Source organism: Bufo gargarizans, chromosome 2 (genome assembly GCF_014858855.1).
Source record: "Bufo gargarizans isolate SCDJY-AF-19 chromosome 2, ASM1485885v1, whole genome shotgun sequence".
Lineage (NCBI taxonomy): Eukaryota > Metazoa > Chordata > Amphibia > Anura > Bufonidae > Bufo > Bufo gargarizans.
The window spans coordinates 134216408-134288496 of NC_058081.1; the positions used below are offsets into that span (position 1 = coordinate 134216408).

Here is a 72089-nt window from a genome sequence, read left to right on the forward strand (position 1 = left end):
ACCATCTTGGTTTAGTCTTTGCATAACACTGGTCTTTTCTATATTCTATCTATATATGAAAGACAGAATCTGTCAACATAAATCCACCATTAGATGCCAAAACCTACTCTTACCGATCCCTTCTCATTTTTATGAAGCCAAACATTCCATAGCCCAACTGAAATTCCAGATCATTGAACAAGTTCTAAGAATAGGAGGTAACAGAATGAAAGCACTCAAACTTAGGGAGGCGTATTGGATACATACATTACAAACCCTTACCCCCTAAAGGCATGAGGTACAAAGTCTTCTTTAATTGTCAATTTGTACATGTTCTGATACATATATTGATACATACATTGGTTAGGGCTAGCGGTCCTTTATTACATTTATTGGCTTTGTTTTACAATCTTTATGGTTTGGACTGTTGTGATATTTGTACATTACTGACATATATCTCTTTTGATTCTGGGCCCCCTGGTCTCCTTTTGGGATGACGTGCCGCACAAGGGTAGTCTTTTATATTGATCTGCCACATCTTTTATCCTCCTTTCTCCCCTTTTAGTTTCCCCTATATTCTTCTCTGCTTCCTCCTTTTTTTCTGTTTTCCCCTTCACAGTTCTCCTACTTCATTTAATCTTATTATTGTCCTTTTTGTGTCACATTTCCTTTTACTACTGTCCCTTCTTAGGTTTCCCTTTACTCCACTGTCCTCTCTGATATCCAGCCTGCTAGGCCCGTTGCTCAGTTACAGCTTGCGCTCCACGGCCAGACTTATTTCCGGCCTGTGGAACGAAACTTCCGATCCCGATGCGTTCCACCGCCCGGCCGACTTCCGGCGCGTGGAACGCATGGCGTCCAGCATGCGCTCGAGGTTAGTGCCGCCCCTGGAAACTGCTCTTTTCAAATTTTTCTATATATAGCATGTACTGGGCGGGTGGAAGCACACACCCCCTTACCACTGGTGCAATTAAGCACCTCTTCCTTCGGTGTGCTACTACTTTTCTCCCCTGATACCTACTGCGGCACAGGTTAGTCCAACATAGGAGATTATGGCCTCTACATCCTATTGTATATTGAAGATAGTGTTCATTCGTCCATAGAGAGGATCTACTGATCTACTATATTAGGCAATTTTGTCTAACCTGGTTCATTGTATCCATTATCTTCTCCTGCGCACCTATGATAACTTTGTACCTTTTTCCTCATGGACCAGGACACTATTTATTATATCCAGATTCATCTTTGACCATGTTATTTTGTCTGTAATTTTACTTTAATTCATTATCAGATGCACCGGGAAATGTAACCAGTGTCCGGGTCCTTTTGTTATAGTTTTACCATCATTTTCCATTGATCACTACCAAGACAATTTGTATTCAGCATAATACTTGTGGTAACCATGATGATATTATTAGGACAATTGTATTCAGCATTATGACACTACTAGGACAATTTGTATTCAGCATAACACTTGTGGTAATTAGGAGCATAGTCTTTTCTGGTATTCACAGCCTTCTTTTGTGTTATGTCAGTCATTATATTGTCATTTTTCTTTGTTTGTTGTATGATTGTATTTGTTTCACTGCACTTTCAGTGTCTGATGAAGGCCTGCGTGCCGAAAAAGTTAATACACGTACTGCCGCATGATTCCTATGTACTCAGCATTAAAAGCATCTTTGGTTCAAGATAAATTGCTGTGATCTGTTCTTATCTGTAACTGGGGTAGAAACCCTAAACACAGCAAACATTAAGCAGTGTGCAACGAACCTATATGTATTTTCTATCATTATATTTTCTCTACTTTGCACCCTCTTCCTTCAGCAAGTAGTACAGACAGAAGGCCAGAGGCATAGCTGGGGTAGGGGGGTCAACAAGCCAAGGCCACTGTATTTAAATACCCCTTTACAAAGGCCAAGGAGCCTAAAGATAATCGCTAACGATTATCTGGCAATGTAAATGTACCGCTGATTACCTGATGAACGAGCAAAAAATAATTTGCTGGCAGCAAATCATGCTGTGTAAACACAATCTGCTGCCGGCAAACAACGAGTCAGTATGGTGGCGAGCAATGGAGTTAGCGATCACTGTACCCTATACTGTAGAGGACATTGCTGCATGTAAACTGAATCCTTGCACCAGTTCAAAAAAAGTCACTCGATGACTCACTATTGGGAAGAATGCATTATACTGGTACCCGAAGGTTACCACCTTGTGTCCATAGGTCACTCTCCTGCACCATCCATTGTGAGCTCCACTGGGGACAGCAAGTGATAATAATGTTTGTAAAGTGCTGCAGAATATGTCAGCACTAAATAAGTGAGTAAAATAAATAAATCCACATTATATTTAAAAGGGATGTCTAGTATTTTCAATTTGATGGCCTATTCTTAGGCACCTCCAAAGTAGCCCTGATGCTGGAGCTACAAAGCTCTGTCCATTGTGTAGTGAATGGAGCTGGTTACTGCAGTACTGCTCCCATTCACTTCAATGGGAGCGATGCTGCAGTAAACAACTCTGTCCACCACACAATGGATGATGCTATGCCATTCCAGCATCGGAGCTAAACCAGAACAGCTGATCACAGGGGTGAAAACTGTCAGACCCCTGCTGATCAGATAGCCCATCAATATAAAGGTACTCAACAACCTTTTTAATAAGGTGCCTTGAAGATATATTAAGAATTAAAGAAGCAAGACAAATCGGACATCTAGCTGTAAAGGACTTGTTGGTAGACCTCAGCCATGCCCTGGCTACCACAATCTTTAAAGGGGTTCTCAAGGGATGATTTAAAATGGCCACCAACAACCTGCAAGCAGGACTGGTTGCCGCCACTTGTAGAGCTGCCTAGGGGAGTGAGGGGGCAGGGCCTCACTACACTGCTCTGCAATTGATGGTAATGATGTGATCCTGCATATGATATGCCATCCTGGCTGAGCAGCCTGACAGGAAAACTCACCAATACGTAGTATATGTAAATGCAAGAGCGTAGTGTGGCCCCACCACCCCACCCCCCTAGGCAGCTCTACAAGTGGAATGTCCAGCTCACTTTCTAGGATGGGTTGCTGGCGACCATTTTAAATCATTCCTGGAGAACCCCTTTAAGTAACTGTCCTGATTTGTATACTGGTCAGACAGAGGTCTGGTCTTAATCGGGTGACTCTATTTGCAAAGAACATTTCCATGGAATAATCTTTCAAGCCACCAAGGAACAACTGAACTCTAAAAATAATTATCTAATGGACTTTTCTATACAAGCAGTCACTGAGAAGTCTTCTTCCTGGCGAGCAGGCTTGATATCTGTGCTCACATTGTAATGCATGGATTTGGACTGAAGTTACCATTTATAGGGCAGTTTTTTCTGTATTAAGCGTCTGGCATGAACGTTGTAGACACATTAGAAAATGGTTCAACACCATAAATCACAGGGATCACTTACATTTCTGGCCTTTCCACAATAACTTAATATTTGAAGTGTTTTTAAACTTTACACTCAATTTACACTTTTCCACAGTTAACGCCAGATTTCCATGGTTCCTTGAAAAACATAATATAGTGTCTGACTTTTTTCTGTATGTGCACCCCACCTGATTACATGACCATCATTATACCACAGTCTGTACCAAAGTGTTACATTTAATTTATTTTCATTTGTAGACTCCCCAAATGTTGTCACGCAAGTGGAATTTACCCAACATTCCCTTCACCCTGTTCATTAATGGTGCTTCCTTTCTGTCGCCTGCTTATAACTTAACATCATATACAAGCATTCTGTTTCACAGACATGATAAGATGCTGTGTTACCATCCCCCACACATAGTCTTACTTAACCTTTATTATTTTTTCCATATGTACATAATATAAAGCAATGGTACAACGTGTCTGTGAAATATCTAGTAATTTCTAAAAGAAACAAAAGCACCTGGAAATAGGCAGCACTTAACTAGTTTTGGCTTTGAGTTCAAGTGTCAAAAGTTCTCCAGGAAAATATGCTCTAAATATGTTTTTGATTCAATAGCTCAATGACTTAGTTACCGAGTATATTTCTACTTCTTACAACTGGATGGCATCTTCTATATTTCTATGGTATAGACTCCATTCCCTTTAAAAGAGGTTTTCCAGTATAACGAACCAGCGGGTGTGAACCCACTGTGCTGCTGACTGGCAATACTCTGGAGGGGTGTAACTAAGCAACTCCAGGTCTTCAATAGCGCCTCTGGTGGTGAGGATAGACATGAGCCACAGTAGTTGCCAGGGATGACTCCAGAGCATAAACCAAGTCAGTGGCAGCTAGTCCAGCAGACCAGAAGATACCAACAATGGTACCAGCAGACCGGAAGATACAAACAAAGGTACCAGCAGAGACAGACAGCGATACTGATACAGATGCAGATACTACAGACAGGCAAGGCATAACAAAGGCAGTAGCAGTTACCTGGGCTGCAAGCGATAGAAGCTAAGCGGCCCCAGGCAGAGCTGCACACTCATGGCGGTTCCCCATCCAGGAAAGACAGGGACCCCTTCCGGAGGCAGACATAAAACAAGAAGAGAAGCAGACATGAACGGAATAATATAAGCAGTAAGGACTGCCAGACAGTCAATAACAGGACATGGAACAGACGCAGATAAGCTCTGCTAGGCTCTACGGAAATACAGACATGACAACGGACACAGTTAAGCACTGCTAGGCTAGCAACGAACAGAACAGGAACATAATACAGGGCAGATACAGACAGAACAGGAGATGGCAAAAACAAGATACTAAATACAGACGACAACAAAGTAAACTTAGGCGGAACCATTAAAACGGGCAGATGGTAAGACCCCTTGGGGTCAGACAGAACAACTAAACCAGAACTGACGCCCAGGACCAGGACACCGGGAGGCGTGTATATCCCACCCAGATACCTCAGCTGGGTGAGATAACTGAAATCCAGAAAGCTGCAGTGGTTTCAGCAAAGTGTAGTTTGCTGAGACAGTTTTGTCTAGATGTTGTTCTGGGCTGGATTTCATGTGGACTGAGGTATAGGTTTGGTAGTGGGATCTGCCAGTCCACACCCTTCCACTATATGTATTGTCTTTTGCCAGAGGTGATTGCAGATGAGGTCTGCTGCTGTAAACAAGGAGGGATAAAACAACCCTCTGTGTATGACTTGGAGGGAGAGAAAACTTGGAAACAGAGGCCTACAGAGGCTGTGTGGTCTCAGCCTGGAGGGCTGAGGGGTCACAAGGCTTTGTAAAGCCTGAATTTTGGGGGGCCCAGCGACGCCTACAGTAAGAGGGTTGCAAGGTCAGAGTCGGGAGGACTTCTGGACCAACACCCCACAAAGGTGCTGGTGTGGTCACAGCCTCGAGGTTGCTAGACTGTATATGGCTAGGGAAGCCTGATCTCTTCCCTGTCGGGACTTGTGTCTGATGAGCAGACCTGCTAAGGCTTGGAGCCTGAGACCCTGTGTATAACCTGTGCTTAGAGGTGAATCAGGGAAAACTACTGTGTTGTTTTGCCGTTGTGTGTGCCAAAATAAATGACCATTTCGGACTTTAAATCTGCTGTCTGACGAGATGTCTGTGATTGCGACCCCCTGAGAGAGAGCGATCCCTTACACTTACCAGTTCTACCTTTGGGAGTTGGACTTTCTCTGACCTTCTATGGTAGCCATGGCCCTCTCTCTACTGAAATCTATGGGAGCTTTAGACAGCAATGCAAGCAATGTCCACAATGGTATGTCAACATAAATGCAGTGGATTTGCTTTAAAAAAAAATCTGCTGCAAATTTCCAAGAGTCTGCAGGGGTATCTGCAGTGGGAATTCTGCACTAAATCGTGCAGTCTGGTTTTGATCTTGCTGCAAAATACAAAAAGGTCATGTAAAATAAAAAACAAAACTATGCTCACCTCCACTGGTGCTTCCGCTGCTCTCTTCTCTGATTCTCTGCTAGTATCTGTACAACCCAGCCTCCTGCAATGATGTCTTGTCTGATGCATCTGGATTGTACAGAGACTGTAGGGAACCATGTAAGGAAGTCATGGAAGTGCCAGGGATTGGTCATTATAGTGTTTTTTTATTTTAAGCTCTCAAGAAAATGGTTTTATAGGACTTATTCAGGAGTGGGTAATTCGCAGCATAATCCGCAACAATTCGTGGTTTGTTGTGGATTTTGACTTTTCTATAAAATTTAATGGGGAAAATCTGCTACTAATCCACAACCAATCTGCAATAAGAATTGACATGGTGCCGATTACAAAATTTGAAAAGCAGGCAATTTTCTGTGCTGAACATTCCTACAGCATGTGCTGCTACTACAGTCCATTGTATTTTTTCCATCCTCAATTCCAAATGGAGAATCCCATAGCATGAGAACAAGCCGTTTTCGACTTGTTTCGACTGAGAGAGCTGCACACAAGCATGCTCGCTTGGATTGGATTGCTGAATGCCCGGTAGGAAACCCCCATTTTTCTTAGATGCTTGGGTCCCAGAGGTGAAGAGTGTATAAACTACCCATATAAATAGTAATGTGAAGGCTTTTCACCGCCATGATAGGACTCTGCAGAGTTTGCTGACACAGACACTTACAGCTCCTTGCGTTTATTGTGCATTTCAATCTTTCCTAGAAAAAGCCACGCCACCCTGCTGCACCAAGTAGTGTGCTATTGTCACATCTTCTCCAGGAGCCCACAATACATGCTCTTCATAGGTTTTTTAGTACTGTCATGACTACTGAGGACTATTATTATAAGACACCCCCCTCCCCCCAGAAAAAATAGTACCCCCAATAATAGTCCCACACTTTGTGGGTAGTGGAGTCCCTGGGGCATGTACCCCTATGTTCTGGCCTGATGTTACCTATGACCAGCTTGTATTAACTTGTAAGCATATCTTTCATATTTGATAAGCTTCTTATTCAATTATACATCTTGTCACTCATCATTTGTGTTATGTATAGGACTACTCTACACATCACTTCACAGTCTTCTGGGGGAAAAAATAGACAAAAGCCAATACATACAGTACTTGAAAGACTTTATTTTAATAATGAGTCCATACAAAACATACTGAACACTCTGTGGAAAATCTTCTATGCTCCTCCTCATCCTGGACCTCACTATAAATGTCTAATTGTTGAGAAGTTGAGTTAGAATTCCAGTGTCTGATGACATCATCGGGTGAGGTTACTGGTCATTAATATCAGACACGTACTTGTAATAAAGGCTGATGTAAGCACTTGTCTATGTAAACTGCAGAACAACCGCCTGATTGGCCGGACTCATTTTGTAAAAACAATGTCATCCATCTTAAGAAACACCCAGCACTTACCATCACTGCTAATTATCCTGAAGTTCTTAATAGAAACCAGAATGTACTATCTGCTACAGTATGGATGTGCATGGAAGGCATTAAGATTACAAGCTAGGCTATGAGATTGAAACCATTATATGTCACAGCTGCTGTGTCTCTCCTTTAGATTACTTTACGTGAAACAGATGACTGCAGAACCTCGGCAAACCTGTCCCGGTCATTTCAAAAGCCAAGTGGTACATCTATTGTCTCAGATGTGCATTAAAGGCACTCGCAAGGCTTTGATATAAAGAAGGCTGGAGCTCATTATATCTGCTGTTTAAGTCACACATAATACTAGTCAAAATCATGGTCTTCGCTACGATTTTCTTCTTCTGGAGTAAAGATATAGCTTGTTGCCCTAATCTTGTGTCTAGCTACCCTCCCAAGCCAGTGTAACTTGTTGGCACCCAACACCTAGGGTATATGCCCCACCTTCAAATATCTGCCCCTCCTTCACAGCTACACTCCTTCTCAGCATGGCACAAATACACCACTAAGGTAGTTGACTTAGAGGGGCTACTCCATTACAACCTATCCCCTATCCACAAAATATGTCCGCTGCTCCATTCAGCTCTAGGACTATAGCTGGGGACAAGCGCTCCGCTTCTTGTGGCAGCTACATATTGTTAAATGGAGAAGCATATGTGTCCACCGCTCCATTCAAAGGGGAGGAATAAAGGGCCAACATTCTCACAATCAAAGGTCAGACCTCCCGCCAATCAGATATTTATCCCTTATCCTGAGGATAGGGGATAAGTTATTGTAATGGAACAAATCCTTAAAAAAGAAATTCCCGTTAAATCCTTCACATAGTCCATATCTTTTTCCGTATATAAATGTATATGTAATACACAAATAACATCTTCATATTGCAAGTTCACATTTACATATTTTCTGATATGTAAGATTATGGATTTTCTTCTCAGTGCTATATCAGAATATATACAGGGTATGTGAACTTTATAGCCCGTCATTATTGGTAAGCTCTTTATGTATTATCTCAGCAGTAAACTGCTATCAGATATTGGAAGTTGTGTACATTTCTATAACCTATACAAGGTACTTACAGTAGGTACCTTTTCATATTCCATCAGATATGCCACAAATGTCTTATTATTGGGGATAAGACCAGATGATCGGCAGAATGTGGGGTTCTGGAAGCCAGGCAGAAGTAGGAGGAAAGATTATTCCATCACATAGATTTATGTGGAAGAACACCAGCTTCACCTGGGATCATGGGATCCTTGCTAGTTTGGTCCTTACAGTCAGACCCCCAATGATCAGACATATGTGGCGTGCCATAAACGTTCCATAACCTCTGTAAAATAATCTGATAATTATGCAGATTGTATCATCCTTTAAAACTTTTAGTAAGGGATGAACGATGACTATAGGAGGATATGATAATGACATGGATATCTTATATACCATATGTGCGGTGATCTTTTGCAGTGTTTATTTGAAGATTTATTATCGCTAACAGAACTAGGAGATGTAATGGATTTTCAGCATTTATACTAACTTTTTAATATAGACTTATAATTAGAATTGTATAATTTTCTCTAAAGAGCTGTGTCCTCGGATTCATTTCTTGGGCCAAAGAGCTTCTCTGCAATTATTCGGCCATCATATTTTGGCAAGTTTCCTCCAAAGTCATTCGGCAGGATGTCAGCATCGATTTCCTTATAGAAAGTCTCAAGGTCCTCCCCGTGCACAAAAACCTGGTAAGATGTCATATTTCAAAATTAATCATATTTAAGGTTATGAATACAGAAAAAAAGAGCATGAAGTGTTTGGTCAGTTACAGTGAAAGCATACCAGGTATAAGAATCGCCAGGGTCTGAGCTACCATACTGTGACTCAGGAAGGCTACCAACACTGAATGATGGTCATCTGCCAATCACAATTATCAATGACCAATTGCATTTTGTCTGTATTATAAGCTGTTGGGCTGGGGCGGCACAGGTGACAATATTTTACTAGGTCCTGAGGGCAAAGTGCAAGGCATGGGGATTCTCTCATTAGGGTTGTTTCACACGAGCGAGTCCATTGCGGGAATCGCGCTCTGTGTGTGAGTGTGATCCTCCGCTCTGGACTTGCTGGAGCGCACGGCATTATTATGGTTTATAATGCTATGTGTCTCTGCTTGACCTTATTTTTACAGAATCATACTGACAGCTTTATGTCACTGAAAACAGAAGGCTTGCTTGACAAAGGCTAGATGTAGCCGAAATGTTGCATGATTTTGTACACCGTGCCATGGAGTCTTGAATAAAGAGGCAACATTATTGGAGATGCTGCTGTAGCCCATGTCTTCTATTAGCTTTATGTCAGTATGATTCTGTGGAAAAAAAGGCCATATATACATAGCATTATAAATCATGATAATGTTGTGCGCTCCTGCAAGTCCAGAGCGGAGGATCACACTCGCACGCGGAGTGCGATTCCCGCAATGGACTCGCTCGTGTGAAACAGCCCTTAGTGTTCCCTTAACCCCAAAGTCATAGAAACATAGAATGTGTCGGCAGATAAGAACCATTTGGCCCATCTAGTCTGCCCAATATACTAAATACTATGGATAGCCCCTGGCCCTATCTTATATGAAGGATGGCCTTATGCCTATCCCATGCATGCTTAAACTCCTCCACTATATTTGCAGCTACCACTTCTGCAGGAAGGCTATTCCATGCATCCACTACTCTCTCAGTAACGTAATACTTCCTGATATTACTTTTAAACCTTTGCCCCTCTAATTTAAAACGATGTCCTCTTGTGGTAGTTTTTCTTCTTTGAAATATTCTCTCCTCTTTTACCTTGTTGATTCCCATTATGTATTTAAAAGTTTCTATAATTTCCCCTGTGTCTCGTCTTTCTTCCAAGCTATACATGTTAAGGTCCTTTAATCTTTCCTGGTAAGTTTTATCCTGCAATCCATGTACTAGTTTAGTAGCTCTTCTCTGAACTCTCTCCAAAGTATCTATATCCTCTGGAGATATGGTCTCCAGTACTGCGCACAATACTCCAAATGAGGTCTCACTAGTGCTCTGTAGAGCGGCATGAGCACCTCCCTCTTTCTACTGGTAATTCCTCTCCCTATACACCCAAGCATTCTGCTAGCATTTCCTGCTGCTCTATGACATTGTCTGCCTACCTTTAAATCTTCTGAAATAATGATCCCTAAATCCCTTTCCTCAGATACTGAGGTTAGGACTGTATCACTGATTTTATATTCTGCTCTTGGGTTTTTACGCCCCAGGTGCATTATCTTGCACTTATCAACCTTAAATTTTAGTTGCCAGATTTTTGACCATTCCTCTAGTTTTCCTAAATCCTTTTCCATTTGGTGTATCCCTCCAGGAACATCAACCCTGTTACAAATCTTTGTGTCATCAGCAAAAACACACACCTTACTATCAAGGCCTTCTGAAATTTCGCTGATAAAGATATTAAACAATATGGGTCCCAGAACAGATCCCTGAGGTACCCCACTGGTAACAAGACCTTGGTCTGAATATACTCCATTGACTACAACCCTCTGTTGCCTGTCCCTCAGCCACTGCCTAATCCATTCAACAATATGGGAGTCCAAGCCCAAAGACTGCACTTTATTGATAAGCCTTCTATGTGGGGCAGTATCAAAAGCCTTACTAAAGTCTAGATATGTTTGCGGTATTGGCCCTGTGAGTGGAGTGGTTTATTAATAGAATAGTGGGCCTTAGTTTTTTTAAGGTATAGCATTAAAAGTTACATTTTACTACTGCCCTTTTTATTGTTTTAGTGTGACACTTTGAGCCTAGAATATTGAACCTTTTCACAATATTCTAATTTTAAGTTTCATTACTGAAATAAATGAACTTTTGCACGCCATTCTAATTTTTCGAGTTTCACCTGTAGATATTGACATGGAAAATTAAAAATGGCATTAGCAAAACATTTTTAAAATGTATTCAGCTTTTTCTAGGCTGTGTGACATCACGTTCATTGGTCACATGGTATAGACGCAACTCAGCCCCATCAGTAAAAAAACACTTGGAAACCCCCTTTAAACAATAGGTCATTTTCTGATGACACATCGCCTTTAAGTGTGGACAAGAGGAAGACTCAAATCAACATGACATTTCAAATCTACATTACATGACCTCTCCACATTCATCTGCTCTTTTCCTGTGATTTGCAGAATCTTATTTTCCTCCTCTAAAACCTGGGGTGCGTCTTATAAAGTGGAAAATACAGTATAAAAGAAAAGGTAGTGGATATGTATAAAGCATAACTCACCCTCTCAAGTAGTTTACTCTTTAGAAAAGGCTTTACAACATTGTAAGTGGTGGTAAAGTACCATGGCTGGTATATGAAGTGAACGGCCTTAAATCTTGCTGGGAAAGAGTCCTGAAAGTATAAGACAAAGAAAAATGATCCAACTCATCCTATAGAGATGTGCCTGACCCAGGAAAATTACTGAGGCATCTCTTACATTAGTCACATGTGGTTATATAGTCACATAACTTATTAATTTCTATGTATATTGAAAACTAATATATCAGTGCAGTAGCACAAGAAGCTGCAGAAGTCTACACATTGAGGAGCAGAACAAGGTGTAAATGACAGGTATAGGGTGGCACTAAGTTCAATGGCGCCTTTTGCCGTAACTTCTGCCATACCATCTCTAAGTAAATACTACCAAACAGTCCTCAAATAATATCAACATACAGGGCCAGATTTATCATGACTCTGACAGCTCACTCCACTTTAACATATGGCTAAAGTCAGTTTTAGCCAAGTCAGATTTATGATCGGCCTTTTAAGACTGTAATAAATGTGGTTTGACGGTAGCAGTTTATCCGTCAGTAAGCAGCTTTACAAAAGTCGCACATCTTTACGAAAAAGTCACATGTTCTATTAAAAAGTCTCATAAGATAAGCATGGTCCTCACTGGAGTGAAATTGCGAATTTTTTTGGGACTTTTTTGCCACTTTTTTTTAATAGTCCCAATAGTAAATCTGTCTAGAGATTCATTTACATAAGAAAACACGCCCACTTTCAGAAACTTGTGCGCAGTTTTAGCATTTGCGAATTTTTTTGCGACTTTTTCACTCTATAAATCTGGCCCACAGTGACCAAATAACAACTCCATACATAAAGTAACCTAACAACAGATTTATAGTGTCTAAATACGATTGTTATAAAATTAATACTAAGATTCTTGGTCACAAATCTTAGGTCACAAGGCTCCCATTTAGCTGGAACAGGTGATGTACCCTATGTGATAATTATTGATGCTGGGCTCTAGATTGACAATGGGTAGAGGTAATTCTTTGAAACTATTGCTAATTCTATGATTCCATGCTCCTGCTGTATTCCTACTTTAGGCGATTGAACAACCACATGTGGACATCACAATGGATTGTTTTCAGTTATACACACCTTGGTTATAACATTTCCTGTATTAATTTTACCTGTAACATGTCCACCATTTTTTTCAGTTCGTAAGGTTTAATACCAGATGCTTGTTGCATTGTGAATCCTTTGAAATTCTCGATAATGCAGAAGCCATTGATCTGGGTTTCCTCATTTTCTAAAAGGTTCTCCAGAATAATGCAGTATGCACGGAGGATCTGAAACAGAAGGTTAGTAGTTTAAATTATACCGTAATGACTTGAGCATGAATGCAGCTGTTCTTTTTGGCATATGGCTTCTTTGTCTAAAACTGGGCAACAAGAAGGGCAGCAACAGCTTCACTGAGGTTGAGGGGTTTGCTTGACTTCCATTGTTTGGCTTGGCTTAAAAGCACTACGAAGTACTAGACACTGTTGTCTCCAACAATCAGGGATGGACTGTGAACTTAAAGGGCTATTTCACACGAGCGAATGCCGTGCGTGACATCCGCTCCGTGAATGACAGCCAAGACCCGATGCGAACTGCAGAAGCACGGAGCATTAACGTGATAATACTGATAATGCTCTGTGCCTCTCTATGATCTCTTTACTACGAAATCACAATGACAACTTTATCTCACTGTGATTTCGTAGTAAAGAGATCACAGAGAGGCACGGAGCATTATCAGTCATGTTAATGCTCCGTGCTTCTGCAGTCTGCATCGGGTCTTGGCTGTCATTCACGGAGCGGATGTCACGCACAGCATCCGCTCGTGTGAAACAGCCCAAAGAGGACCTTTCACCACTCCAGACATGCCTGTTTTAATAGCTTCATGCTTTCCCCATGTAATAACAATTCTGGAACATCTATTCTTATAGCTCTATGTTGTGCCATTCCTTTATTATTTCTACTAGATGTTATGAATGAATTACTAGCAGTCTGCAGTAAGGGTACAGAGGGTAGTAAAAAGTTGTATCTGCAGAGTCTGAAAATGGCAGCACTGATTGGATAGAGTGAGTCTGTGCAGAGACACACCCTCAACGTGTTACCTCTTCTCTGTACCCTTACTGCAGACTGCTAACAATTCATACATAATTTCTAGTAGAAACAATAAAGGAATGGCAGAACATAGAGCCTTAAGAATAGATGTTCCAGAACTGTTATTACATGGGGAATGCATAGGGCTATTAAAAGACATGTCAGGAGTGGTAACAGGTACTCTTTAACCCCTTCCCGACCTTTGAAGTACTGTTACGTCATGGGAACCACTGAGTTCCCGCAATTTGATGTAATAGTACGTCTTAGTGAGCGTGCGGGCACTGGAGCGGTGCGCGATCACTGCAGGGGCCCGGCAGTCCGTGGTAGCCGGGCCCCTGCTGTATCCGCCGGCATCGCTGTAAAAGCCGATGCCGGCGGATTAACCCCTTCTATGTTGTGGTCCGCGCTGCCGGCGAAGAGGTTTGTGTCAGGTGAACGATCGCATCGAGTCCCTGCACTGCTGTGGCGGGGACCCGATGCATGACAAGGCAGCCCGATGCCTTGCACAGCATCGGGAACTGCCTTCTACGGGAGCCGAGGAGATCCAGCCTCAGGCTGGGTCTCCTAGGCAACCTGTTAGTGTATTACTCGGTGTCATACACTAACAGGCAATGCATTACAATACAGATGTATTGTAATGCATTGCAGAGGGGATCAGACCCCCAAAAGTGAATGTCATAAATAAAGTAAAGTAAAAAAAGTAAAAAAAAAAAAAGGGGTTTTAATAAAATGAATAAAGTAATAAAATTTATAAAATAAAAAAGAAAACAAAATGCCCCTTATCTTATAATAAAAAACTGAAAAAAACACACATATTAGGTATCGCCGCGTCCGTAATGACCGGCTCTATAAATATATCACATAATCCACCCTGTCCGATAAACATCATAAAAAAATAAAAATAAAAACCGTGTAAAAAAGCCATATTTGTCACCTTACATCACAAAAAGTGCAACACCAAGCGATCAAAAAGGCGTATGCCCCCCAAAATGGTATCAATAAAACCATCACCTCATCCCGCAAAAAATTAGCCCCTACCTAAGACAATCGCCCAAAAAATTAAAAAAACTATAGCTCTCAGAACATGGAGACACTAAAACATCATTTTTTTGGTTTCAAAACGGCTATTATTGTGCTGAAGTGAAATACATAAAAAAAATACATATAAGGTATCGCCACGTCCGTAACAAACAGCTCTATAAAAATATCACATGACCTAACCACTCAGATGAACACTGTAAAAAATAAAAATAAAAACCTGTGTAAAAAAAAGCCATTTTTGTCACATTACATCACACAAATTGCAACAGCAAGTGATAAAAAAAAGGCGTATGCCCCCCAAAATAGTACCAATCAGCCCGTCACCTCATCCCACAAAAAATGAGACCCTACGTAAGAGAATCGGTCAAAAAATACAAAAACTATGGCTCTCAGACTATGGAGACACTAAAATATGATTATTATTTTTTACTTCAAAACTGCTATTATTGTGCTAAAGTGAAAAAAATCAAAAAAGTATACATATTAGGTATCGTCACATCTGTAACAAACAGCTCTATAAAAATATCACATGACCTAACCACTCAGATGAACACCGTAAAAAAATAATTGTAAAAAAAGCCATTTTTGTCACATTACATCACAAAAATTGCAACAGCAAGTGATCAAAAAGGCGTATGCCCCCCAAAATAGTACCAATCAGACCGTCTCCTCATCCCGCAAAAAATTAGACCCTATCTGAAAGAATAGGTCAAAAAATAAAAAAAAGCTATGGCTCTCAGACTATGAGACACTAAAATATCATTATTTCGGTGTAGGTATTACTATGTATTATAGAAGTAGAGAAATTGAAACTTGGAAATTAGCAACTTTTTCAAAATTTTGGGGAAATTTGGTATTTTTTAATAAATAAAAATTTATTTTTTTGACTTCATTTTACCAGTGTCATGAGGTACAATGTGTGACGAAAAAACTATCTCAGAATGGCCTGGATAAGTCAAAAGCGTTTTAAAGTTTTCACCACATAAAGTGACATGTCAGATTTTCAAAAAATGGCCTGGGCAGGAAGGTGAAAACAGGCCCGGGGTTGAAGGGGTTAAAATTGCCTCATGTTGTAGGTGTGTCTAAAGGCGGGATGGCAGAAGAAGGCGGGGCCAGTAATACCTTAACCACCCAAGCCACAAAGTGGCCACCCAAGCCACAGTATGAAACTGTGTCATCATCCTGAGGATGCCAATACATTAATTAATGCTGAGAGCATCAGGTCTTTATGTACCTGGCTGGTGGCCAGAAGGAATTGGGTGGCCCTCTGGGAATTAGCCCACTGGGAAATTTTCCTGTAGGGTTTATGGCCAGTTCCCCCATGCCAAAAATTTCTTCAAGCATCTAATATTCCCAAAGAGGGCCAGTATAGATCCCCTTGACTGACACCAGCTGAGATTTCATTTAAATCTTGGCAACCATTTACACATGATTATAAACAGCACCACAAACCTCATCAAATGTGATCTCCTCGTAATCCCAGTTCTCAATATTAAAAAGTAGGATCACTCTGCCATTCTTATCTCTGCTGGTTAAAATTCCAGGGTAACCAGCCTCTATGGTGCTTCTCACAGCCTCCGATGTCAGGTTCTCAAACAGCTCGGGGTATTGCTGTCGGAAATGTACATAGCCTGTTGGAAAGATTGTGGATAAATCTTCATAGAAAGAATAAAGTTGACAAGATGAGTTCGATAATTCCTTACTTCGATTATGCCTTCATGTTCTTTCAGGTGACTTTTCAGAGTAAGCTATCATGTCTGTACATGAGGAATAACACTATAATTGACCATTGTATGACTTGTATATGGCAGTTTTCACCAATTTGCTTTCTGGAGGTAATCTCCTTAATTGTCAGTGTTCCCTGACATACTGGGTGTGTAGACTAACTGCTATAATGTCTCCCATAGACTACACATGGAAAAAGCAGAAGATCCTGCTCCACTAGGTCCTTGTAGCACAGATTCAGAAGCAGAATAAGCTTGAAAAACATGACCGGAAAGTATAGAGCAGTGCATTTGTTAAAGTGTAACTGTCATTTCATCTAGTAGCTGTGAGGCAGTAAAACAGAACTGCAGCAGTGTCTATGTGTGTTTCGCTGCTTCTAACTCGGCTTCTCCTGTATTATGTTCCCTCTTCGTACACTTCTGTGGGCAGCATGCCTCTCTGTAATGCAGATGACACCCAGCCACAATGACTAGGATTGCAGTTAGTGTACCACCCAGTTAATTAACCCATCAGATTTCATAGTCAGCAGAGCCCGCGGTATCTGGATGGTTAAACAGAAGGAAGGGGGATCCCTCTGTCCTCTGATAAGAGCCCTGTGGTGCAATCAAAAGACTGCTTGGTTTCTGAAGGCTTCCAGGCCTGCCATAGCAAACCGCCTATTAAGTGGTATTGGTAGTTGATATTGCCGTGTCCAAAAATGTGAGAATTATTCAAATAAAAAATATTTACCATGTGAATGTCGTAACAAAAATATTGTTTCAGCCAAAAGAGTATAAAAATGGATAAAAAATGTGTTTGTACTTCAAAATGGTTCCAATAAACACCACACCTAGCCCCGCAATAAAAAAATATTTTTTCAAAGGTTTTACAGTAATTTTTTTAAAGTAGTAAAACAATAAACACAATACAAATTTGTTATCGCTGTAATTGTACTAATCAGCAGTTTTAGGTTGCCATGTAATTTTGAACACCATAAAAACAAGGACCAAAAACAATAGTGGAATTGTGTTTTTTTATTTTTATTTCACCCCCTCCAATTTTTTTTGTTGCAGTTTTCAATTCACGATATAGTGAATTAAATGGTTTCATAAAAAAATGCAACTTGTTTTACAAACAACAACCTTCGTAAGGCTATGTAAACAGAAAAGTAAAAAGGTTTTAGCTTATTGAAAGTACAGAGGAAAAAACTAAAATTAAAATAGGCTGCACCCTGAAAGGGTTAACTTTAAGTTAATTTAAAAATACAAGTGGTTTTTAAAAAAATAAATTCTATTATGATGCAATAATATAAGTGGTACATGGTTCATTCATTCCCAGAACTGTTCAACTGACCAAAGGGTATTAATTATTTATGTGGGGAGGAAAGGAGATACAGTTAAATACTGCAGCGGGGGAGGCAGTATTATGTCCTGCACTGTGGTATTTGGTGCTGGGGCAGTATATTGTGCTGCACTGTGGTATTTGGTTCTGCTGGAGCAGTATATTGTGCTGCACTGTGGTATTTGGTGCTGCAGGGTCAGTATATTGTACTGCACTGTGGTATTTGGTGCTGCTGGGGCAGTATATTGTGCTGTTCTGTGGTATTTGGTGCTGCTAGGGCAGTATATTGTGTTGTATTAAGGTATTGCTTTCCCCACCTACTTCTGTAGCCCTGACTTCTGTTAGTTTGGGTTCGTCTGACTACTGGCACACCCACCAAATAGCTGTAATTACACTGCACCCCCACTACAATGTAGACTGCGTAGAAGTCCACACTGATGAACTTGCAGCACTCACCACTGCCCCTTCAAACAGTTGATCGGCACGAGTGCTGGGAGTTGGACCCCCAATGATGGGATGCTGATGACCTATCCTGTGCAGAGGGGGCTTGGAGGTATGCAGAAAAGGTTTCATCTCCCCTGGTAAAAGAGGTCTAATGAGCTTTTACCCATCTGTATGTGGGGACCACACAGCTCATGTGTTCCCTGCTAACCTTTGCCCCCATAGTAAGAAATAAATGAATAGAAACCTCTACGTGACATTCATGGTGACGCACACGTAGCGTCAGGTGCTCGGGTATTAATCCCTCCATATCACGCAGAATCCATATCCCTGTAAACATACAATATCACCTCTCGTCACATAAAGTCTCAAAATGTGTAGTTTTACGAATTAGCCCAATATAATGGCTTCAGTAATGGTAAGAGGCACAGAACCCCCTACAGCCCTATCTGCCTTTATAGGTTCCAGTAAAGTATGGGAAGGGTTAATAGTAATCGAGGAAGAGAGGAAATGATTTCTGAATGAGGAAATCCCTGAGAAGTCGGCCACAGGATGGTAAATGTCTCCTTTTTGCTGTGTGTTTGGTTAGTAAGGGAAGCTCGCAGTTCCCCGGTCTCCAAAGGGGAGATCGTTCCCCTCCCCAAGGCCCTCTGCTCACACTCTCTACAAAGTGACTGTGTCTCCCCGCTGCCGCTTGTACAGTAAGGCTTTCTATTCATTCCCCTTAGCCGGTTGTGTTTCTCTTTTATTATGTCTGGTTCATAAGTTCTGCTCATAATAACAGCTCCTTAGGGCATCCAACGCTAAGACACAGTTTGCGAAAAAGTTTACATTTTAAAAGGAAGCAATTCAGAAAATCGTTATTCTAACGGGACTCGACTATTAGACATTAAAATACTTGAATGATTCCGCCTGTATCTATTCTTTCTTTTGTGAGAATGATTCTATTTTCAAAGTAATTCTTCTGTGTTTCATATGGGTATTGTACGTACAGTGAGCATTACGTATTATTGCCACTGCTGTATTTCTTTGTTGTAATATTCCCCAAGATCTGGACATCACCAGTGCATTTGTGTATTACATAGAGGAATACAGTGAGCTGGGTTCAGTGGAGTCACATTGTGTGAGAATGTTATTGGAAGAGAGCACCTTAACAGGCCTCTCACCCAGCTAAGCCAGTACTCTCTGCTCTGCACTGATGAGGGGCAATCACCCCGAAACAGCTGTCTGCAGATGAGGAGCTGGCTTATTTAATATCCAAGTCATGTCTCAAGGCTTATTTAGAGGGTCGAACATTGACTTATAGGATAGCTGCCTTACATCTTGTTAGAAGCTCATTTGCATCCCTTCCCTCACAATGTTATTGGACGGCATGACCAATTCCAACATGGATATTTTTGCATAGGAAATTCATATAATATATAATATAATTTTAGCCTCATCATACGTACTTGGTGTACTGGAAGTATAAAATACAGCAATAAATGGATGCTCTCACCAACAGTGGGGCAAATCAAAATGTTATGTTACCCTTTGTGTAAGGTTCCGTTCAACTAACATAGCAGTAATTTGGATCATTAAATATAATAAACTAAGCATTTATTCACACCTCAGTGACTCCCAGACATGCTGTAAATGTTCTCCATGCGCAGCAAACAGATCTATTCATTTTAAAGTGTTTATTCACACATACGTGGATTTCCACTCACTGTAGGTCAATGGAAAAACAACGGATACGTGGACTACTTTTGTCCGTGTTGTGGACCAAACTATCCCATTGAGGTATATAACGGACAAAACACCGAAGGCATCCATGTCCTCCTGTCAGTGGTTTTCACTGACCATTGGTAGGAGATGCTCTGGAGATTCCCTTTTCCATGGAACATGGAGGGCATCGAGCACACACAAACCAAATGTTGACCGTTCATGGACAACTTCATTAGAGTTGATCGCAAATACTCTAATCGCGAATTTTTATCGTGAATATCGGCACTTCGAGAATTCGCGAAGATGTAGAATATAGTGCAATATATTCGCAATTGCGAATATTCGAGATTTTTCTTCTTGCTTGTGGGCCAATGAGAAGGCTGCAATATCTTTTTCACAGCTTAGCAACATCCCTAGCAACCAATAGGAAAGTTGTTTACCCCTTTACTATATAAGAACCTCCCCAGCAGCCATTTTCTGCAGTTTTTTTTGCAGTTTTGAGAGAGAGCAGTGACATTGCTGTGCTCTGTGCTTTACTGAGTCATCTGGATTCTATTCCTTATTCAATTACATTAGATAGTTAGCTCATATATATGATACAGATATTTAGGGAGAGATAGTCAGTGTAAGTTATATCCTGATATAGTGTAGCTGTTGCAGTGCAGGGTGTTAGGTAGTGTGATAGGTTCTGCTGTCCATACATACATGCTACAGACATAGTGCTGGGATGTCACAACAAACACTGCACCAAACAGTAATATCTACTCAGACCCGATAAAATGTGAAGTTGCATGTATTGCGCAAAAAAATATGCGCTTCATTAGTGCCGATTTGCGCAGTGTGAAAATAATGACTGGAGATCATGAATTCTAGAATTTGTGAACTTAATGCAAATATTATGTGAAAAAATTTGCGAAATATCGCAAAAACTAATATTGCCTATGCTGCTCATCACTAATCTTCATTGATGAAACACAGTTTTTTCCCTGATGTCAAACAGACATGGACATGTGTATATGACCTAGAGTAAGGAATCATGCACATGGTAGAACCCTGTACAGCAATGCCCTCTAGCTCTGCTTTACATAGTTGCAGGGATTGCATGTATAGCTGTTTGGTGCTCAGTTGGGAGCTAAATGTGGGAGATGTTCTTCCCTAGAACCTTTGCTCCATACATATGGCATAAATCGAGCATGATACAATTTTGTTTGTACAGAATCTGTCAGAAACAGCTTCCGTCAGTCTCTTATTGTAATACCGGTAGTCCATGGCTGCTGGCCCAGGTCACAGCCCCTGGAGTTCTCACATCTCCCACTGCACTGCAGTCCGTGTCACTCCGGTCCACCCTTGACTCCTTCCTCCTGCTTGTGTGTCCTCCCATAGGGTGCGTACTCTCCCCAGCTCTTAAAGGGTCAGCGTGTGCTTATCTGTCATCAGCCTATTACATTGGTTCCCTGAGATGTATATGGAACCTCCCCCTATGAGAGTAAGATTCCTATCTTGCCTAGTTTCTGTGACGGTATTCGGCCACAGTGTATTCTAATCTCCCATGTCCTTTCCTACTGCCTGTTCTACTATGGTGTGCAAACTCTGCCTACCTTGACCTTGGCTTGCTCTTTCACCGCACCTCTGTCTGTCTTCCTGGTGTCATGTACTGGTGTCTCTTGACCTACCTAGGAAAGATTGGACAAAGACTACTCCTAGAGGTAGCAGCCTAGGAGCCTCCTACAGTGAAGTCCAGATCCCATATGGGGTCAAAGAGGTAAATATCAGGGAGCTACTTAGACAACGCCCTCAGGAGTAGCCCTAAGTCAAATCCTTTCACTGGCACAGTTGGTCCACACACCCACTGCATTAAACTGATCATTTTTAATCTGACCAATATTAACACAAAGGGGTTCCAAGATTTTTATATTAATGTCCTATCCTTAGGATAGGTCATCAATATGAGGTCCACGGAGGTCCGATAGCAGGCAACTGATCAGCTGTAAGAAGAGGCTGTGGCTCTCTGCGAGTGATTAGGCCTCTTCTTAGGCCGTATGATGTCAGGTTTATCAGTCACATGGCCTAGGCACAGCTTAGTACCATTCAAGTGAATGGGGCTGAGCTGCGATACCGAGCATAGCCACTGTGCAATGAACTGTGCCTAGTAGGCTGCAAGGAGCCTGCAGTGATCTCCAGAGCTCCGGTGAGAGCCCCAGTTTCCTCAAATAGCTGAATAGTGGGACACTCGCCGATATCATATTGATGATCTATTCGGAGGATTGGCCATCAATGTGAAAAAAAAATAAAAAAAACCTTTAACTGAATAATATTTCAGGAGAAAAACGTGAAACATGTACCTTCTAGATGAGGGAGTTTCTAAAAAATAAATAAAAATGTGCACTTCTATAGTATGACTCGGCATGTTTCTCCACTTCCATTTGTGTATGTCCAGGTTTTTACCCAGATGGAGAATTATTTACTGTATTTGGTACTATGTCAAAAAATTTTAGAAAATCAAATGTTTTATATATCAAAGAGGAACTGGCTCTCACTTCTACAAAGAGTATTCTTCTCCCATCAGAGTCTCTACTGGGATGTCAACTTATTTCCTCGATTTGCAAGCTACATATCCCTCCCTCCAGTAACGAATGGTCTCTTAGGCTTTCTACACTTCAAATGTTATAAGCTTCAGGACTTTGACAGCAGTTCAGCATTAATTCTGGCAAATGACAAAAGCCCTACATGAAAAACGTGAGAGACTGATTTTCTTTAACAAAGAGCTTCCTGAGACTGTATTTCAACATGGAGGGGAACTAACCCTAACATGTTTGCCACAACCAACACTGAGTCTGAACATGACATGTGAGCCGATCCATGGAAATAAAAGACGTCTCAAGACGCTGAGATGACACCTTAATAGCTTGTTAATAACAGCCATATGACATGTACAACTACTTCTACTGTACTTCAGAAATTAACATCCAATCAACCATTTTCACAACAACCAAGCTGCTTTCTTCATGGTTTTGACATTTCATTAGACGCTGACTTAAAGGGAACCTGCCACCATGAAAATGCAGTGCAATATGCAGTTGCAATGCTATAGATCAACAGGAGCTGAGCAGACAAAGGAGCCCTTGGAGGATGTGATCAAACAATTATGGGATGATGTGGAGGGGAAAACATGGTACTACTACATGTAATGTTGGGTTCATCCTGATCTTTGTAAAGTGCCCCTAAGTTCCTTGAATGGTACTGTTTGTAATCGAAGACCAGTAAATATTCATTTGTATGATATTCAGAGACTTCCCTCCACTGGGACCCTTTGGAAACTGTTTGCATAAACCACAGCTGAGCTGTAGCTACCTTGTGTAACCAGTTGCCAGTACCAGTATTAGAATTACTGTAGAGGAAGCTAGCCTTTTCTAAAACCAGGTGTTGATTTTCTCTGTACAGACCTATATATCAAATTTCAAAAAATTGAAATGCAAGATAAAAAAATAAAATAAAAATTTCCTTAAATTTACTGAACGCCAGATTCACTAAATTTAGATACATCTAAATTCACTGGTCAACTCAGAGCTACTGGCATCTGCCCAACCACTGGCACCCAACACTTTAAGGGCTCATGCACACAGCTGCTGTTTTGGTCCGCATCCGATCCACATTTTTTGCGGGTCAGATGCAGAACAACTCACTTCAATGGGGCCACAAAAGATGCGGATAGCACTCCATGTGCTGTTCTCAATCCTATGTCTATTCTGCGGCACCCACAAAAAATAAAACATATCCTATTCTTGTCCATATTACGGTCAAGGATAGAACAGCTCTATTATGAGCCAGATGTTCCGTTCTGCAAATGCGGAACGCACGTGGCCAGTATCTGTGTTTTACGGATAAGCAATTTCCGGACCACAATAACAGCAACGGCTGTCGCATGAGCCCTAAGAGTGAATCCCATCAGCCCATCCCTAATGTTTCCTCCTGAGCTGTGGAAACTACGTTGGCACCATATGGTTCCTGGCATCTCATGGTCATCTCAGTAGCTGTGTGTTATGCAGTCCAGGTCATCAATACCACTAAATCCTTCTTGTCGCACAATTTAGGGATCAGCCAGGGGATTGTGTTACCAGTTGTAAGTGTTTAAAAGGCAATTTGCAGTATTTCGGACACATTTTAGTCTGTGTTGTATATGTGTAACGAGGCAGAGCTCTGTAGGTGGCCAGAGAATAGTAATTGATAGACGAGGTCATAAACAGCCAGAGATCAGGTCACTTGTAAATTCCCAAAAGGAGAAGTTATAAACCAGCTAATCAATAACAGATCCCCCGGTAGAGGGTAACATGATGACGGAACATGGAGTAATCAGGAAAATGTCAGGTCAAGGCAATTATTTCCTGAATTCTGGAAAACTATTCCAAAAATGTCTATATTCTGAAAAACATCATATCCTAGAACTGTCACTGTCAGAAGGACCTATGTTAAATAAAATGTGACCACAGCAAACTAGGGAAAATGTCTGAATGCATTAGAAATCATGCACGTTATGGATTAAGGCTCTGCAGTCAATGGTTCACCTAAGTATAGTAAGAAAATGTCTTGTAAGTCACTCGTGGAAACATGTCCTAAACCTACAACTTAAACGGTATACCCTATGTTCATAACTAGCACAATGTATGAATAACTATATGAAAATGAAATCTAGAACGGTGAGCTCTTTGGTGGCCATAAGTGGTATTGGTCCACCCAACGGTGGTGGATCTGCCGAAGTTATGTAGCGGAGCCGGCCTCTACATAACTTCAGCGTATCCACCACCAGGCTAAATCTACAGCAGCTTCCTTGCTGGCGTAGATTTAGAACATTTTCTACGCCTGAAGGGGGTGCCGGGGGCCCACTGCCCACCAATGTTTTTTAATACTGGGAAGGGCGGGGGAGAGCACACTGCCCACCAATGATTACCGGGGAGGGGTGGGGGGGCCCACTGCCCACCAATGATTTTTAATACTGGGAAGGGCGGGGGGAGGGCACACTGCCCACCAATGATTATCGGGGAGGGGGGGGAGGGCGCACTGCCCACCAATGATTTTTAATACTGGGAAGGGTGGGGGGAGAGCACACTGCCCACCGATGATTACCGGGGAGGGGTGGGGGGGCGCACTGCCCACCAATGATTTTTAATACTGGGAAGGGCGGGGGGAGGGCACACTGCCCACCAATGATTATCGGGGAGGGGGGGGGGGAGGGCACACTGCCCACCAATGATTTAAATACCGAGCACGGCACACTGGGGGCTGATGGAGAGGGTACTGGGAGCTGGTGAGAGGCACTAGGGGCCTAATGGAGAGGGTACTGGGGGTTGGTGAGAGGCACTAGGGGCTGATGGAGAGGCACTGGGGGCTGATGGAGATCCCTGGGCGCCGCTCTCCATGTCAGCATACTTAGTTTAGATTTTTTATTGTAATGAAAGGTCCTCTTTAAAGCCTCAGAAGCCAGGAGCATAGTTCCCTGGCATAACTACAGACTACAGAGAGAAAGTGCAGCAGACAGAAGAATCTGAGTTATACAGTCAGCCTGTCAGTACAGCAGAGCCAGAGAGAAACTGATATAGCAGAGTCGAATTTGCCTGCCAGTTTTAATGCTAAAGCCTGCTGGAACCAAGATAAAGCTTGAAGATTATTTCTGACGAACGTTTATTCAAGTAAAGCTGCTGTTCAACTATATACAAGGTCTGGACTCAATTTTTCTTGCAAATTCCTCAATTATTCCCCCTATTTATTGCTTCAGAGCCAAAGCCTGGGGTCCAGCTGTATCCAGGTAGGAGCATCGTGACACATATAAAGGGACATTTTAGGCCGCACTATACTACTTGGCATTCCTATATCTGGGTCGCATTACATAGAGGGCCCTAGAGGGAGGCGCCCGTTGCATGGGCATAACTACTGTGTGGTGGCATTAAGGGGACGGTGGGATTGGGTGTGTATAGCTATGTTTTAGGTGGAGTTAGAGGCATAACCTAGTATGAAAAAATATGCTGTGGCGCGCTAAGAGCGCCGCACATATTGTTCCTCTTTGTGCTTTTCAGAAGTTGGGAGGTATGTAAATGCCATTTGCTAAAGTGAGGGGAGTGACCAAATAAAAACGTGACACAGTGTGCTTTGCACGCTGCTATATTCATGTGATTGGTGGGGGTGGGCTTCATATTGTATGTGAGCCGGTGCCATGGCTGCTTTTCAGTGCCAGTCCGGCCCTGATCAGAAGCCTGGTAATCTGTTTCACTTGCTAAGTCTTAACATTTTTGCACACTGGTCACATGCCTGAGGAGGAAAGGCTTAGTCCATGAGGCTAAAGAGCAGCCATCTATTCCAGTAGTCAGAACCTTTATCTCTGAGTAGTGGCACTCGGACTACTGCTTCCAGTTGTCAGCTGATGCACTTTAGAGGCTTTTCTAATCGAGATTTAGATGTCATCGTTCTGTTGAGTAGTTTATTAACTTTATTATCTTCCCAGAAAATATGAACTTTTTGCATCAGTTTGGCTAGAGCCCATAAATCTGGTGCACTAGCACCACCTACTGGTCATACAGCTAAGAAAGGAAAACCTAGAAAGAACTATATATATTTCATTTTGACAGTATATTATATTTTATTGGTGATATTAATGCAGAGCTCCAGCTTATTTGACTCAACCCTGAGCTGCAATAATGTTAAAAACTGAGAAACCATTGCTAAACAAATATATTAGGGAACTGCAGATAAAGCTATTTCCTAGTTACCGAACATATTGTATTTGCTCACTTTACATGCATAAGACTCCACATAGTATTTTCATGGACCTGGCAGGAGCCAACCTTGCATCAAGGCCTGTACCACCACCTCATGGTGCAGGATATAATACAAATGACTGAGAGCAGGGATGCACAACTTTTTGGGGGGGTCTAAGGGTCGCATTGTTGTCACATGGTTCTATTTCAAGGGGCTGGAAAAAAAAAATGAAAAAAGTTGATTGGTGCTCATTGCATCGCCCTATTACACTAGCAGATACAAAGTGAATATAGGAGGAACAATTGGCACTGCAGGCTTAGTCTGACAGCATGGGTGCTGTTGGACTGCTGGGTCGTGCCGCCCGATGGCATGATGTTGCGGTGGTGGTGGTTGCCGTGTGGGGCTGCAGCAATTTAGAGTAGGCGCACTCAAAGAGGCAACCTTGGTGTGGAGTGGGCCTATGCATTTTGATCAAAACATATATGCCTCGTGTACGGTATGTAGATTAGGGGCTATGTATACTACTATTATGTACACTGAGAAGGGATATGAATGGTGCCGAGACGCAATGATAGATCGCTGCATAGCATGGGGATGTGCGATCCTTGCTTTCTTCTCTTTTTTCGAAACTGCAGTCATTCCTCCCTCATTCAATTCTGATCAGTCAGCTTCAGTTTACAAACAAGCTCGTGCTCGTTCATCGGCTGATTGTCTGTTCGAGTATACAGGTCAATTATCGGGAATGAGCATTTGTATGAAGACTTGTTCCCAATTCTGCAGTGTAACAGGGCCTTAAACTGGTTATCCGGCAATTAATATTGATGACCTATTCTCAGATAGGTCACAATATTAAATCGGCAGGTGTCCGACACCCTTGACACCCATCAATCAGCTGTTAGAAGAGGCCGGTGCTCCAGCACCGTGGCCCCTTCCTAGGCCATGTGATGTCACTGTACATCGGTCACATGGCCTACTTGCAGTTCAGCCCCATTGAAGTCAATGAGGCTGATCTACAATACTACTATACTATGTACCACGTTGTGCTTGGAGAGCTGCCGGGGGTCGGCTGCGCTCACCAGAGCTCACCTGAAACAGGGATAGGGTCATCATTATCCGTTACTGGCTAACCCCTTTAAGTGGCATTCAACCTCATGGTCATGAATAGGTACTTCCCTCCACTGCAGAGGACAGCGCTCATTGATTATTACCACTAACTGTCCCTCACTCAGAGACTATATCTGTGTTGCCAGTGCCCTGCAATAAACAGTACGCACTTGGAAAGTGCTCATTTGGTTAACCCTTTAATAACAAGGCCTTAAAGGGGTTTATACTGTTGACCTATCCTCTGGATAAGGTGATCAATCTCTGATCGTGAAGGTCCGACACCCGGGAGCTCCACCGATCAGCTGTTTGAGCAAGCACCTGTGCTGGCACTAGCGTCACACGTTCATCAGGTACATGGCCTAGGAACAGCTAAGCCCCATAGAAATGAATGGGGCTGAGCCGCGATACAATATCCGGCACTGTACTTGGTAAGCTGCGAGACGTTTGCGTGGCTCACAGGAGCGCTGGTGCCTTCTCAAACAGTTGATCAGCGGTTTCCCTGTGTGTCAGACCCCCACCAATCAGATATTGATGACCTAGTCAGAGGAATATGGTTTTTTAAGCATTTTTTTTTGCTTTATTTGGGAAAAACTGGGCAAGTTATATTTTTTTTCCAAACTATAGCTGCTTATTCTTTAACTAAGAAAACTGACACCAAAATAAATTATTAAGATTTGTTCCCTATTTTATGTTGGTCATTTTTATATATACGGTAGTATATAGTTTTACGTGAATGACAACTGTTTTGGTTGGTGTGTGCATTTTTAATTCTTTCCTTTTATTTGTATTTTATTTACTAGTTTTTTTAAATATATTTTGGCACATAATATGTGCCAAAGAGGTCATTAAAAGACCTCTTGGGGACACTAACACAATTTTTTGCATTTAGCACTTTTTCCATTGTAACAGGGTCTCCAAAGGAGCCCCAGTTACAGGTGACAACAGCCCCCTGTGAAGGCATTGTACACTGAAAGAGCCAGTCAGGGCCTACAGCTGCCCTATGCCTGAGACACTCCAATAGAGGAGGTGGCATAGATGCTTCCTCTATTCACTGCATACCCATGAAGTGCTATGCACCAAGCACAGGGGAAGGCAGAAACGGTAATAAACTGCTAATGTCTTCTCCTTGGGGTCCGGCTATCACTGACAGTACGGAACCCAACCCGCTCCTGCTAGATCTCAGGAGCAGGAGCTTTAATCCGCTGAGGTCAGGAACAAGGCTGATCGCACAGGCAGACATGAACTGTGTTTCTGTCTAGTAGGAAGGGGGCCGTAAACCATAGCTGTTCAGCCGCACGCTGCCTGTAGGTTGTGCATCCCTGCCTTAGAGGTGGGGATCCACCACCAATGTTCCCTCATCTGTGTGGTTAGTGATTGGAGAAGTTAGGGACCCGGGTCCTGCTCCTATTATATTGGGTAATTCTAATCAACAGCAAATAAATATTGATGTATAGTGCCAAATAACTTGCTGAGTGGTTATTGGGTTTAAGATAACATCACTACCATTAATGTCTGCATCTTGGGTGGTCTAGGACAGTGAGGAGGTTAATATCAGTGTCCCTGGTAGCCTAGAGCAAAAATAGGATAAAGTCTGCATCTCTGGTGGCATATGGCAGTGAAGCGGTTAATGCCAGTATCACTATAAGGCTCCAGCATTGTTTCTGTAGTAGGAATGCTGACACTAGAATAGACACACATCTCCACCCTCACACAGTCTGCTCGCCATAGTCCCTCACTCAGACTGCTCGCCATAGTCCCTCACTCAGACTGCTCGCCAGAGACCCTCACTCAGACTGCTCGCCATAGACCCTCACACAGTCTGCTCCCCAGAGACCCTCACTCAGACTGCTCCCCATAGACCCTCACACAGTCTGCTCGCCATAGTCCCTCACTCAGACTGCTCGCCATAGTCCCTCACTCAGACTGCTCGCCATAGACCCTCACACAGTCTGCTCGCCAGAGACCCTCACTCAGACTGCTCCCCATAGACCCTCACACAGTCTGCTTGCCATAGATCCTCTCTCAGACTGCTCGCCATAGTCCCTCACTCAGACTGCTCGCCATAGTTCCTCACTCAGACTGCTCGCCATAGACCCTCTCTCAGACTGCTCCCCATAGTCCCTCACACAGTGTGCTCGCCAGAGACCCTCTCTCAGACTGCTCCCCATAGTCCCTCACTCAGACTGCTCCCCATAGTCCCTCACTCAGACTGCTCCCCATAGTCCCTCACTCAGACTGCTCCCCATAGTCCCTCACTCAGACTGCTCCCCATAGTCCCTCACTCAGACTGCTCCCCATAGACCCTCTCTCAGACTGCTCCCCATAGACCCTCTCTCAGACTGCTCCCCATAGTCCCTCACTCAGACTGCTCCCCATAGACCCTCACACAGATTGCTCCCCATAGACCCTCTCTCAGACTGCTCCCCATAGTCCCTCACTCAGACTGCTCCCCATAGACCCTCACACAGATTGCTCCCCATAGACCCTCGCTCAGACTGCTTGCCAGAGACCCTCTCTGACTGCTCCCCATAGTCCCTCACTTAGACTGCTCCCCATAGTCCTTCACTCAGACTGCTCCCCATAGTCCCTCACTCAGACTGCTCGCCATAGTCCCTCACTCAGACTGCTCGCCATAGTCCCTCACTCAGACTGCTCGCCATAGTCCCTCACTCAGACTGCTCGCCATAGTCCCTCACTCAGACTGCTCGCCATAGTCCCTCACTCAGACTGCTCGCCATAGTCCCTCACTCAGACTGCTCGCCATAGTCCCTCACTCAGACTGCTCGCCATAGTCCCTCACTCAGACTGCTCGCCATAGTCCCTCACTCAGACTGCTCGCCATAGTCCCTCACTCAGACTGCTCGCCATAGTCCCTCACTCAGACTGCTCGCCATAGTCCCTCACTCAGACTGCTCGCCATAGTCCCTCACTCAGACTGCTCGCCATAGTCCCTCACTCAGACTGCTCGCCATAGTCCCTCACTCAGACTGCTCGCCATAGTCCCTCACTCAGACTGCTCGCCATAGTCCCTCACTCAGACTGCTCGCCATAGTCCCTCACTCAGACTGCTCGCCATAGTCCCTCACTCAGACTGCTCGCCATAGTCCCTCACTCAGACTGCTCGCCATAGTCCCTCACTCAGACTGCTCGCCATAGTCCCTCACTCAGACTGCTCGCCATAGTCCCTCACTCAGACTGCTCGCCATAGTCCCTCACTCAGACTGCTCGCCATAGTCCCTCACTCAGACTGCTCCCATAGTTCCTCACTCAGACTGCTCCCCATAGTTCCTCTCTGACTGCTCCCCATAGACCCTCGCTCAGACTGCTGCCCATAGTCCCTCGCTCAGACTGCTCCCCATAGACCCTCTTTCAGACTGCTCCCCATACTTCCGTTCACAGACTGATCCCCATGGTTCTCCCGTCTCTCATAGATGGCTCCCCATGCCATCCTATGTTACACAGGCTGCTGACCCATTCTGTCTGTCTCGCATACAGCTCTCCATGCCCCCCCCTCTCGCGTACTGCTCCCAAGGTCCACCATCTCTCCCTCACAGACCCAACCTAACGCTCCATCTTTCAGACTAATCCTTATGCCCCCTCTGTCACAGACACCTCATTATGACCCCTCTCACACAGACTGATCCCTCGACACCATCTGTCATAGACAGCTCATTATGCCTCCATCTCACAGACTGCTCCCCTTTTCACACTACCTTGTTAAAGTTTGTTTGCCACCCACTGATGACAGAGATGAGTGCAGGGAGGACAGGTGGGACTGTGCAGCTACTGTATTGCCCTACAGTTCTGTCTTTGATTGGGCAGAGCGATTCAGGAACACTCTGCCAGATCATTCAGAGGCGTGCAAAGGGAGTGTGCTCGGGAGCCGACTGTCCCTCTGAGAGGGCAGTGTTTAATAGCTTAAAGGGAACAGTAACCACCACTTATCAGGAGAACAGGGGTCTCCTGCTCCCCTCGCCCATTCTCCACCAGGTGAAGTGGCCACTGACTGACACATCCAGGTGGATATTAAATAAAATGGGGACCGTACATTTCAGCTGCTTTTCCATTCAAGTCTTTGGAAGTCTTGAAAGCACTTGAGACAAGAAACCCAAAGTGAAACCAATTTTATATTACAATGCATATTGTGTCCAGTCTCTCGGGTGTCACAACCTGCTTACCTTTCAGAAGGTCATAGGCTCGATTTACTTCAAATTTGCGGGCCCGAATGAAACGCAGAAAAAAGCTATTATCCATCCCGACCACCTTCTCTGCAACTGTCTTGCAGAGGTCGTCTCCAGTGTTAGCTTTCTCCTGCACTATGTCTCGAAGTTCCTTTACAGCTGAATCTCGCTTCTCATCTGTCTCATTTAATTCATCTTTAGCCTTCAAATGCGGAAGAAAACAGAAGTAATATGGATGAATATGTTTAATATAAAAGAAAGAACTAATGGGGTCATTTATTAAGACCGTTGTTTTAGACGCTACTCTTAATACCCCTGGCGATGGTGCATGATGCGCCTAAGTTATGTAGAGTCGCCGGCCTCAACATAACTTCGGCGCATCCACCACCAGCATAAATCTATGCAACAAATCCCCTTTGCGCCCGAATCAGAGACAGATATATGCCAAAAATTGGTGTATATCTAATACTAAATGACCCCTAAAAGTTTAGTTAGTTATGAACATGTTAGGCCTCATGTCTCAGCAAAGACTTGCCATTTTGCTTAAAGTAACCAAAGTTCAGTTCTACTTTTTCTATTAGGGTAAAACCAAAAGGGGTGGTTCTGACCCATCCACAATGCCGCCATAAACCTCCGTACTGTGCTACTGCAGTTATTTTGCAATTAAATTTTAAGAGGCTGCTTTAGGTTTCACTGGAAACTAAAGCAGCCACTTAAGATTTCATTAGAAAATGGCAGTGATGTATTGGATCCATCCCATTTGGTATAATCCTTATGGGCCCTTTACAGTGGCCAATTGAACAGATCATCGCCAACCAGCACTACTATTAATTGCAGCACAAAAGACCATGGTTTAACAGTGGCAGATCATGCGGTGTAAACACACTCTGCTGCCGGGAAAGAACAAGACCGTATGAGGAAGAGTGATGGCATTAGTGATCACTGCTCCCCATACTGTGGAGGAAGTGGAGGAGATCTCCTCCACTAGTGATCAGCACATTGTTGGGAAGGAATGCTTCCTTCCCTGACAATCTGCTAGATCGTCGTCCTGTGTAAAGGGACCTTTAGACAGTGACCAAGGGAGTTGAGCTCCAACGTTCCACATCAAGATCTGCAAGAGTATTTTTTCTTGAGGTCCATTCACACAACTGTGTCCATTTTGTAGACTGCAAACCGTGTATCTGCAAAACATGGACACCTTGCATTTTCCCCTTCTGTTGGTTCCGCACTATGTAACAGATATCTATTCTCGTCTGCAAAATGGACAAGAATAGGAAATGTTCAATTTTTGTTTTCTTTTCACAGCCATGGAATGGACATACGGATGTAGACAGCACACAGTGTGCTGTCCGCATCTTTTGCAGCCCCATTAAAATAAATTGGTCCACATCTGATATGCAATAAATGCGGATCGGATGCAGAACGACAATACGGTCATGTGAATGGGACCTTAATATGAGGTATTGTTACTGATTAAAGAACACATATACTTTATCTTAAGGTGGATTTACACGTACCAATAATCGGCCAGATTATCGGGAAGACTGTTCCTGCGAATGCTCATTCCCGATAATCTGGACATCTAAATGTGCCGCTGATGAATCAACAAAACGCTTGTTCATTGGGTGATCCTGTGGTTCATGCAGGCGCTCCAATCATCATTCCTGGGCAGTAGATTGTGCGGTCTACACAGCGATCTGCTGCCCAGAAACAATGATTCTATATGGGGACAAGGGATCGCAATAGTGATTCCTCACCCTCGTACTGTGAAGGAGATCGCTGCATGTAAATGCAGTGGTTTCCTTCACTGAACAACTGTTCAACTGTTGGGAAGGAACGTTTCCCTCTCGACAATCAGCTGTCCTATCGGCCCGTGTAAGCCCGCCTTTAGTCCTTCAAGGGCATTAAAAGGATTGTCTACTTTAGAAAACTCATTTCAAATAACCAGTTAGGACATTTTGTGTTTATAGAGGGGGGAGTATCTTTTGGTTGGAGCATAGGGTGGCTACAAAGACCATTGCGGCTCTGGAGGACCCATCACCTCTATGCATTACATGGACACCAGATTAAAACCACTATAACAACTAGAAGTACTGGCACTTGCACACTAACACTAGTACCAGAATAAAGCACTTGTCCTGTGTGACAGTTAGTACCTCCGCGGTGTGATTCTCGCATACAAGGTGCTTCTGGCATTAGTTGATATAGTTTGGATGTAGATAAACCAGCAAATCGATTCTTAGCTGAGTTTTCTGCTCCACTCACCAAGCGAAAAGCCTTGGTCGGTGGCTAGGCTCAGGTGGAACCCACAGGTATCTAAACGGGACTTCTGTATGACGTCACATTCTCTAGACAGATGCTTGCAAGGTACAAACTTCCTGCCAATGAATCTCAGAATACGCAGGTTTCTTTGGCATGCTCAATACTGGAATAGCGTATGGATAGTTTCTCTAGTGAACTAAATGATGTGAATGATGAACTATGCTGTGTTCAGTCCCTTACATATTACAAATGGATGCCAAATTATTTTTGGCACCATTCACCTCCTGTTCTTTACATACTGTATCTGAAGTCTATCTCAATAATACTCTTCCTATGAATCACCGTCCAGACGTCGGTATAGTTGATCATTCACATCATGCAGTTTAATAGAGAAATTAGTCAAAGGAATCCATAAATTCTGAAATGCATTGGAAGAAGGAAGTTTGTACCTCCCAAGCACCCATCCAGAGAGTGTTACGTCGATAGCTATGGGCGACCACCAAAGCGATCTAGTCACCGACCAGGGATTTTTGCTTGGTGAGTGGAGTTGAAGACTCAGATGAGGAACAATTAGGTGGTTTCACAACATACGAATGATATCAACTAATGCTAGAAGCACCGGGTATGAGAGACTCACACTACACAAGCATAACAAAGGCTCTATTCTGACACTAGTGGCATTATATAGTGACTTTTAGTGTGTAGTAGTTGTAACTAACTAGTGATCCTAATGATAGTGTGCCAGCGAGAGTGCTTTTAGCTGTTATAGCAGTTTTAATTATATGGTGTAAGAGATGAGGTAGGTAGCCCTTATTTGTACTCAGCGTAGGCACTGTAGGGAATTAGAGAGGTAGCGCTTGTGCATTGTAATCATTTGAATGGCTGCCATGTAATGCTTCACCTTTCCATGTAACTACAAGGAAATTGAACTCTTGGAGTTGAATTTCCCTACAGATTACAGGTGATTGCGGAAAAATCCAGCAGTGTGACACCCTGTGATCTCCTGGAGGCCACCAACAAAAAGGAGATTGTCAAAAGTGGATAAGCCCTTTAAGAGTCTATAAATTGTGTCTGAGTCAGGTAAAAGTATATTATGTTCAAACCCTGAATTTCACAACTTCCACTATCAATTTAATGTCTTAAAGGGGTTGGCCGCTTTCTGGCTACTGCTGACAATATGTAGGTAAGATGACTATATGGCACTTACTAATATAGTTCCTGCGCCATTTTCCATATTTCATAAGATATGCCCCTTGTTGGCCAAGTCGTTTGCACTGTCCACACAGAGGTCTTCTCCATAAAATAGCTGCTGATGTGGGGGGTCGTGTGACCAGGCAAATCACTCAGTCTCCATCAGTCAAATACAGTGCAGCTGCACTATACTCTCAACATTGCAAGTGCGGATGACAGGTGTGTTGTATATGAGTGGAGAAGGCCGAGGGATGTGTCTGCAGTTATCACATGATGTTCAGTCAGAAGCCATCTTGTGGATAGGACCTCTATGTGGACAGCCCAGAAGATTTGCCCAACAAGGGGACATGACTTATGACATATAGCAAACGGCACAGAAAATCAACAAAAGCTATATAAGTAAGTGTAATAACGTCATCTTCAGAGTTGAGTGAATCGAAGCTGACAAAGTGAACTTTGATCCGAATTTCATAAAAAAATGTATTCGCCGCAAAGCCAAATTTTCTCGTGCTCCATGGTAACAAATCGATTTTCCCTAAAATGGAGGCAAAAATAAAATAAAAAATTTTGGGCTGGATCTTCAAGCAAGATGGCCGCGGCGATCTCTTCGCGATCAAATGGATGAGGTAAGTATGATTTCATTTTTTTATTTGTCATGAAGCGAATTTGTACAATGGGGCTAAGCAGCCGAATTGAATTTTAGAGAATTTCGCTCCTCTCTAGTCATCTTACATATACATTGGAGAAAAGTAGCCAGAAAGTGGCCAACCTCTTTAAGGACATTACAGACACAATCATCTTTCATCCTTTTATGAAGCCACAGTTGACATTGCAGCTCAGCTCCATTTACTTGAACTGCAATACCAGGCACAACTTATAGACAGATGTGGCGCTGTTTCTGGCTAGAAAGCAGACTTTTCTCATATAGCCCCTTTAAAATGACAATGAAAGGAAACAGAGATCCAGTCACTGCTTGGCATTCACCTTACAATGGAATATTTCATAACTACCTTCTGCACTGTGTGCTCTGGCAGCTTTTCACATTTGCCAAACACAGGTCCATGGTCTTTGGTTGTCAGACGCTCTAGCTTGGCACGGAGGGACTGTTCCTCTTCTGAAACAATACGATATGTTCCTGTCTAAAAGCAACCAACACACATCAGGGCTGATTGTAGCCAGTTCCCATATAGCATGACCAACTCTACAACAAAATGTATCCTAGTTTCAAATATATATATATACACTGTATATATTTAAAACGGTAAATAAACAAAAATCTAAAATGTTGTTTTTCAGGGATAAAAACATACTTAAAAATCCATTCTTAATCCATTTTATAGAGATTTTGAGGGCTGTACATAACACTAAGGAAATCTCTGGTCTCATAGATTTCTCTGGAGATTGCCTAGCTTAGGTTGGTCGCATACCACTTCCCCACTGGAGTTTGATGACTCCATTTCTATATTTCTATAAAGGGTCTTTTTCCCTCTGAGGGAGGTGAATTGAGAGATCAAGTTGCGATCCTCTGTCCCAAAATGGATGTATATGGTGTCGTTAACCAGCACCAGTAGAGGAGCCTTACTTTGATTTTTGCTCTCCTATATGGACATCCCAACTTCTTGTTTTATATTTTATGTCTTTTGAATGGATTAATAATCTATTTCCTCCTAATCACTAATTGAACATCCTTACGAAATACAATTCTTCATTATAAGGACCATTTATGTACTGTACTATAGAACTATATTGTGCTTTGGAGACTGATTCTTAAAGGGAACCTGTCACATTGAACATTGTGTTTGAGCATGTTATAGAGCAGGAAGAGCTGAGCAGATTGACATGTAGTTTTATGAGAACGTACTCAGTATAACCTGCCATTTATACATTTACATCACTGCTCATTCTGGTTTTTGAAGTCCAGGAGGCGGTCCTATCAGTGACTGACAGCTTCCCTCTATGACTGTGTATACAGAGAGAGCTGTCAATCACTGATAGGACCGCCTCCTGGACCTCAAAGCCCAGAATGAGCAGGAATGTAAATAAATAAATTACAAGTTTTACTGAATCTTATTTCCATAAATCTATACATCAATCTGCTCAGCTCCTTCTGCTCTGTAACATGGTGCTTATAGCTTATAGCATTTTCATTAGTACAGGTCCCTTTAAAGGGGTTATCTCACAAATGATGCTCAACCTGCGGCCCTCCAGCTGTTGTAAAACTACAACTCCCACCATGCCCTTCTGTAGACTGATAGCTGTAGGCTCCCCGGGAATGTTGGGAGTTGTAGTTTTGCAACAGCTGGAGGGCCGCAGGCTGAGCATGCCTGATCTTGTGCATAGAAAATAGTCCCTCATATATAGCCCCAGAGATATATATATGGTATGTAATGCCCTACAATTTTCTTCTCCTCTGACTACAGAGATATATAGTTATATATTTCTATTAATATAGAAGTAGGGACTGAGGGGAAGGGAAAGGAGGAGGGATGCCCCTGAGAATCTTAGTCCACTACTGAATGCAAGGGAAGGTGGACAAGGATAAACAGCAGGAGGCTCTACCACAGAGAAAAATGGAACGTACATACAAAATAAACAACATTTTTATTGCATGTGTTTATAGCAATTATAGCAATAATACTTTATTTAAAGTGCTCTGTTTGTTGCATAGTAATCCTCCTACAATGATAGTCTCCCCTTGCCTGGGTCTTTATTGCTGGTTTTAACACGCAGGCTTACTTTCTATAGTGGAGCTCTAGAGCCAGCTGGAAATGCATTCACCTTATGACTGCCTAGCCGTGAAGACATTTTTACCAGACAACATATACCGTATTTGTTTAGCAAATGAAAAGCTACAAATGGTAAAAAGACTCCGACTCAAGTGACTGAGCACAAGGTGATACTTACAATCTCTGACATCTCGCTTCTTCTATGTCCACGCAAGAAGCTGGGGAAATAATTAAAAGTTGGAAAAAAGTATATGAACTGGTGAGGATGATTCTCAAATCTGTAACAAATCTTTAATAAAGGATGCAATCTATGAACGCTATATAACTGCAAGGATCAGAGTCACATTAGGATGCCTCCCACATTAGGATGCCTACAGTATGTTCATTGCCTAGTAGGTGAAAATACGGTAGTAACTTATGCGCCAGAATGCCAGGCTAGATTTTATAGAACGTCATGTTACATTATATTGCATGTAATCAGAAATAATATTTACAGTTGTGTTCAAAATAATAGCAGTGTGTTTAAAAAAGTGAATAAAGCTCAAAATCCTTCGAATAGCTTTTAATTCCTTACACACAAATGCATTGGGAACACTACACATTCTATTCCAAATCAAAACATGAAAATAAATATACCAAATTTGTGTTGTTCCTCTAACAAATTGAAGAAAAGTAAATATTTGACTGTTCAAAAAAATAGCAGTGTTTGTATTCTTCTTTACAAACGCAAACATTCACTATATAAAGTGAAAAATGTTTGAAGATTTTGCTTTCCTTTGAATCACTAATATTTAGTTGTATAACCGCTGTTTCTGAGAACTGCTGTACATCTGTGTTGCATGGAGTCAACCAACTTCTGGCAGCTGTGAACAGGTATTCCAGCCCAGGATGATTGGACTACATTCCACAGATCTTCTCTACTTCTTGTTTGCTTTCCTCAGAAACTGCGTTTTTGATGTCACCCCACAAGTTTTCAGTTGGATCGAGATCCGGGGATTGGGCTGACCACTCCATAACGTCAATCTTGTTGGTCTGGAACCAAAATGTTGCACGTTTACTGGTGTGTTTGGGGTCGTTGTCTTGTTGGAACACCCATTTCAAGGGCATTTCCTCTTCAGCATAAGGCAGCATGACCTCTTCAAGTATTCTGATGTATTCAAACTGATCCATGATCCCTGGTATGCGGTAAATAGGCCCAACACCGTAGTATGAGAAATATCCCCATATCATGATGTATGCTCCACCATGCTTCACTGTCTTCACAGTGTACTGCGGCTTGAAGTCAGCATTTGTGGGTCATCTGACAAACAGTCTCCGGCCACTAGACCCAAAAAAGAACAATCTTACGTTCATCAGTCCACAAAATGTCTTTAGGCTAGTCAATGTGCTCTTTGGCAAATTGTAACCTCTTCAGCACATGTATTGTTTTTCAACAGTGGAACTTTGCGGGGGCTTCTTGCAGATAGCTTAGCTTCACATTGGGGTCTAATTGTAACAGTACTCACAGGTAACTTTAGACCTTCTTTTATCTTCCTGGAGCTGATTGTTGACTGAGTCCTTGCCATTTTGGCTATTCTTCTATCCATTCGAATGGTAGTTTTTCACTTTCTTCCACATCTTTTTAGTTTTTGGTTGCCATTTTAAAGCATTTGTGATCATTTTAGCTGAGCAGCCTATCATTTTCTGCCCTTATTTATATGTTTACCCCTCTCCAATCAACTTTTTAATCAAGGTACGCTGTTCTTCTGAACAATGTCTGGAACGACCCATTCTCCTCCGAATTTCAGAGAGAAATGCACTGTAACCAGCATGTACAACATTTGCTGCCTTCCTTCCTTAAATAAGGGCAATAATTGGCAATTGTTTTTCAAAGAATGAATGACCTCACTCATTGAACTCCACACTGCTATTATTTTGAACATGCCCCTTTCAATAAGTGATTGAATTACACAGAATCAGAAGCATGCATGGTCATGACTGTTGGGTCTGTTGGGTTTCTATTACTCTATTACACCTGCTAGTAAATTATTTGCCATGTAGAAATATAATTTCTACTAAAAACAGTGATGGATAAGGTTAATGATGTCTGACTGCTATTATTTTGAATACAACTGTGTGTATATATATATATATATATATATATATATATATAATTAGAGTTTAAGAGATTTTGCAAGATAATTAAAAATCTTCAACAAGCTGTAAAATAGTTTAAAGTACAAAACACGTTACACTCACCCTTTTCTCCAGCACTGCTCCAGAACTTCTGATGATGTATCTTTACAAGCAGCAGCAGTGACGTGCCAGGATAAGGCACATGACCGTTTCTACCAGGGGTGCACCACCAATGAGGCCAGGTGAGGCGATCGCCCCAGGCAGCACCAGGTACGTCCAATAGGGGGGCAGCAGAAGGGCAATGGTCAATGAGCACTTTCATTGTGACAAAGGGGTTAGATTAAGAAATTGGATTGGGGGAGGGGCGTTTCCGTTTTTGCCTCAGGCAGCAGAAAGGCTAGGTGCACCCCTGGTTGCTGCCAATCACTGTCCTCAGTAGTGTACCGTTGAAAAAATTGATAAGCTGCAGAGGTCATGTGCCCTATTCCAGCACTACACTAGGCGGGTCATCGCCACTGTACTATGTACAGTCACTTGCTGGGATAGGACACAAGACAACCGAGGACAGTGACTGGTAGCAGCAGACATGTGCCATATCCCAGCACATCACTGCCATTGTTCATGATCAAAGAGAACCAGACAGTGCTGCAGAGAATGGGCGCTGGGGAAAGGGGCGAGTATAGCATTTTTTTGTTTTTCATTTTAAAACACTTTACAGTTTGGTGAGCTTCTTAATTATCTCGGATGACCCCCTAAAGCTTTAGGCCTAGATTCACTATGATGTTTGTGGTGTAACATCCCAACGAGACTCCTTCTCCTATTTCTATCTCAATAGCAGATAAAGCAGCAACAACTCATCCTATTTCTGGCACAAATTATCAGTTGTCACTCCCCTATTAGGTAGAACTGGGGCTACGTCTACACTTTTATGTCACACCACAAAAAAATCACTGTGAAATTGCTGTGCCTAGGGAATGCATTGAGTAGCTTTAAAATTGCTTCCGAATTGCTGCAGCCGAATGAGTATTGCTGGAGAGACTTAATTTCTAGAGATTAAGCAGCGATATCACAGCGATTTTAAGGGCAAGAGATACTGTTGTTACTCTATGGAGAAAAAGGTAGCTTGGAAATCGCTCTGAAATCCCCGTATGTAGAAATAAAATAAAATGCTAGCTACTCACTTGTCTGCAGCGATCTTGAAGTGATTTTCAAGATACTCGGTGCAATTTCAGAGTTCACCTGGTTTTGGCTTCATAAACTGCATCAGAAAACTTGATCAAAACCTGAGCGTGTACAGGCAACCTTATTAAGAATTTACAGTGAATGTTAATTATGAAAATGGAAAGCTATTGGTTCTTTCCACTCTGTCTGTGCTAAGATATTTGCGGGAAAGGTGCAGATACATATGCGATGGACTCGGCAGACGGCAAGGGGTCCTTTCTTAGATTTTTTTGCCAGTTGCATTGAAGTAACAAGGGACAGAGTCCCCTTAAGTAGATGGTGTTGGTGGTACTCAGGTGTAGGAATGCCAGAGTGGTGTAAGGGTAGCCTATAATGTCCCTCTAGATGTGGCTGTGCACGTGTCACGCTGCTCCTACTTGGACACTTTGGACCCCAGGCGTTGTTGTCCGAAGCAGAGCAAGGGATAGTTGTTGGAGGGGGTAATGAAATTAAGTGAGTTCAGACTTGTGTTGGAGTTGATAACAGTTTTACTTGAATTTAGTTTTTCTTGGTTACCAGCAGGCTTTGGTATAAATTCTGGCAGGCAAACACAAGCGGCTTTGCTACATCTGTTGCTCTGGCTCTGCTGTGCTAACAGGATTAAATAGAAGTCCTTTCCTTTCTGCTAAACTTTACTTTATGTAGTCTGGTCTGTCTTTATCCTTATCCAGGGAACTTTCTTCCTGGCTTGTGAGGCTTGCAGCTGTGGCCTCCATGTCCAGCAGAGCTTAGGCGTGCTCTGCTGGCTTGCGCACAGCCTTCCTCTTACTGGGGGTAAGCTAGACTAACTTTCACTAACTAAAACTCCTCCCTGGAAGGAGCAAGCTAGAATGGCAACTGTCATGTTTTCAGTAAAGTACAGGAGACAGAACTAATCCTGTCTAATTTGTAGACAGAGAGAATTTAGAGAGACTCTCTTCTTTCTGTCATCTTTAAGGCTCCATTCACACATCCGTAATAATTGGTCCGCATCCATTCCGCAAATTGCGGAACAGGTGCGGACCCATTCATTCTCTATGGGGATGGAACGGATGCGGAGAGCACACTATGTGTGCGATCTTCCAATCCGCGGCTCCGTAAAAAAATAGAACATGTCCTATTCTTGTCCCCAATTGCGGACAAAAGAAGGCATTTCTTTGGGGGTGCCGGCCGGGTGTATTGCGGATCTGCAATGCACTGCAGACGTGTGAATGGACCCTTAGACTGTTTGGTCTAGTTTATACTACTTATTTGTTGGTTTCATTTATGCAGAAAATCTGTGCCAATGAAAACTTTAGACCAACTCCAAATTGGTTTAATCTTTGCTTTTTTTTTTTGGAACAGAATAGTGGATTTCAGCTTTATAAATGTATAAAGACAGATAAAAGCTGGCTATTCCCATATTCTAATTTAAAGACAGGAAATCTTGAGGATGTCAGAAACAATATTTTTTTTTAGGTGCATATGAAAAATGCACGTGTTCAAAATGAGATGCGCCACAATTTGGGGCCAAACAATGCCATAAAAGTGTCACGTCCAGCATAGTAAATGTGAGCCCCAGCAATGTATACAGTACCTGTGCCACATTGTCTACAGCAAAACCAATAGTTATAATATAGTAAAAAATACATTTTACAACATTTCCTCAACCTTCACTATAGCTCATAAAACATGTTACTGGTACACTCAGGCATGTCAGACCTCTAAGTGCACCCCAGATAGGAATTGTACTGGTTATATTCAACCATTTTTACAGGACTGACTTCAGTAAAATACATTTTCGGATATGCATTAAGTTGCACATGAGATGGGATGCAAGTGTCGGACAAACATAATACACGTTATACCGGAACAGTACTTGCTAATATACTGTAAATACTCTCAGTCTATGTACTCTTTGATATACTGTATGCAGACATAGTGAAGCTCCGGCGACATTATCGTGGCCTGACTACTGATCATAGTAATAACACCTTGTACCATACTCTTCATATACAGATGTAGCAAACGTTAACTTTACCTTTTCAGTGTCTTCTTTTCTTAGATTTATAGTTTGCTGCAAATATGCATTTACATACTCAGCGACAAGTTAATGTTTGCTACATCTGTACACCTGAACAAAGACGTGATCAAACCACATTTCTCGTATAGACACGGAAGCTGTAAAGATGACAAAAATCCACATTAAAACCAGGGAAGGTATGGATAACCCAAATGAAAACATAGATTGAGAAATGCACATTCTAGCTGGTTTAGCAGAGCATATGTTCCTCTCAGAACCCTGACTGATAAGCATGTTATCTACCAACAGAAAAGCATCTGTTTCCTGTTCTGCCATAAAGCATTATGATCATTGATGGTGTGCACACAACCTCCAGAGTGAATACATCATACTCACCGATGAACAGTTGTAAGTAAAACAGCAAAGTAAGTCAGTGTTGGATATGTCGAAAAGCTCCAGTATTCAACCTACGGTTTTGATGCATGAAATGCATTCACAATGTGTATGACCAGAGGACGCCAGCCCAAAGCTTCTTCTATAGTCATCGGGTTGGGATTAAGCGTCACAAGGAATTACTCAGTCAGGCTTATTAATTAAATCAGAGCAGAACATTCAAGAGATGCCATTAGATGTTACAGAAAATGAGGAGAAAGCGAACTGGTTGAATGGGGCTTGGAGCAAAAACCCTTTGGTTGGCCTCCAGGATTCCAGAGTATCCTTTCGTAATGCAATTACAGATCTGTGGTACCAGTTTATTTGGCAGAGAAATTGTTAATAATGGCAGTCTTTAGAGCTGAAAATAGGGTGATAAATGTGAGAGTTTTCAAAGTATCTCCATACCACATTATCTACAGCAAAACCAATGGTTATAACTATAGTAAAAATACAACATTCCCATTCTCTTATTGCTTAAGCATGTAGATGTTTCTAGTTTGAATAAAGCCTTTACTACTTTCCTATGACATGCAAAACGCCCTTGAATCAAGTTGGCAAAGCTGATGGCCTCTAGTGAACACTGTGGTATAGCTTTTCCTGACATCAGAGGGTTTACTCTGGCATGTATTGCCAGATATATCAATGACTGGGTTAATGGAACCAACCATTATTCGGCCTGGTTTCTAGTAGCTTTTCTACACACAAGGTTACAAAACATCCCTCCTTGGATAAAGCAATCGGTCCTATACGGGATACTATACAGCAGGCGTCCTCAAACTGCGGTCCTCTAGCTGTTGTAAAACTACAACTCCCACAATGCCCTGCTGTAGGCTGTTCGGGCATGCTGGGAGTTGTAGTTTTGCAATAGCTGGAGGGCCGCAGTTTGAGGATGCCTGCTATACAGGATACTATAGCGGCATGGAGAATCTTTCAGAGGATGTATAAATTCGTATAGGGTCTTGAAACACCTCCCATTGTGGGATCAGGGGTATCTCTATGGTTAAACACTTCCTACATGATTCCAAGCCAAGATGGCTTTCTAGAGAAAGACATATAAAAATCATCCATAGAGCCATTTACGGTTTTAATTTACCACCACACCCTGACAAGCCGGATAGGTTGACCAACTATCCTAAATGTGCAGAGGCTAAAACTGATTTATTTCACGGTGTGTGGCTGTGTCCGAGGATTAGAAAGATATGGGAGGGAGTCTCCAAGATGTTTCATGATATGTGGGGTTGGAGGGTTCCCCTGAGGCCCCAGTTGTTTCTCTTCCATTATGAAGAGGGTGATGACCCAATTTTATCCCTTCCTCGGTTGTTCCATTCTGTGAGTTTCATTTCCAAGAGATGTATTTTATAGAGATGGTTACAAATAGATCCATCATCCATCTCCATTATAACAGATCAAATGAAGTGTCTCTTGCATATTGAATGATTAGAAACAGAAAGACTCAAGGACAAGTGTACCAAAGTTTTTTTTAACAAATGGAGATGTTTTAATCTAACTTATATAACTGATTCTGACATACAGAATCTCATACAACCTTTTTCTTTAGAATGGTACCTTACGGAGCAGTTAAGGGGAGATTGGGTAGACTGCTTCTTTTGGGCGATCGGGATAGCGGGGCCTTGGGAGACACCTGAAGGCAATAATGCCCTTTGTCATCAGATGATTTTTGTGTATCTTTGTCCACTGATGAGCGTCTAGCAAATGTCTAAATTACTTATTATCTAAAGGCCCTGATATTGTTTGTGTTATTGTTAAAGGGGTTATCCCATGACTAATGCAAAAAATGAAAATCAGACATCATATAGTACATGACAATCTCTAGCAAGGGTAGAACCAGCCCTGTACCTCACATGGGTCCAGAGATCTCCACATTCATTGCTTCGCTAGATTTATATCAAGCTGAAAGCTCAAGGGGAGTGTCTTTTCTGCAGCAGCTAAGGGGCGTGTCTCAGCTCTCCCTATCACAGCTCAGGAGGTGTGTCTCAGCTCTCCCTATCACAGCTCAGGGGGCGTGTCTCAGCTCTCCCTATCACAGCTCAGGAGGTGGTTCTCAGCTCTCCCTATCACAGCTCAGGAGGCAGTTGAAGGATGACATTTTATTGAATAACTCAGCGGCTATGCAAAATTTTTAATTACATGCAATTACAAAAGTATTCAGATCCAGGTGCTGTTTTGAAAACTGTAGAATATTATTCGTGGGACAACCCCTTTTCTGTGATGTTCTTGATTTTGTCAATGTTATTAGAAAATGGATAAACCTATTTAAAAAAAAAAAAAATACAACATTCCCTACATTCTTCACTGATATACAGTAGCTCATAAAACATATGAGTGCATTCAGAACGTCTTCAGACCCTTTTACTTTTTTCATATTTTGTTATCTTGTGGCCTTGTACTGAAATTTTTTTTTTAAGTCAACATTTTCCCCATCTTTCTGCACACAATACCTGATAATGAACACGGAAAATCTTTTTCTGTTCAAAATCTTTGCTAATTTATTAAAAAGGAAACGCCCATACAGCATAATTCTGCCACCACCATGCTTTACTGTAGGGATATACAAGGCTCTTCTCTCCTGATTATTTAGTTTGGTGAAGTGGTCAGCTCTAGGAAGAGTCCTCTTATTTCAAACTTCCTCCATTTAAGAAATATGGAGGCCACTGTGCTCTTGGAAACTTTCAGTGCATCAGGAATATTTGTACCCTTCTCCAAATCTGTGCCTCCACACAATCCTGTCCCTAGGCTCTACAGACAGTTCTTTCCTCCTCAAGGCTTGGTTTTACCTCTGATATGCATTGTCAGCTGTGAGACCTTATATAAACAGGGGAGTATCTTTCCAAATCATGTCCAATCTACTGAATTTACCACAGGCAGACTCTGATCAAGGTGTAGAAACATCTCAAGAGAAATGGAAGGCCCCCAGAGCTAAATTTCAAGTGTCATAGCAAATAGTCTTATACATACTGTATGTCTATGCAAAATTTAGGTTTTTCCTTTTTAATAAATTTATGAACATTTCTAAAATGTTGTTTTTACTTTCTTATTAAAAGGGGATTCAGTAAAGATTGATGGGGAAAAACTTGATTTTGTTTTTAATTTTAGCTCAAGACCGCAACATAAAATGTGAAAAAAGTGAAAGGGTGTGAAGACTTTCTGAATGCACTGTACAACCAGGCATGTCAGACCTCTAAGTGCACTGCAGATAGAAAGAGAGGAATTGTACTGGTCATATACAACCTGTTTTACAGGACTAACTTCACTAAAATACATTTTTGGTGTTCAGATAGGGATTAAGTTGAACATGATCTTATATGTACAGTATTTGGTGGCAATGGACCCAAGTTATGGATCACCAATCGGCCAGCCTGCTGACATCAACTTTGTTTTCCCAAAGACAGCTGTATATTTTATATATATGGTAATTATACCTAAACCACAGAAACAACATGTTCAGAAATGAAGCCTAAACACAATAAATAAGTTTATAAAAAGGTACATTGACTTTCATGAGTAAGCCTTGCCCACTTACCTGGGATCTAATGTCCACACAGTCTGGCAGCTCTTACAAAGATTTGCTGCTGCTCAGTTCTCAGTTCTATCAAATTTGCTTGCTGTGTATTACCAATGGACAGCCCTCTGCCAATCTGAACAGAAAAGACAAGTAGGAGTGACAGGGTCTGGCAGACAATGTGAGGCTCTCATACCACCTATTGATCATGTTGATGGAGCTTAGTGTCATCTGCTGTCAACTGCAAGCTGGACAACAGAAAGGAAGGCGGGCAGACCCATAGGGGGGAATTATCAAGCCCTGCACTAAAGTCTGTCTTTAGTGTTTAGTGACTTTTTGAGGTCATGTGCAAATATTTAGCAATGTTTTGTATTTTTACATCACTCATTCTAGTTTTGAAAAGTTTGTAGAAAAGTGGGCATGGTTAACTGTTAATGAGTTTCACTCCAGATTTATTACTTGGACTTTTTTAAGCAGTCACAAAAATAAGTCCCAAAGCATCTCCATAAGGCTTCTTGCACACGACCGTATGGCCTTTTCGGCATTTTGCTGTCCGCAAAAAACGGATCCACAAAAAATACGGATGACATCCGTGTGCATTCTGTATTTTCTGCGGAACGGAACAGCTGACCCCTAATAGAACAGTACTATCCTTGTCCGTTATGCGGACAATAATAGAACATGTTCTATCTTTGAACGGAACAGAAAAACGTAAATACGGAAATGGAAGGCATACGGAGTACCATCTGTTTTTTTTTTTGCGGATCCAATGAAATGAATGGTTCCATATAAGGTCCGTATACGGAATGCAAAAACGGATCGGAATCATCCTATGGGAAAGATGGGTTTGTTAGGAGTGCACAACCAAGATGGAGGCACCCACACCTCCAAATGCATGCTGCAAAAACTAAATACAAAATTAGTCAGCACATTCTGTAAGGTGTAACATGTGCGCAGGTGTGCAACGCCGTGGCTGAGAATACGAAACACAATACAACAGAAGCTGTGGGCACAAATCATTTTGATCAAATTATATTTGCCATGCACCTCACATTCATTTATATAGTGCATATAGCTTTAGTTCATATATTCAGGGGTTGCAGATTCATTGTTTTGGGGCAGCAGATCCCTGTTTACACAGTTCAATCAGCTGCCCAGAAATTATGATTTAGGTGTCAGCATAATTGATTATTTTACCTGATGAACTAGGCTTTGCTTGTTCGTCGGGTGATCGGTTGCACTTTTACATGGTCTGATTCTTGGGAGCGGGTGTTTGTATGGATGTTTGTTCCTGATAATCTGCCAGGTAATAGTCCCGTGTAAAGAGACCTCAGCGTTATGCCATCTTTGCTTACGTTGCAACAGAATTTTGTGCCAGCTTAAGCCACACCTCTTTTTTGCTAAGCCATAACGCTTCAGTTGGAAAAGCATAGCGAATTATTATTTTGGGCTTATTTACTTAATAAATATGTCTAAAATTAGATGCTAAATTTTGGTGCAAATTATGCCAAAATTTAGGTGTAGTCACACATGTAAATGTGGCCCACTGTATTATGCCTAGTGCTGGCCTTAAAGTGGTTGTCCAACCATAAGAACTTATCCTCTTTCCACAGGAGGGGATATAGCTATCTGGTGAGGGTGCAACTGCTGGGACCCCCACGGATTCCAAGAATGACTGGTGGGAACTGGGAACTTAAAGTGTCGATGGAAAACAAAACTAAAAGTGGGTCCAAATTGACAGAAGGCGGGAAAACATAAGTAGCAATACCATAGTGCAAAATACCATCCTACCACAATGATATACCTTACTGAAGCACAATATATTGCCCCAAAAGTTGTCCCTCTGATTTGGCCATCAACAGCTACCATTTTCTGTCCTCCTCCAGTTGTCTCTGAATAAGATATGGAGCAGAGGGCTTAGGAGGTGAGGTGCGGGCCACAACAGTTGTATTCAGGAGGACATGTTTGGTTGCTGGCCAGGTACATGAGTACCTGATTCTCACAATGTAACTTACCGCTGAGAGCTCATTATGTATCTGCCCAGTGGCAGAGAGGAGGGCTTGAGCAGCCCCCTAGGCATCGGCCTACAGGGAAATTTCCCTGCAATCCACCCCTGGGTGTCGGAATCCCGTGAGTGGTGACACAATGCAGCTCTCTCAACTCTATGGGAATTATGAAAAGCCAAATACTGCACTCTGCTATCAATGTCTCTTGGATTTAAATGGAGCAGCAGCAGACATTTGGGACTCCAGCACCTCATTCATTCTGAAGATAGGGAATAAGTTCTAAAGGAGGGACAACCACTTTAACCACCTCCCGACCGCCTAACGCACGGATGCGTCCGGAAGGTGGTTGATTTACTCCTCCTGGACGCATCCGTGCGTCATCTCGCGATAGCCGAGATTTCCTGTGAACGCGCGCACACAGGCGCGCGCGCTCACAGGAACGGAAGGTAAGCGAGTGGATCTCCAGCCTGCCAGCGACGATCGCTCGCTGGCAGGCTGTAGATGTGATTTTTTTTAACCCCTAACAGGTATATTAGAAGCTGTTTTGATAACAGCGTCTAATATACCTGCTACCTGGTCCTCTGGTGGTCCCTTTTGTTTGGATCGACCACCAGAGGACACAGGCAGCTCAGTAAAGTAGCACCAAACACCACTACACTACACCCCCCCCTGTCACTTATTAACCCTTTATGAACCACTGATCACCCCTGATCACCCCCCTGTCATTGATCACCCCCCTGTCATTGATCACCCCCCTGTAAGGCTCCATTCAGAGGGCCGTATGATTTTTACGGATCCACGGATACATGGATCGGATCCGCAAAACACATACGGACGTCTGAATGGAGCCTTACAGGGGGGTGATCAATGACAAGGGGGTGATCACGCATATAGACTTCCTGATCACTTCCCTGTCATTGATCACCCCCCTGTAAGGCTCCATTCAGACGTCCGTATGATTTTTACGGATCCACTGATACATGGATCGGATCCGCAAAACACATACGGACGTCTGAATGGAGCCTTACAGGGGGTGATCAATGACAGGGGGGTGATCACCCCATATAGACTCCCTGATCACCCCCCTGTTATTGATCACCCCCTGTAAGGCTCCATTCAGACGTCCGTATGCGTTTTGCGGATCCGATCCATGTATCCGTGGATCCGTAAAAAATCATACGGACGTCTGAATGGAGCCTTACAGGGGGGTGATCAATGACAGGGGGGTGATCACCCCATATAGACTCCCTGATCACCCCCCTGTCATTGATCACCCCCTGTAAGGCTCCATTCAGACATTTTTTTGGGCCCAAGTTACCGGAATTTTTTTTTTGTTTTAGTTTTTTCTTACTAAGTCTCATATTCCACTAACTTGTGTCAAAAAATAAAATCTTACATGAACTCACCATACCCCTCACGGAATCCAAATGCGTAAAATTTTTTAGACATTTATATTCCAGACTTCTTCTCACGCTTTAGGGCCCCTAAAATGCCAGGGCAGTATAAATACCCCACATGTGACCCCATTTCGGAAAGAAGACAGCCCAAGGTATTCCGTGAGGGGCATATTGAGTCCATGAAAGATTTAAATTTTTGTCCCAAGTTAGCGGAAAGGGAGACTTTGTGAGAAAATACAAAAAAAATCAATTTCCGCTAACTTGTGCCAAAAAAAATTAAAAATTCTAGGAACTCGCCATGCCCCTCACGGAATAGCTTGGGGTGTCTTCTTTCCAAAATGGGGTCACATGTGGGGTATTTATACTGCCCTGGCATGTTAGGGGCCCGAAAGCGTGAGAAGAAGTCTGGGATCCAAATGTCTAAAAAATGCCCTCCTAAAAGGAATTTGGGCCGCTTTGTGCATCTAGGCTGCAAAAAAGTGTCACACATGTGGTATCGCCGTACTCAGGAGAAGTTGGGGAATGTGTTTTGGGGTGTCATTTTACATATACCCATGCTGGGTGAGATAAATATCTTGGTCAAATGCCAACTTTGTATAAAAAAATTGGAAAAGTTGTCTTTTGCCAAGATATTTCTCTCACCCAGCATGGGTATATGTAAAATGACACCCCAAAACACATTCCCCAACTTCTCCTGAGTACGGCGATACCAGATGTGTGACACTTTTTTGCAGCCAAGGTGGGCAAAGTGCACCTTTCGGATTTCACTGGTCATTTTTTTACAGATTTTGATTGCAAACTGCTTCTCACACATATGGGCCCCTAAATTGCCAGGGCAGTATAACTACCCCACAAGTGACCTCATTTTGGAAAGAAGACACCCCAAGGTATTCCGTGAGGGGCATGGCGAGTTCCTAGAATTTTTTATTTTTTGTCACAAGTTAGTGGAATATGAGACTTCGTAAGAAAAAAAAACAAAAAAAAACATTTTTTTCCGCAAACTTGTGACAAAATAAAAAATTCTAGGAACTCACTATGCCCATCAGCGAATACCTTAGGGTGTCTACTTTCCGAAATGGGGTAATTTGTGGGGGTTTTCTACTGTTTGGGCATTGTAGAACCTCAGGAAACATGACAGGTGCTCAGAAAGTCAGAGCTGCTTCAAAAAGCGGAAATTCACATTTTTGTACCATAGTTTGTAAACGCTATAACTTTTACCCAAACCATTTTTTTTTTCCCCAAACATTTTTTTTTATCAAAGACATGTAGAACAATAAATTTTGTGAAAAATTTATATATGGATGTCGTTTTTTTTGCAAAATTTTACAGCTGAAAGTGAAAAATGTCATTTTTTTGCAAAAAAAAGTTAAATTTCGATTAATAACAAAAAAGTTAAAATGTAACCAGCAATGAAATACCACCAAATGAAAGCTCTATTAGTGAGAAGAAAAGGAGGTAAAATTCATTTGGGTGGTAAGTTGCATGACCGAGCAATAAATGGTGAAAGTAGTGTAGTGCAGAAGTGTAAAAAGTGGCCTGGTCATTAAGGGGGTTTCAGCTAGTGGGGTTAAAGTGGTTAAGGAGTGATGCATGATTTCTATCTGTCTCAGGCCTTACACTATATATAGTACAGTGTTTTTTTGACTTTTTTTTTTCAAGCAGATACAATAACATTTTTTAAGTAATATATCAATTAATTAATGTTATATATGAGCATATGTGGATATCCTATACTAGCCTAGAATATATACCCTACATATACACATGGACATTTTTCAGTCATACTATGCAGCCATAAAGTGTCATCACACTTCCAGCATCCTATCTGTGCCAAATCAGGAAAAAAAGCCTGTTTTGTGCTTGCTGTGTAGAAAGTAGGGTAGCCATGTCCTGACTGGCTCTTTTGTTTTTGGGCTTACTAGTGTGACTCATTTGCAGACAAGACTCGAAATACTGGTGTGTCCAAAATCTATTGTCCTGACTCATTTGCCGGCACAATTGTGAAAGGGAAATAGACAAGAGGAGTTCAGATGTCACCTCAGAGAAGTGGAATAATTGGAACATTATCTCCATGTGAAAAAAAAATCAGGACATAATAACTATGGTCTATTTTGTTAATGTTACGATTGGTGGATGATGGATGGGAAATTAATTACTGCCACTCAAAGAATATGTGGTGGAGATGCATAAAAGAGGTATAGCTATTCAGTCACACAAGTTATGTTACATGGGAGCTGACTGCTGAGACTGTGGCCATTATAGAGAATGAAGAGACCCAAAATTCAAGTTCTCAACTGTAGAGAAGGATCCATAAAATGGGTGTATCAGAAACAGTCAAGGGCAATCACTCTTGACAACAGAATGTTCAAAATCTTTGCTAATTGAGTAACCTTTGATGACATCTGCCGTTCATATACAACGGATGTTGTCTCTTTAAAGATGGGGCCCACTCTGAAATGAAGTGAGCACCATAGCCGCCGAGTGCCTGCTGTTTCACACAGCAAACCACCAGGGTTAATGTCTGAGATCAGTGATAACACTGATTGCAGACATTGTCAAATGTGACCATGGCATCTGAAAGGTGGAAAACCAAGGACTGCTGTGCTCCACGGGCTGCAATGCCTTCCCCTCATTGAGATTGGGGAAGGTGTTCCTTAGTAGTAATAGGCCTGAACCTGTTCAAGGCCACCAGGCCTATTCCAGGAATATTCCAATTCCAAAAACTGAATCAAAATGTCATGCACACCCCAAGTAAAAAATGGAAACACAAAAACAAAAAATCGCCATTTACACAAAAGGTTAATAAGTTAAGACTAAAATATTGCATTGACATAAGTATTGAGACCCTTTACTCAGTACTTTGTAGAAGCACCTTTGGGAGCATCCGGTCTTCCTTGGGTATGATGCCATAACTTTGCACACCTGGATTTGGGGATTTTCTACCATTCTTTTCTGCAGATCCTCTTGAGCTTTGTGAGATTGGATGGAGGCTGTCAGTGGATAGCCCTTTTGGGTCTCTCCAGAGATGTTCGATTGGGTTCAAATCAGAGGTCTGGCTGGTCCACTCAAGTACATTCACAGAGTTGTCCCTAAGTCACTCTTGTGTTGTCTTTTCTTGGCTGTGTACTTGGGTCATTGTCATGTTGGAAGGTGAACCTTCAGCCCAGTCTGAGGTCCAGAGAACTCTGGATCAGGTTTTCATTAAGAATATCCAGGCGCTGATATCCGGGACAGAAATACCTGCGCCGTAGTACTACGGTGCTCTGATTGGGCGGGCGCAGGAACTGCGCCCACATGATCAGTGGCAGGGGTCCTGCAGTGACTGATAGCCAGACCCCTGCTGTATATGCAGGCATTGGTGAAAACACTGATGCTGGCACATTAACTCTTGCATGGCTGCGTTCAGTGCTGAGCACGTGTGGGATCCTGCCGGGTGTTGGTAGCCATCGGGTTGCCGCGCTATTGTGACGGGGACCTGATGGCAGGGAAGGCAGCACGATGCCTTCCTTAATCATCATGGCTGCCTTCCTTGACAACTGGATCTCACAGGCAAGCTGGCTGAAGTGTATTACATTGTGCAATACACTTACAGCTAATGCATCACAATACAGAAGTATCGTGGTGTATTGTAAAGGGGATTAGAGTCCCAAAAGTTGAAGTCCCAGAGTGGGACAAAAAATAAAGTAAAAAAAAAGTTTAAGAAATAAAGTTTCCCAAAATAAAGTAAAAAAAAATATATTGTAAAAAACTAGGGAAAAAGAAAAGTATACATATTAGGTATGGCCACGTTCATAATGTCCTGCTCTATAAAAATATCACATGACCTAACCCCTCAGGTGAAAAGTAAAAAAATAAAAATAAAAACAGCCACAAAAAGTATAATACCAAGCGATCAAAAAGTCTTATGTACCCCAAAAAGGTACCAATCAAACTGTCATCTCATCCTGCTAAAAAATTAACCCATACCTAAGACAAAAAAAAAAATAGGGCTCTCAGAAAATGGCAAAACAAAAACAAGATTTTATTCTGTTCAAAAATGATTTCACTGTGTAAAACTTAACAAAAATAAAAATATAGATATATTAGGTATTTCCACATCCATATCAACCTGCTCTATAAAAATATCACATTATATGCCCCCTCAGGTGAATGGTGTAAAAAAAACTAAAAAGAAACTATGCCAAAACTATTGCCTCACAAAAAGCTTAATGCCAAGCGATCAAAAAGTCTTATGCACCCCAAAATGTTACCAATCAAACCGTCACCTCATCCCGCAAAAAATAAAGCCCCACATAAGACAATCACTTTAAAAATAAAAACCAATGGCACCCATAAACCTATCCATCATCTGTGCTACAAAAGCCTCCAAGAGTCCTGCCATGTGCCCCCACAGCAGTTCATCACCACATATGGGGTGTTGCTGTATTTAGGAGAAAATGGGTAACAAATTATGGGGTACTTCTTTAATAAATAAAAATGAAATATTTTGACTCAATGTTACCACTGTCATGAAGTACAATATGTGACGAGAAAACAATCTCAGAATGGCCTGGATAAGTAAAAGTGTCCCAAAGTTATTACCACATAAAGTGACACGTCAATTTGCAAAATCAGCCTGGGATTTAAGGTGAAAAGTGGCTCGGTAGTGAAGGGGTTATATATGATCAAGAGAAATGGGAGGACCCCAGAACTAAATACTTATGTCCGTGCAAAATTTTAGCTTTTCCTTTTTAATAAATTTGCAAGAATTTCTAAAATGCTGTTTCTGTATTAAGTGCAGATTCATTGGGGAAACTTTCAATTTGTTTTTATTTTAGCATAAGGCCGCAATATAACAAAATTTGAAAAAAATGAAAGAGTCTGAAGACGTTCAAAATGCACGGTAGAAGGTAAGTTGAAAAAAGACATATGTCCATCAACCTGAACCAGGAAATGAAAGAGGACAGGCGCTCCTGGGTGCCTTCTCGCAGCTTACCAAACACTGTTGTTTGAAAATTTAGCACAAACCATCGTTCAGGATGTCCGACAGCAGACTCCTCTCTGCAAAAAATGTGGCCAGGTTGGAAAATGTCAATTATTCAAATTACTAGTGTGTGTATAACACATTTCCAAGATTCAGTACTGCACGATGCAACATTCAGGCCTCTTGCACACGAACGTATGCTCCCCGAGGCCGTGCTGCGGCTCGCAAATTGGGGGCTGCAATGCACGAACACCCACCGTGGGGCAGCCGCAGCGGATCACGGACCCATTCACTTTAATGGGTCCGTGATCCATTCGTTCCGCAAAAAGATAGGACATGTTCTATCTTTTTGCGGAATGGAAGTATGGGACGAAACCCCACGGAATACGTAAACATAGGGTTTGGTTCCATACTTTCGTTCCGCACCATTCCGCATCTCCATTTTTGCAGACCCATTAAAGTGAATGGGTCCGCATCTGTGATGCAGAATGTACACGGAACGGTGCCTGTGTGTTGCAGATCCGCAAATGCGGTACGCAATACAGTTATGGAGCGCACACGTTCGTGTGCAATAAGCTTCACCCTTGACTTCACTATTTTATGGTCCTCTGTGGTGATGACACATCCTACAACCCATAAAACTACCCATTATTGATCCAGGCAAGGGGACAGTGCATTGGTAGATCATACACACTACTGACAGTACTGTTTCTATATGGATTATATTACACTGTCAATAAAATCCCTACCGGTCTTCTCAGTGAGGATAAATGATTGTTCTACTGCATACATGTAGGAAGAGGACTGAAAATAGACACTAGCATGCTCTCAACTAGTACACACATCTACATTCACTGTCAGGATAACAACTACCGTCACACACAAACAGGGATAGTGCAGCCCGAACACTGTCCGGACTATCCCTACCTACCTGCATAGTCACCCTAGGCAGTGACCCCACAACTGGATGACAGTCCCTATACTGCAATACAGTTGCAAGAAAAAGTATGTGAACCCTTGGATTTAATAACTGGTCGAACCTCCTTAGGCAGCAATAACTTCAACCAAACGTTTCCTGTAGTTGCAGATCAGACGTGCACAACGGTCAGGAGTAATTCTTGAGCATTCCTCTTTACAGAACTGTTTCATGTCTGGTGTGAATCGCTTTCTTGAGGTCATGCCACAGCATCTCAATCGGGTTGAGGTCAGAACTCTGACTGGGCCATGTAAGGAGCCGGTAGGGGGAGGGGAGCCAGAGGACAAGAAATCCACCAGCACCTGCAGATGAAAGTGCCAGCCTTTTACGCTGGGTTCAGACCTGAGCGTACTGAACGTACGCTCTGTATGCGCGATTGTACGGGCGTTTGCAATCGCGCATACAGAGACAAGCGAACGCCCATTGTCGCGCATTCCCGCTGAAGTCTATGTACGGGAACGCGCGACAAGACGCCCCAAAGAAGCTCCTGTACTTCTTGGGGCATCGGGCGTTTTACAGCGCGATCGTACGCGCTGTAAAACGCTAAGGTGAGAACCATTCCCATAGGGAATCATTGGTTCTTGCCTGTTGAGCGTTTTACAGCGCGTAGGAACGCGCTGTAAAACGCTCAGGTCTGAACCCAGCCTTATACAAAAGGAAGGCAGCTCCCGCCGACATGCCTGAACTCTGGTTGGAGCTGCCACCTGCAGGCTCTCACGTTCAGGAGCCCCGGTGCACCTCCTCATTGGCCCAGGGCTCTGAAGTCAGCGAAGGACGCCCTGCAGCCCTGGTTCCACTGCAGCCGGGAGAACCATAACATTCACATTTTCTGTGCCTTCTTACTTTTCACATAGTGAATGTTGATGGAAATAATGTTGGGGCTAGTAATAATAATGAAAAGCTTGTTTTGTGGACAAGAATAATTTCTAGTGAAGGGAGTGAGGAAATTGTGGCATGAACACGGCAGACTGTAAAACACATACAGCCGCGTGCATGAGGCCTTATACACAATAGGCTGGGGCTACTAACAAGTATTTGCCCCCTTACGCATTTTCTCCTAGTATTGCATTTTTGCTACACTGAATAGTTTCTGATATTTTTTTAAACGTCTGTTAGCATCAGACGCCCTACAATTATTAGGATGAGCACGCCTCTTAGTAATTTTGGCGCATCTGTGCAGGTCTGTGCACCACAACTGAAAGCTAAACAAAAAAAGAGCTGTGTGTATAGTTCAGGTATAATCTATGTCATTTTCCTGGTGTAAATTATAATAAATCAGCCAGGTAAGCTATGCCAGACCCTGCACTGCTTACTCCCTGACCATCCTCTTTTTGGAAAACTGTGAGCTGGGAGCAAAGCCCCAAAACAAGGCAAAATGGTGCACTTGTATTGTGTGTTCCAAACTTTGTGACTTTTTGATACCAGTTTTCTGGCATCCAATGTCCCCTATAATTCCTATTTTCAGGTCAAGCACATAACTAACTTAAATGGACTATATTTCTACATTAGGGCTGCAATTCCTGACCTAACCTTAGGTAGTATGTCCGACTCCTGAACTTTTAGCATTAGGCCTCCTGCACAATGCAGAAACTTCGACCGTGGGACAGCCACATCGGTTCGCGGACCCATTCACTCTAAAGGGTCCACGATCCGCCCGTTCTGCAAAAAGATAGGACATGTTCTATCTTTTTGCGGAACGGAATTACGGGACAAAACCCCACGGAAGCCCTCTGTAGTGCTTCCGTAGGGTTCTGTTCCGCACCATTCCGCATCTCCGGATTTGTGGACCCATTCAAGTGAATGGGTCGACATCCATGATGCGGAATTCCCACGGAACAGCGCCCGTGTATTACGGATCCGCAAATTCAGTCCACAGTACGGCAACGGGCAGCACACGTTCGTGTGCAGGAGGCCTTGGAGGCATACATGATGCTATTAGCTTGGGTCATTAAACCTGTGGTCACATTACAGCCATCTGATTCAGCCCTACTAATACATTTCTAAACTGTAAGTCCCCTTTCACTTCAATGGGGCTGTGCACATGAGCGGTGATTTTCACACATCACTTGTGCGTTGCGTGAAAATTGCAGCAAGCTCTATATTGTGCGGCACTCACTCCGACTTGAAAATGCTTCAATGCTTTATTGCTTTCATTGCTTAGCAAAGAGATTCGCAGGCTGGGGAGCGTATAGGCCCAGGTGTGGATGAGCGCTCATCCACACCTGGGCCTATCCGCTCCCCAGCCTGCAAATCTCTTTGCTAAGAAATGAAAGCAATAAAGCATTTTCAAGACGGGGTGAGTGCCGCGATTCCTTTCCTCTATTCATGCAATTTACCATTTATCTACTCACATTATCGCTGAGCACCACGTATACCTGTCCTATTCGCTGAGTCGCTGGTCTGTGATCTTTGCTGCAGTAAGGGGTATCGGTGAGCTGAGAGCAGCAGTGCCGCTGATTCCTTATCCTTTCTCTCATACAACGTGTATCTATATTGTGCGTTTTTCACACAACGCAGGCCCCATAGAAGTGAATGGGGCTGCTTAAAAATTGCAAGCATCCGCAAACAAGTGTGGATGCGGTGCAATTTTCACGCATGGTTGCTAGGAGACGATTAGGATGGGGACCCGATCTTTATTATTTCCCCTTATAGCATGGTTATTGTCACAGGGCGCCGGCGACGTGCTTCTCCTCTCCTGCGCTGCCGCCAACCTTGTCTGACACGGAGGCAGACACGCACTCCGCGTATTGCTGGGGTAACGGGGGGCGGAGCACGCCCCGGCCGCACGCTTCCTCTCTGTGCGGCCAGCGGCCCCCATTCCCATGGTGATGGGCAGGGGGCTGAGCGGCGAGCTGGGCACTCGGCGCTCGGCTGCAGTCATGGTGGGAGGTCATTTGGCGCTGGGCACTCGGCTGCAGTCATGGTGGGAGGTCATTTCGCGCTGGCCACGTCACATGACCCCTGCCATTCAGTATATAAACAGGCAACCTGCTGGCCACAGGTTGCCTGTGATTAAGTGTGACCCGTGCCTGTTTTTTGACCCGCTACTGCCTGCTCTTAGTTCCTGATATGACCTCTTGGCTTGATCTTCGGCTTGTGACCTGACCTGTCTTTGTCCACTCCTGTGTACTGACCCTACCTCCTGGTTTTTGACCCTTTGGCTTGCTTACGGACTCGTCTTGTTGTTTCTCCCTGTGTAGACTCTACCCCTGTGTAGGAGCCCCGGCTTTGCCAGCCGCCTTTTTGGCCAAGCTTGGTCTTTTACTGTGTCACCGCTCCACACGCTTTTCCATCTCTGTCCTCTCTGTCTCTCTCGCACTTATTAAGGTCAGGGACCGCCGTCCAGTTGCGCTCCGTTACCTAGGACGGGCAAGTGAAAGCAGGTAGGGACAGAGGCGTGGGTGGCAGACAGTGGGTGCACCTACTCCCTTCCTGTCCAACGGCGTGATAAGGGAACGACGTATAAGGGAAAATAATAGCATTCCTTATACAGAATGCTAAGTAAATTAGGGATGAAGGGGTTAAAAAAAAATTAAACTCACCTCATCCACTTATTTCTTCTTCTTTGAGGACCTGGGAGGAAAAGAACCTTTGGTGACATCACTGCGTTCATCACATGGTCCATCACCATGGTGATGGACCATGTGATGAGTGCAGTGACGTCACCAAAGGTCCTTTTCCTCCCAGGTCCTCAAAGAAAAAGAAGAAAGAGTGGATGAGGCGAGTTTAATAAATAAAAAAAATTATCTACACAACACCGATCTTCTGCGAAGAAGTCCGGGTTCCGGTCTTTGCTTTGAATTGCAAGGCTGCACCTGGACTTGCTACCTCAATGCCATAGCTTGTGTGTCAGTGTCTCCCTTTTAATCATGTTGCAAGTAATGCATTTATAAATGCACCAGTGGTTTATTTCTTTTTGGGACTGATCATGAAAAATGTCTGCTTTCTTCCAGAAATAACACCACTTGTGTGCATTATTTGTGTCAGGTACAGTATTGCAATTCAAATTAATGGGACTGAGAGCCCCATACAACCCCTTTACCTTGTGCCCATTGCACCACTAAATGAATTGCTTAGGCCCCTATTACCTACCTAAGAGCTGTATACTGATGCATACGGATTATTCCAGCTAGTGGTAGAATTTATAATTTACCTAATTACCGTGTTTAGATTGCATGCGATGTCTTAATGACGAGCGGTATAGGCGGTTTACTTCCAGCATGGGGGTGGAAATACAGTATTATACAATGATCTTATCGCTTAGCTGGCTCAATAAATTTGTAAGACCATGGTGGAAACCTCACTCTTACTAGAACTTCCATTTAGATATTAAAAACAAAACCCAAGCTCCTTTTAAATCAGCTCTGTTAATAAAAGGTTCCTCTTGTTCGTAAGAATTAACCTTTGTTTTTTTTCCGTATAAGTAGTTTATGGAAAACTGTTACCCAAGAAACATGTGAGCTTTAAACCAGAGGCAGGCGAATGCTCAGTATTGGCCTTAACCCTGTACTGGCTGTAATATCACAACCAACAGCACAGCTGTCCTCAGGGGTTCTAGCTTCATTTTATCATTTATTATATTATATTATCCTTTTCCTTGTCTACTGTCACTAAAAGTCTACAATATAGGAAAACATGCTATAACAGAGGCATAAACTTAAAGAGGTTGTTAAGTAGGGAAAAATCATGGGCAGGGTGCTCAGACTGGGTGAAAAAAATAATAAAGTATCCTACTGCTCCTGTTCCAACTCGTACCTGGTTTCTTGCTGGTCCTGTCTCGACACAGATTGACACAGAAGACTTCTTCTGTATGAGATAGGACCAGGAAGTAGAGACAAGCATGGACCTAGTAAATGTTGGAACAGGAGCAGTGGGGATCGGTGAAATATCACTTGTGTAATTTGTTTTTGAACCCAGAGCCCATAATTGAATTCATGCTGGATCATTTTAAGCCATTAGGCCCAACGCAAAATCTGTATCAGTGCTCCAACTATTGTGCATGATTTAATCTCTTCATATGGGGCACAGGGACTGTTGAGCACTCACTATAATTACACCCCTGAAAGGGATATTTGTATATGATGTACCCAAGACCTGGGGGTATCTACAAAGTTTGGTTTGTTAAATAAAATTTGAAATGTTAATGCCATGTACTGTGCACACAGTTGTTCCAGCATGAGCTAGGCAAGGCCAAAATTAATCATCCTGGCCAAACCCTTTCTGGAGCTTAGGGTGTGGGCTCTCTAGACCCCATAGTTCCAGAAGATTCCAGTGAGAATAGCTGTAGAGAGGGAGGAAGAAGGAGCAGTCTCCATGTGCTCCTCTCCCATATACTCCAGCTCCAAGCCCTGGAGCCTTGGTCACCTCCACGAGCTCTAGGAGATGCAAGCAAGAACTAAAGAAGGTTTTGCATGGTTACACCTAGAGAGAGAGGGGCAATGCCGTATTCAACTACTTAGTTCATGCATACAGTAGAGAGAGATTCTTCTTAAGTTTCATCTGGCCTGGTCTCTGACTCTTTTAACACCACATGCTGGCCATTGCATTCCCAACATGTGCCCTGCCTAGCACCCACTTGGAAATTAACACCATGGGCACTGAACCACCATCAGGCAGGAAGCCCACAGCTACAGGGAGTGCCCCAAGGAAACACAGGGTAACCCTCCTTAACGGCACCGACAGCCTGAGGGAGTACATCATGACACATCAGCATTAGGGCCACTACCACCCCGAACTACAGTTCCTGATTTCACCAGAGGATCAAAAATGAATCTTCTGTTGGTGTCATAGCTGCAGAGAGCACCACATCCAAGCAATATCAGCTCTGAGGATCTGGATGTTGGCAAGAAAAAGGCTGCAGGTACCGACCCGGCCTGAAGCTCTTTCTGGTACTCAAAAGGAGCAATGGAGTCTGAGAGAGGTCATTAAAGTGCGAGACAGATTCGTCCATATTTTGTGTGTGCTGGCCCTACTCTGTCTGCCATAGCCTCTACAACTTTAAGGGACCCCACCGTTAATTTTCAGGTTAAGCAAAACTACCTGATATGTTTACTGCAAAGTTTACGTTTTCTACCAAAAGAAAGACTCTGTATACCGGAGCTCTTTGTGTACATATTATAAGCTACATTTCAAGTATTGTGCCACAAGAAATGGACTCAACCACGTCTGAGCCAGTTCTTTAAGAAACGTTCCAAGAAAATACCCTTTGTCTAGGAATCTAACAAATCTCAGCCACAACATGCCTGGGATCAGTGATATCAGGACCATTTGCCAACACAGTGCGCAGACCCAGGTTTTGTTTCCCAGGCTCAAGAACCACACAACTTTAGAGCAGCTGAGACCTGCAGCAGGTTCATTAAGTTTCATCTGGCCTGGTCTCTGACTCTCTTAAAACCACATGGTGGCCATTGCATTTGCATAGGCATTAACAAACCACCATCGGGCAGGAGGCCCACAGCTAAAGGAAGTGCCTCAAGGGAACACAGGGTGCCACTACGTCACTGCACAATCCACAGGGAGCAACAACCTGAGGGAATACATCATGACACATCATCATCAGGGCAGATAGCACTCCCATCCTCTGCCCAAGCTCCTCAGGGGCTTGATGCATATACAGTTGTGTTCAAAATATTAGCAGTCAGACATAACTAACCTGATCAATCACTGTTTTTGGTAGAAATGATATTTCTACATGTCAAATAATTTACTAGCAGGTATAATAGAGTAATAGAAACCCAACAGTCATGACATGCATGCTGCTGATTCTCTGTAATTCAATCACTTATTGAAAGGGGTATGTTTAAAATAATAGCAGTGTGGAGTTCAATGAGTGATGTCATTCATTTTTTAAAAAACAGGTGGCAATTATTGCTCTTATTTAAGGAAGGAAGGCAGAAAATGTTGTACATGCTGTTTACAGTGCATTTCTCTCTGAAATTCTGAGGAAATGGGTCGTTCCAGACATTGTTCAGAAGAACAGCGTACCTTGATTAAAAAGTTGATTGGAGAGGGGAAAACATATTAAGTAGTGCAGAAAATGATAGGCTGCTTAGCTAAAATGATTGCAAATGCTTTAAAATGGCAACCAAAACCTGAAAGACGTGGAAGAAAGTGAAAAACTACCATTCGAATGGATAGAAGAATAGCCAAAATGGCAAGGACTCAGCCAGCAATCAGCTCCAGGAAGATCAAAGGTCTAAAGTTACCTGTGAGTACTGTTACAATTAGAAGACGCCAATGTGAAGCCAAGCTATCTGCAAGAAGCCCTCACAAAATCCCAGTGTTGAAAAAAAAGACATGTGCTGAAGAGGTTACAATTTGCCAGAGACAGTTTGTTAGATGACCCCCAAACACTGAATTCAAGCCACAGTACCCTGTGAAGACAGTGAAGCATGGTGGAGCAAGCATCATGATATGGGGATATTTCTCATACTAAGGTGTTAGTCCTATTTATCGCATACTAGGGATCATGAATCATGAAGAATACTTGAAGAGGTCATGCTGCCTTATGCTGAAGAGGAAATGCCCTTGAAATGGGTGTTCCAACAAGACAACGACCCCAAACACACCAGTAAACGTGCAACATCTTGGTTCTAGACCAACAAGGTTGATGTTATGGAGTGGCCAGCCCAATCCCTGGATCTAAATCCAATAGAACATTTGTGTGGTGACATAAAAAATGCAGTTTCTGGGGCAAAACCAAGAAATAGAGAAGAACTGTGGAATGTAGTCCAATCATCCTGGGCTGGAATACCTGTTCGCAGGTAACAGAAGTTGGTTGACTCCATTCAACACAGATGTACAGCAGTTCTCAGAAACAGCGGTTATACAACTAAATATTAGTTAAGTGATTCAAAGGAAAGCAAAATCTTCAAACATTTTTCAGTTTATATAGTGAATGTTTTTCTTCAATTTATTTAGAGGAACAACACAAATTTGATATATTTTTCTTCATGTTTTGATTTGGAATAGAATGTGTAGTGTTCACAATGCATTTGTGTGTATGAAAATAAAAGCTATTAGAAGGATTTTGAGCTTTATTCACTTTTTTAAACACACTGCTATTATTTTGAACACAACTGTACATTTAATTCCACTTAGTCCCTTGACTATAGAACATCTTTATACACTAGCTGAATAGTTAAGACTAGTGATGATCGAGCATGCTCGGCCGAACACTAGATCGGCTTGAGCATCTCGATGCTCGGCACATGGTGGTATTCGGCCTGCTACGCAGCCAATAAACGTGCAGGTAAGTACTACCCTCACTGTAATGCCACAGCCAATTTTGACTGCTGGCATTACAGTGATTGGCTGGCCGAAACGCGTCATCGGGTGGTATATAGCACCCGATGGCGCATGTTCGGCTCTTCCTTAGTCAGAGAGAGCTATGCTGAGGAAGAGACAGACAGTGTAGGGAGTGATTTAAGAATATTTTTACAACCAAAATTCCTTTTTAAGAATATTGTGTGTGGCAGCAGCCATATCTTTTTTAGCTCAAACTGCGCTAAATAGCTAAACTTTACAGACCCAAAAGTCCTTCTAAGGACTATTGTGTGTGGCAGCAATATCTAGTCAGGCTGCTGCAGACAGCAACATTAGCTGCGCCACATCTCCAGTGTAAAGTGTGCGCATCCCCAAAAAATCTGTGACATTCAGTGTACTTTTTCCGTAGACGGTGTCCGCTGCGGACAGTGACATTAGCTGCGCCACATCTCCAGTGTAAAGTGTGCGCATCCAAAAAATATCTGTGACATTCAGTGTACTATTTCCGTAGAAGGCGTCCGCTGCGGACAGTGATATTAGCTGCACCACATCTCCAGTGTAAAGTGTGGGCATCCAAAAAATATCTGTGACAAGCCAGTGTACTTTTTCCATAGATGATGGTTGCTGCAGACAGTGACATTAGCTGCACCACATCTCCAGTGTAAAGTGTGCGCATCCAGTGACATTACCGGTGGTACCTCTCCTGTATAACTTTTCCTCATCCCAAATACCTATGACATTCCTTGTAATTTTTTATTAGCCGCTGGTAACCGCATTGATATTATCTGCGGGATATCTCCTGTGTGACGTTTCCACATCCCAAATACCTTTTTACATTTTTTTTGCATATACACTTACAAATCCTACGCCACTGTACGTGTGACATACTTTCAAACATATATAACATTTATTATGAAGAAAGCGAGCAGTAAGGGACGGGGAAGTGGGCGTGATGCTGATGGTGCACGCAGCGGCCGTGGGCCTGGGCGCGTTAAAACTGTGCCTGCTGCCAGAGCACAAGAAAAACAATCATCAACAATGCCTAGCTTCATGTCCCAGTTTGCAGGGTGGCGGAGGACAGCACTCTTGAAGTCAGACCAGTGCGACCAGGTGGTAGGTTGGATTGCAGCAGATAATGCTTCCAGTCGGTTAAGCACCACGATGTCTTCCACCAAGTCCAATCTCGGTAGTCAAGAGTCTGCTCAACACAATCCTCACCCTGATCCTCCTTCCTCCCACCATGGAGAGTCTGGGAAAACAAGTGATCCCACACTCGGATATTCCGAGGAGCTATTTTCTGTGCCATTCCTTGATCTGGCCCTCTCGTTAAGCACGCTTGAAGAGTGAGAGATCTTGTGCCCTGATTCCCAAACTCTTGAGCATCGCTAGTCACAAGCAGATGACGGTGGGGTACGGCAATTACTGTTTAATGAGGTGGACGATGATGAGACACAGTTGTCAATATGTCAACAGCAATTACTGTCTCAAGAGGTTGATGAAGAGGATGAGACACAGTTGTCAATCACTGAGGTTGCTGTTAGGTCAACAAGTCAGGAGGATGAGCAGAGTGAGGAAGTGGAAGATGAGGTAGTGGACGATGAAGTCACTGACCCAACCTGGGAAGGTGGAAAGCCGAGCGAGGACAGCAGTACAGAGGGGGAAAGGATCTGCAGCACTGCAACAGGCTGGAAGAGGCAGTGGGGTGGCATAAGGGAGAAGGTGAGCCACACCAAACAGGCCCCCAACTGTTCCAAGGAGCACCCCCTTGCGGAAATCTCCCTTGCCAAGGGGTAGGTGTTCTGCAGTATGGCACTTTTTTGAGGAAAGTGCGGATGACAAAAGAATGGTAGTTTGCAACCTGTGCAGTACCAAAATGAGCCGGGTTGTGAACACTTGCACCTTACCACCAGCATGATTCGGAACATAGCCGCCAAGCATCATAAGTCCACAGTCTGTGTCTACGGGTCACACCACTGCCTCCTTTTCCCCTCTGTTACGTGCTGGCCAATCCCCCCGGCCTGCACCTGGACCTTCTCAAGCACCATCAGTGACCACACCCACTTCCATGTCCCAGCGTAGTGTACAAATATCCTTACCCCAGGCATTTGAGCGCAAACACAAATACCCAGCCACCCAAATTACTGGCCCTGGAAATGTTGCCATTTAGGCTTGTGAACACTGAGGCCTTCCGCAGCCTGATGTCGGCGGCCATCCCGCATTATGCAGTCCTCAGCCTCCACTATATTTCAAGGTGTACGGTGCCCGCCTTACACCAGCATGTGTCCTGTAACATCACACGTGCACTGACCAACTCAGTAACTGCGAAGGTCCACTTAACCACGGGCACATGGACAAGTGCATTCAGCCAAGGACACTACATTTCCCTGACTGCACACTGGGTGAATGTTCCCGGGAGCGAGTTGTACCCTGGGATGGCACAGGTGCTACCGACGCCAAGGATTGCAGGCCCTAATTCCATCAGGGTTTCCACCAGCACCTATGTTAGTGGCTCCAACCCCCACTTCTCCTCCTCTGCCTCCACCTCAAAATTATCCGCTTGCAGCACCAGTCAGTAGCTGGAAGCAGTGTAGCACTGCAGTGGGGAAGCATCAACAGGTCGTGCTGAAGCTGATCTGCTTAGGTGACAAACACCACACCGCCGCAGAGCTGTGGCAGGAGATAAGAGACCAGACTGAGCTGTGGCTCTCCCCACTCAACCTACAACCAGGCATGGTTGTGTCTGATAATGGCCGTAACTTGGTGGCGGCTTTGGAGCTTTGCAAGCTCACACACATCCCATGCCTAGCCCACAACTTAAATTTAGTGGTTCAGCGGTTTCTCAAAACCTACCCCAATTTGCCTGAGCTACTGGTGAAGGTGCGCCGCGTGTGTGCACATTTCCGCAAGTCATCGTCAGCTGTTGTGCGATGTGAGCACGCGCTGGAACTCAAATTTCCACATGTTGGCCAGGCTTTGTGAGCAGCAGAGGGCAGTAGTGGAATACCAGCTGCAACATGGTCGTCGCCTTTCCAGTCAGCTTCCGCTATTCACAAGCAAGGAGTGTGCATGGATGTCTGACCTCTGTGAGGTTTTAAGAAACTTTGAGGAATCAACACAGATGGTGAGCGGTGATAACGTTATTATCAGCGTAACCATCCCACTTCTGTGTCTACTCAAACGCTCGCTGCTCACAAGTAAGGACAACGCTTTGCATGTGGAAGAGGTGGAAATGGGGGAAGACATTACACAGGGTGATAGCCAGACCACCTTTAGTTTGTCTTCTCAGCGCAAATTGGACGATAAAGAGGAGGCTAAGGAGCAGAAGACTGTTGCCTCCGCTGCAGAGGGTAGTACCCATGGAAGTTTAATTCCATCTGTTCTGCATGGGTGGGTATAAGAGGAGGAAGAGGATGAGGAGATTGAGAGTCATCCTCCTGATGACGACAGCGAAGTCTTACCTGTTGGTACTCTGGACCACATGGCTGACTTCATGTTAGGTTGCCTTTCCAGCGACCCGCATGTTATACGCATTTTAGACACCATGGATTACTGGGTGTTCACCCTTCTCGACCCCCGCTACAAAGAAAATCATTCCTCTGGTGGAGAGGAGGACGAGCAAAACGGTGCAATACCAGAAGATCCCAAAATTTCCATCTGACAAACTGGCGGCAGAGTCCGTAGTTCCTTGGCCAACCAAGGAGGGGAGACAAGGGAACACACAGCAGTTCGTATAGAGGCAGGGCAACACTCTCCAAAGCCTGGAACAGTTTCATGACACTCGCCAGCACCCTCACCCTGATGCATGGCCTAGTGTCACAAGGAGGGAAACATTTTGGAAGATGGTGAAGGAGTACATAGCAGACCGTGTCAGCGTCCTCAATGATCCCTCAGTGCCTTACAACTACTAGGTGTCCAAGCTGGACACGTGGCATGAACTGGCGCTTTACGCCTTGGAGGTGCTGGCCTGCCCTGCCACCAGCATTTTGTCTGAGCAGGTATTTAGTGCTGCTGGTGGCATTATAACAGATAAGCGTATCCTCCTGTCAACTGAAAATGCTGACAGGTTGACTCTTCTAAAAATGAACAAGGCCTGGATTGACCATGACTTCTTGACTCCACTAGAAGAAAAACGGCTGAACATAAAGGCACTTTAAATGTGTTGTTTATAATGTACTGAATACACTGTATTCCCATGTACCCCTTCCACCCCAAACAAGGGTATATGGTTGAATCTTCCTTTTCTCATCCTCCTCCTCTTCCATCATATCAACATGCTTATTTATTGCATATAATGCCCTCACATATATGCCCTTTGCATATAATGTTTTACAGGGTCAGCTCACCAGCAGGCCCTCACCTACAATATTTTACAGGGTCAGCTCACCTGCAGGCCCTCACATATAATTTTTTAGAGGGTCAGCTCATCAGCAGGCCCTCACCTACAATCATTTATAGGGTCAGCTCACCTGCAGGCCCTTGCATATAATGTTTTACAGGGTAAGCTCAGCAGCAGGCCTGCACCTAAAATCTTTTACAAGATTCGGCTCACCAGCAGGTTCGCACCTAAAATATTTTACAGGGTCAGCTCACCTACAGGCACTCGTATATAATTTTTTAGAGGGTGAGCTCAGCTGCAGGCCCTTGCATATATTTTTTTAGAGGGTCAGCTCACCAGCAGGCCTTCACCTAGAATCTTTTACAGGGTCAGCTCACCTGCAGGCCCTCCCATATAATGTTTTACAGGGTCAGCTCACCAGCAGGCCCGCACCTAAAATCTTTTACAAGGTTCGGCTCTCCAGCAGGCCCACACCTTAAATCTTTTACATGGTCAGCTCGCCAGCAGGCCTTTGCATATAATTTTTTAGAGGGTCAGCTCACCAGAAGGCCTTCACCTACAATATTTTACAGGGTCAGCTCACCTGCAGGCCCTCACCTACAATCTTTTACAAGATCAGCTCACCAGCAGGCCCGCAACTAAAATCTTTTACAGGGTCAGCTCACCTGCAGGCCCTCACATATATTGCTTTACAGGGTCAGGTCACCAGCAGGCCATCAATCATAATTTTACAAGGGTGTCTGATGCCCTCCTTTATGTGTAATAAAGGGTGTATTGGAGTGCCGGATCCTTGTAATTTTTGGCAGCACTTGCACTTTATATACAAGTAAATATACAGGAAAGTATGTTTCCTAACAATTTTTCCTCCGTCTAAAATCGATTTTATCTTCGGTTTGGTGCGTTTTATTGTCAGTAAAAGTGGTGTACTACTCGGACAACATCGTTCCCAGCAGCGACCTGGGAGTCAAAGATGCATCCAGACATCCACCCCATGCTGTTTCCGAACCATGTCAGTGGTGTTTCCATCAATTTAGGAACTTTTTGTATGAACCAGACACCATCCCCTCTTCAAAGCAGGGGGTGCCTGGTTTAATGCTCGGGTTCTCCCATTGACTTCCATTGTGAGCACCCGAGCATCCCGAGGTGTTCGGCCCGAGCCCCCAAGCACTCGAGCACTATGGTGCTGGATCAACACTAGTTAATAGGTAACTTATTTTGTATATTCTTTTAAACCTTAACAACACACTATGTGAGACTAATTAAAACTCTCAGTAGGTGACTGCCTTCTGCCTCTTGTTGTATCTAATATATGTGATGTTAGAGGAGTTGCTGTTTGTTTCTCCCCGGCAACATTATAAATAGAGCAACAAAGTGGCCAGCTTGTTGCACATTGCCATTAGCTACATTTCTATCTCGTTTCCTAATCTCTTTCTGTATATTGAGAATGGGACTAGGCTATGTCTCCTATTGCTCTAAAATACACACACACACGATCTCTGCCTCCCGACATGTTTTGCTGGCAAACCGGTGTCTTCAGGGGATCGGGCAGGTGGCATAGCCCCATTCTCGATATACAGTGAGAGATTAGGAAACGAGATAGAAATGTAGCTAATGTCAGTGTGCAACAAGCTGGCCACTTTGTTGCTCTATTTCTAATGTTGCTGGGGAAGAACAAACAGCAACTGATCTAGCATCATATATATTAGATGCAACAAGAGGCAGAAGGCAGTCACCTACTGAGACTTTTAATTAGTTTCACATAGTGTATTGTTAAGGTTTAAAAGTTATACAAAATAAAAGTTACGTCTTAACTATTCAGCAAGTGTATAAAGACATTCTATAGTCAAGGGGACTAAGTGGAATTAAATGAATTAACATGCACGTGTGTCAGTATGATGCATATACAAGCACATGCGCTTCCAATAAACCTGCATACATTTTAGTATATAATAGCAATAGTTTAGGATACACATCTCATTGATCTTACTGTTCCTCTTCCGATGCTTACCTGGTTCCTTGCTGGTGCCGCCTCGACACAGATTGACTGAGAGGGCATTTCCTTTTTGTTGAGAAGGGACCAGGAAGTAGAAACAAGCATGGACCCAGTAAGCATTGGAACGGGATTCTTGAGACATCACTTCCTTAATTTGTTTTTTAACCCAGAGACCATAATTTAATACGTGCTAGACCACTTTAAGCTTTTAAGTAAAATTTATAAAAGTTCTTCAACTATCATGCATTGTTTTAGTTTCCTCATCTCAGGGGTGGATTTGCCATAGATCCTACAGGGAAATTTTCCAGCCAGCGACTGCACATGCCCTCCTGAATTCAACTGCTGTGGCCTGCATCTCACCTCCTAAGCCCCCTGCGCTGTAGACAACTGGAGGAGGAGGACAGAAAATTGTATCTATTGATGGCCACCAAGAAGGTGCGGCTTTTGGGGCAATAGATTGTGCTACACTGTGTTATTTGGTTCTGCTGAAATGGTATTTTGCACTGGTATTGTTGACCCCTTCCTACTTGTGTTGCCCTGCCTTCTGTTAATTTGGACTTGCCTACAAAATGGGGCCACGTTTAGCTTTTTTCTTCAAGTTCCCAGTCCATCCCTACCTCATATGGAGCACAGGACCTTTGTGAACCCCCTATAGTTACAACCCTCTATAAAATTATATATTTTATATAATTTCCTGTTTTGTTTTC

At 43.1% G+C, this 72089-nt stretch overlaps 1 protein-coding gene across 1 annotated transcript; it reads right to left on the bottom strand.

The window, feature by feature from the left end:
* Nucleotides 1–7066: 7066 nt before the first annotated feature.
* RLBP1 (retinaldehyde binding protein 1) lies at nt 7067–38390 on the bottom strand. The gene is made up of 7 exons (XM_044283211.1): nt 38353–38390; nt 36459–36587; nt 31993–32197; nt 16223–16401; nt 12772–12930; nt 11594–11704; nt 7067–9039 (listed from the first exon to the last, which is right to left on the bottom strand). The coding sequence occupies exons 1-7, from the start codon at nt 38362–38364 to the stop codon at nt 8881–8883; spliced, it is 954 nt and encodes a 317-aa protein (XP_044139146.1). The 5' UTR covers nt 38365–38390; the 3' UTR covers nt 7067–8880.
* Between the last annotated feature and the right edge of the window lie 33699 nt (nt 38391–72089).

What these genes read in the sequence shown, in the direction of transcription:
- RLBP1 (XM_044283211.1), bottom strand. An exon ending in AAATGGTGGACATGTTACAG is followed by an intron (nt 11,705 to 12,771) that starts GTAAAATTAATA and finishes TTATACTTTCAG; the next exon opens with GACTCTTTCCCAGCAAGATT. An exon ending in AGAGTAAACTACTTGAGAGG is followed by an intron (nt 9,040 to 11,593) that starts GTGAGTTATGCT and finishes ACATCTTACCAG; the next exon opens with GTTTTTGTGCACGGGGAGGA.